The sequence below is a fragment of the Panthera leo genome, chromosome C2, assembly GCF_018350215.1.
Source record: "Panthera leo isolate Ple1 chromosome C2, P.leo_Ple1_pat1.1, whole genome shotgun sequence".
Lineage (NCBI taxonomy): Eukaryota > Metazoa > Chordata > Mammalia > Carnivora > Felidae > Panthera > Panthera leo.
Window position 1 is genome coordinate 6,151,377 of NC_056687.1, and position 66,537 is coordinate 6,217,913.

General features: G+C 44.3%; 1 protein-coding gene across 1 annotated transcript; it reads right to left on the reverse strand.

Annotated features, from left to right (window-relative positions):
- Positions 1 to 2,573: 2,573 nt before the first annotated feature.
- Positions 2,574 to 60,531, reverse strand: SH3BGR (SH3 domain binding glutamate rich protein). The gene is made up of 7 exons (XM_042954972.1): positions 60,358 to 60,531; positions 51,296 to 51,481; positions 41,253 to 41,333; positions 19,345 to 19,419; positions 18,638 to 18,730; positions 4,826 to 4,955; positions 2,574 to 3,042 (listed from the first exon to the last, which is right to left on the reverse strand). Exons 1-6 carry the CDS (start codon positions 60,400 to 60,402, stop codon positions 4,860 to 4,862), a joined length of 576 nt encoding a protein of 191 aa, XP_042810906.1. The 5' UTR covers positions 60,403 to 60,531; the 3' UTR covers positions 2,574 to 3,042; positions 4,826 to 4,859.
- Positions 60,532 to 66,537: the final 6,006 nt, after the last annotated feature.

Consider the following 66,537-nt stretch of genomic DNA (forward strand, 5'->3'; position numbering starts at 1 on the left):
CACACATCTTGGATCTGGGTTCCAAATGAAGATTCCAACCCCAGGAAATGCGAGGAGACCCCAGATGGGGAGAAGTAGAGTGAAGAAGGGAGCATTTATTGCTTAGGGGCTAGAAAAGTGCGTTTAGGGGCGCCTGGGTGGCTCAGTCGGTTAAGCGTCCGACTTCGGCTCAGGTCATGATCTCGGTTCGTGGGTTCGAGACCCGCGTCGGGCTCTGTGCTGACGGCTCAGAGCCCAGAGCCCGTTTCGGATTCTGTGTCTCCCTCTCTCTCTGACCCTCCCCTGTTCATGCTCTGTCTCTCTGTGTCTCAAAAATAAACATTAAAAAAAAAAAAAATTAAAAAAAAAAAAAGAAAAGAAAAGTGCGTTTAGACTTTTTTTGTGTAGTTTTTCTACTTAAAACATTAAAGAAAAGAGAAACCATTACTTTGAATTTCAGCCCCCTGTAAACTAATAAATCAAATTCTGTACCTCTATTACCTTCGGATCATCAGACAAGTATTCCATTTTACCATGTTTTCTTTTTTTGGAACGATTCTGCTTGTTCACTTGGGTTTTCCTTTTCAGTTTCTTTTTTTTACATACTCATAATGCTGTTTGGTTTCTAGAAATTTCCTATGCTGATAAAGTGTGTTTAAAACTGTATTTTGATGAGGTACCTGGGTGGCTCAGTCGGTTAAGCGTCTGACTTCAACTCAGGTGATGGTCTCACGGGTTTGTGGGTCCGAGCCCCGCGTCGGGCTCTGCGCTGACAGCTCGGAGCCTGGAGCCTGCTTCAGATTCTGTGTCTCCCTGTCTTTCTGCCCCTCCCCCACTCACGCTCTGTCTCTTTCTCTCTCTCTCTCTCTGAAAAATAAATAAACATTAAAAAATTATTTAAGAAACTGCATTTTGATATTGCACAGTCCACGTTGGGGGATTTTCCTCGCTGTGCCACTGGACCCACCAGCCACTGAAGGTTAAACCGAGCCTGCAAGAAAGCTGATGCTGTTTGTATGGCACTATGGACCTAAGGGAAGTCCGCATTGCAATAATACGTTAAGACAAGGAAAGGAGAGTAAATACAACCACACTCACACAATGTTAATTTTCTGATTACAGAAAGACCGATGTAAGAAAAACAATTCAATTTAAATAAGTGGTCCTTCTTGTTATCTTGCTTACTGTTAGCATAAAGTCATTTTCACTTAAAAATATGAGAAATAGAGAAGGAAAATTGGCATCCAGCTAAATAAATCTGTCTCCATCAGACTCTACCACAAAAGAGCTAAAAGTCAACCCCAGGAACAGCAAAAAGCTTGAGGCTTCTTATAAGCAGAGTTATTACAAAATTATGTGTGCTCTTTAGATAGGAGAACATTTACTGCAATAAAGTACAAAATTGACATTAATTTTTAATTATATGAATTTTCATTTCACTGTAGTCTCACCTCACTTTTAGCAAAAAAGAATTTTTTGTTGGTGTTTTCTATTTTTTTAAAGTTTTTATTTGTTTATTTTGAAAGAGAGACAGAGAGAGTGGGGGGGAGGGGCAGAGACAGAATCCCAAGCAGGCTCCACACCGCCCTGACACGGGGCTCAAACCCACAAACTATGAGATCATGACCTGAGCCTAAACCAAGAGTCGGATGCTTAACCGACTGAGCCACCCAGGCGCCCAGAAAGAAATGTTTTTCAGGTAGCCTACTTCAATGATTAGGAACAAAATAATCTTAATTCTCTTCACAATGCCTCGTTTTGTTACCAGGGTAACAAGAAAAGAGCGGTTTCCAGAGTCTCTGTGATGCCCACAACGTCAGCCACCACCCAAGACGTTCCCAAATGATGCAAACACGCTTCACTGCAAAATCAATAGGCAGACGGAGGAGGTGCCGTTGACGGCCACTCCAGGGTGAAGGGCCAGAATTATCGTTCAATAGAAATGCATCGAGGGGGCGAGATCTTCTGACAGGATGGAAGCAGTGCTTTTGCAGCAACAGAAATATTAAGGAATAGCACAGAGGCCGAGAGCGGAGGGATGTCCACAAAATTGGACAAGAAAGAAAAAAATACCTCTGATGATCGGAGATGGGGTGGGTGTGCAGAGAAACGCTTCAAGCCTACCTGGTGGACAAGTCAGAGGGGCTGGACTGGCTCTCGGTCAACTGTGGCATCACGAGGCACAATGAGAGTAGCGGGCTCTGCCTACGGCAGCCCTGGCTGCCAATCAGTAAAAGGCCGCGGGAACAGAAGCAGACACTCCCTTGGTGCAGAAACGTGCAAAGGCACTGGGGCGCAAGTGTATCTGCCCTCACCATCATCCCCACGCATGCGGATGGCAGACTTACACTTAAAGAAGGCCTCCAAGATAATGTGCCTGGTTGGGTGTGTAACACAAAATATGACCTAACAAGACAACCAGTGTCGTTGGAAAACACGGGCCGAGTAACCGGTGCTTCAGGAAACACGGAGCCCCGTGCAGACAGAAAGGGTGTGCTAAGAATTCAGACCTGGCAACAGGCAGACGGAGTTCAGGCAAATCCAAGTAGACATTATAAATAAAAAATTAATGTTCCTTGGGACAAGATGTCTGCTATTAATCTTTATTTGGAAGATTGTTTTCTGGAAAGCTCTTTATTTTCCAAGCTCTTTATTTTCAGTGAATTATCAGACAAGTCGCATAAGGCACATACAAAGAAATACTTTGATTATGTCACAAGGAGAAGCTGTATGTTTTGAAATCATTTTTCAACATCCTTTTTTTTTTTTTTCAGGGTATTAGTAAGAAGATCTATTCATGCAGAGCAAAAAATAAGATAAAATAAACAAGCAAAGGCCAAAGATGTCAGGCACATGAAGGTATATATGTGTCGTCCTCACGGAGAATTTCACGTTGATACGATTAGGGAGACATATCCGCGTACATCTCACCATGTCAGATAACGCAATTCCTCAGTGAACCCCGGGCGTACTGAGAGAGGGGTGCTAGCTTTGTGCCAAAGCATTTTGTTGAGGTTGGTTTGGGGGGAGACGGTTGAAATACTGCTTCGTGGCTTGAGTTTTCTAAAAGAAAGGGAAAATATTAGGGAGAAGAGTGTTAAGGAGAGACAATGTTCACCACAATCTTCATTATTTATCATGCATTAGGGAGAAGTTTTACCTTTTACTCTGTAAACCACTACTCACCATTTGCCTCCAAGTGCAAGGACAGGAAAGTGAATGTTTTTCATGGAAAATTAGACCGGGTTTATATCCTTTCCCTGCGCTAACACCTATCAAACACCACAAGGATGCCAACATCTCCAATTAACAGTTTCCCCACTGAAATTCAATGGAGAACGGAGAGGCTGAATTTACAGCTTAGCCCCGGACTAGGATGTTTAAATGGTCCACACCGAGACTGGAGGGCAGTATTGAGAAGCAACCGTCTTGGGGAGGAAGAATTCAGTCTCAGACTATAGATTATTTCTCCTGGCGCATTAATTTAGCATCAGTTTCAAACCCAGGAAATGAGAATTCCTTTCTAGTTCGGTTCATTGTTCTCCCCGTGTTGTACCTAAAACCACCTTTTCAGATAAAATGCGTGGATTCCCCATGAGCTGTGAGACGGGGTTGGCTTTGGACACTGAGTGGTCTGCCCGGTTGAACGCACGACGGCACTGCAACGTTGCACTTGTAAGGCTACGTACGAACTCTCTCCAGGAGTTGGGCGGGGCGGGGGGACTTCAGGGGGATGTCACTCACTCCTTCACTCTCAGGCATTGTAACCTCACAAAAGACTACTGTGGACTAGATTCTAAACTCAAGAATCAGTGAAACAGGCAAAATGTATGGGCTACAGCTGGATTTGCTTTTTTTCCCCTTTGAATCAACTCAGTGTTTGAGCATTTCCTCCAGGTCCTCAATATCCACTGTCATTAGATACTATCATTATCATATTCATATGTTTACAAACTGTTAGGAATTACATAACGATTCTACATGGTCCGAAGTTTAAAATTACAAGACAGCAAGCATACTTGTCAAAGATACGCCAGGCGATCTGCACTGAACTCCACGATGTTTCTACAGGAGTATTCTGGTGAATATTTGATAAATGAAAATGTCTGTCGAGTACTTCTCGCGAAATCTCTAGCAGCGATATTTTTCTCTCGTGACCAGCAGTCAGCGTTGTGATTTTTTAAGGTTGTAATTTACTGCCCTCATTGCGAACCCCGGCTGTCATTCCCCTGTAGATGAGTAAGTTTACTGGGCAGTAGGCGTCGGTGTAATGGAACGTGGATTAACAGAACACGCCCGTGCTTTCACTCAAATGAAGGGCACACAGAGGAAGAGGAGGAAATAAATACAAAATAAGCTCCTCCTAGCCTCCAAGGTATGCTTTTTTCCTAGGAATCATATAAACCATAGCCTCCCATACCCTGGCACGTGAGACACGGGTTAGACGGAGCTCACCCGCCCTGAGGCTCCAGAAGGGGGCAGCCTGGGGCCTTGGTGGGGGGAGACAGACAGGCCTGAATTGGATCTTCGTCTCCCACTGCCAAGTGAGGGGTACTAGAGATCCAACAGTGTGGTGGCGCCTGGGTGGTTAAGCGTCTGACTTCAGCTCAGGTCATGACCTCACCATTTGTGGGTTCGAGCCCCACATCGGGCTCTGTGTTGACAGCTCAGAGCCTGGAGCCTGCTTCACATTCTGTCTCTCTCTCTCTCTCTGCCCCTCCCCTGCTCATGTTCTCTCTCTCTCTCTCTCAAAAATAAATAAACATTAAAAAAAATTTAATCTTAAAAAAAAAAGAAATCCAACAGTATAATGAACACGTTCTCAACCCCAGGACTTGGCGATTACCTGGAAAAGTTGAAGAAATAAAGCATGAAAAGGCCTAAGAATCTTCTTCTTCTCCTTGTTCTTCTTCTCCTTTTTCGGCTTCCTCTTCCTCTGCTTCCCCTTCTGCTCCCTCTTCGGTTATTTCTTCCGTCTTAATTTTAACAAAATTTTCATTATTGTTGAGGAAGATCACAGATATAGCAAGGAAAGAGACGTAAAATCTCAGACTAGAGATGAGGGCCTCCCACATCCCCCACCCAACACATACACACGCATCACATACACAGTACACACAACACACACATACTCAAAGCACGCACACACGATATGTATCACACACACAATACACATACACACACAGCACATACACACCACACACAATACATATCACACACACAACACCCAACAGACACAATACTCACAACACACAGCATACAACACACATCACCCACACAATACACACAACACACAGAGCCCACAATTTAGGACGGTACTGCAGAGCAGTAGGTTAATTCTAATGGGTTTCATGATTCCTCTTAAGCACATAGTCTTTACTCGTATTAATGGACTATTCTCATCAGATTACCTTTAAAAATTCAGAAGCAGTTGGAAGAATAAAATACAAAGAGAATTTCAGCAAATAGAATGTTATCAGAAAAGATGAAGCTTTTAAATGTAGAAGCTGGTTATATTTTGTTACAGCAATCTAATTTTTTCAATCCCAAGTCATCAGCGACGCACACATATAACCTGAAATTACTTCCAAATTAATAGTACCTTTGTCTTATTTTTATATATAAAAATGCATTTTTAAAAATGGAAACTTGCCTCTCAAGAGAAAAACTGATTATTGGAAAGGTATAACTTATAATTTTAAAAATCATAGAGTAAAACAGGCTAGGAATAACCTTTAGGTCTAAAAACAGGGATTAATTTGACAAAATGACATTAAAAATAATGAAGCAGATCTATATTTTCTATGTCCTCCCCCAAAATACACACACATTCCATGAGTGAAAGGAGATTACAGGAGTTTTCATCGAGGTTTGATAAATATGTGCATGTCTGTGTGTATGCACCTGTGTGTTTGTGCATGTGTGTACATGTGTGTGCACATCTGAGTGTGTACATGTATGCATGTTCTGTGCATATGTGTTGTTCACACGTTTTGTGTGCATGTACATGTGTGTGCATATACATGAGTACGTGCATGCTCGTGTGTGTTGTATGTACGTGTACATGTGTGCATGTGTGTGCGTGTGCATGTGTACATGTACGTGTGCATTTGTGTACATGTGCTGTGCGTAGCTAGTGGTTATCTCTGGGTAATGGGCTATAAACTATTTTTGTGTTCTTCTCTTATCTGTATTTTCTAAATTTTCTATAAAGACCATGAACCATTTATAATTTTAAAAAGCAACATGGGGCACCCGGGTGACTCAGTCGGATAAGCATCCGACTTCAGCTCAGGTCACAATCTCACAGTTTGTGGGTTTGAGCCCCGCATCAGGCTCTGTGCTGACAGCTCAGAGCCTGCTTCGGATTCTGTGTCTCCCTCTCTCTCTGCCCCTCCCCTGCTCTCTCTCTCTCTCTTTCTCTCTCTCTCAAAAATAAATAAACATTAAAAAAAATTTAAAAAGCAACAAAGGTTTTTTTAGGGGAATTTCTTTCGACATGTGGGACCCTCTTTAATGCTGATGACCCTCACCAATAAAGGATTTGAAGAAACCCTCACCAATAAAGGATTTGAAGAAACACCGAGACAACACATTTGGTGATTTTTGGTAAATTAGTCACCCTTTTCTGGAGTTCTCCATTTTAATTTAGCTCTCCCTGATTAGCATTTTAAAACAATCCAAAATGTTCATTCACAGCATTCTTAAAACTCTTGATTATAATGAAAGTCACTGAGACTCAGCTAACACGAGGGCTGGGACGCCTGGGTGGCTCGGTCGGTTAAGAGTCCAACTCTTGGTGTTGGCTCAAGTCATGATCTCGCGGTTCGTGAGTTCGAGCCCCCCCCTTGGGCTCTGTGCTGACAGTGCGGAGCCTGCTTGGAATTCTGTCTCCCTCTCTCTCCCTCTCTCTCCGCCCCTCCCCTGTTCATGCTTGTGCACTCTCTCTCTCTCTCTCTCTCTCAAAGTAAGTAAATAAACTTAAAATATATTAAAAGGAAAAAAAAAAGAGGGAGAATCTGAGAATGTCCCTTTGGACTTGCCCTCACAATCCACTAACATTCTCTCAACTGACGCCTCTACATACTGACATGACTTCATCCCTATGAGGGCTTAAATTTAAAACTCCCCAACGCTCAGCTACTAAGCCACAAATTCCACCAGCAAGCAGCCGGGCAAGAATCTCGATTCTGCTTCATTTTGACACGGAGTGCCTCTTGCACATCGTCAGTGGTACAAACACAGGATGCTGCCATTGCAGTGCTAAACTAATGACAATTATCATGAAGTTCCTTATAATGAAGTCCGCCCCCAGTGCCTATCCGGAAGCAAAACAAAATTTCTCAAACAAGAAAAAGATCATTCTTGAAAGCTTTCACAATTACACTGGTAAAATTAGAACATTTCAACCGGTGGGAAAAGAACGGGAAAGAAGAGAATTCATTCGTAAAAAGACCTAAGCCGAGTTTCAGACATTCCTGGGTCTGGGGTCTCTATCCCCCTTCTCATCTCCTGTTACTCATTTCAATCCCCAAAAGAAAAATAAGGGTTTGGGGTTTCATTTTACCAAACACAAGTTCCTAACATAAAGTAAACCCTATTGTCTTTGAAATTCAATGGACTTTTTATTTTTATTTAAAAAAATTTTTTTTAACGTTTATTTATTTTTGAGACAGAGAGAGACAGCATGAATGGGGGAGGGTCAGGGAGAGAGGGAGACACAGAATCTGAAACAGGCTCCAGGCTCTGAACCATCAGCACAGAGCCTGACACGGGGCTTGAACTCACGCACCGTGAGATCATGACCTGAGCCGAAGTCAGACGCTTAACCGACTGAGCCACCCAGGCGCCCCTCAATGGAGTTTTTATGATGAGGATCAAAACAGTGGGAGTTCTTGGGGCGCCTGGGTGGCTCAGTCGGTTAAGCGTCTGACTGGGTCTCGGCTGAGGTCACGATCTCACAGTTTGTGGGTTCAAGCCCCACATCAGGCTCCATGCTGATGACACGGAGCCTGCTTGGGATTCTCTGTTTCCATCTCTCTCTGTGCCCCTCCCCTGCTCGCATTCGGGCGTGCATGCTCTCTCTCTCCTTCAAAATAAACAAATAAACTTTAAAAAAAAACAAAAAACAGTTGGAGCTCTTGCAATTGGCCTCCCCTTGCAAACACATCAGGTTACCTAGAACTTAGGTTCTAATCCAGCGGTTCTCAGATGTGATGGGGCACCAGAAACACCTGAAGAGCTTGCCGAACCACAGTTTCCTGGGCTGCACCTCGGGGTTTCTGATTCGGTGGATCTGGGACAAGGCCTGAAAGTGTGTGTCCGTACAGGTTCCCAGGTGAGGCTGCGGCTGCTGCCCTGGAACCCCACTTTGAGAACCTCTGCCGCAGTCTACCTTGTCTCCCTTAAATCACGCTGGTTGATAACCAGAGCACGGGGGGCACCCACAAGCAGTACGTTTGCCATCGGCACCCACTGCAGTCTTCACTCTCCAGGATGGGTTATGTTGACATACTTGTGTATGCAGGTTAGAGCCGGTCTGTAATTCCACAATTTCAATAAACACCATGGAAATCAATGAAATAGTAGTACGGAAGGATGTTTTTCCTTATGTGAACTTAATGGAATGCTTTGGAAAGACCCTGTACATGTAAGTCACCTTAAAAACCTGCCATCGGGGTGCCTGGTGGCTCCGTCGGTTAAGCATCCGACTTCAGCTCAGGTCATGATCTCACGGTTTGTGAGTTCGAGCCCCCCATCCGGCTCTGTGCTGACAGCTCAGAGCCTGGAGCCTGCTCCGGATGCTGTGTCTCCCTCTCTCTCTGCCCCTCCCCTGCTGGCTCTCTCTTACGTGTGCTCTCTTTCTCTCTCAAAAATAAACATTAAAAAATTAAAAAAAAAAAAAAAAAAGGAATTCTTCCCAAATCAATAAGGCTCTCCCTGGGTAGGTTCCCACTAGAAATCCCCGGACCATGTTATGGTTTCCTAAGGTCACATATCTTCCAGACACCCAACGATGCGCTGCATGCTTAAGCTTCCCGGTTACTACGTACGTGGCCGTAGCACAATGTCTAACGTGGACTCAATATTATGTGCTGCCCTGACATCCGGTAAAATCTGGACAGCCGGAAATGGCCTACACACTGGCCTAAGCTCCCACAAAGGAGGTCTCCTAGCCAAGCAGCCGGCTTCGTCAAGGACCCGGGCACAGTGCCTGCCCGTCCCCTGCGATTCGTCAAACAAGCGAATCCAAACAAGTGAACCAGGACACGCTTCGCTGTCTTGAATCCACAAAGCCTGCCTCCCACGCCCCGATTGTTCACACTGTCCCAGGGCAGCTCCCTGTGTCCCTGCACTGTACTGACGTCTTATTGATGTCTTCATCCCTTGGGCTTTGAGAAGAGGTGACTAGTCATCTGCTGGCAGTCTCATCAGCCCGCTGTCACGCGGCAGGTATCAGCCATCCCCGTGGCCACCGGAAGGGAATCCTTCCCTCACCAACCGGGTCAAAACAGCACTGCCAAGCACCGTGCAAGCTGCATGAAGTGTGCACACTATGCAATAAGGGGTAAAGGCAGAGTGGAAGAAGGACCCCGTCTAGCCTGGCCTGACTGCAGACACAAGGCTCGGAAAAGGTCCGCAGCCACGCCTATTTCTCTAGCCACGCCCCATTTCTCTAGCCACGCCCTATTCCTCTAGCCACGCCCTATTCCTCTAGCCGCCCTTCTTGGATACATTCACCTCCCACTTATATTTCCCTTCTCAGCTGCCTAAGGGAGGCTCTTCTGGGATGCAGGCTGCATCGGCTTCTTCACGTCATGAAGAGCAAGGAGAACGTGGCTAAGGCTGCGATTCTCTGGCCTAAGAGATGTTTTCATTAGGCACCACCGTTAATTACGCTACTGTACCTCTTCCGTTGCTGACTCTCCCTTTTCTTCCTTAGGTCCATAAATACAAAATAAAGGAAAAAATACGAATTCACATAAATTTTAAGTTGAATCTAAAAATGAAGCCAACTATGATAAAAGTACATTCCATTGAAATGAAAGACAGTAATTTGTTGATAAAATATATAAATAGCCAAGACATGATAACTAAGCAATGCCTTCTTATTTCATGCGTTATATTTCAAGCCCTTAGAATATTATGAGATTAGAGACATTTTTCCACCACTCTTACTCCTGAAAAGATATAATTAATTAGTAATACTGCCTAGGGGCACCTGGGTAGCTTAGTCGGTTGGGTGTCTAACTTCAGCTTAGGTCATGATCTCACAGTTCGTGGGTTCCAGCCCCACGTGGGGCTCTGTGCTGACAGTTCAGAGCCTGGACCCTACTTCGGATTCTGTGTCTCCCTCTCTCTGTGCCTTTCCCCCATTCATGCTCTGTCTCAAAAAAAATAAATAAACATTAAAAAAATTTTTAATAGTGCCTAATTATATAATTAATTTTTGTCTGTATTCAAAGAATATTGCAGATCTCTATCACTACCCAGGAAAATTCAGACCATATACGTAAGCAATTAGAAAATCTGAACAAAATTACGTCTTTTCTGACTTTATGTGCCTATAAGTATGCCTTTACTTCAGCTTTGAAACGGCAAATAAAGGTAGGTCATCAAAAGCTTTTCTTCCATCAAAACAAATACTAACATTGCTGAACCATTTAGTAGTTAAACACTGATTTCTGGTTAAAGAAAGAAATTTACAAGGTAAGAGAGGGTGAGGCCATGCCAAGTTCACACAGGTGTCTACTCTGCCCACTGGAATTTCTATGTCCCTAAAGCTGTAGGACCAGGCTGTATCTCCTAAAAAGGCAAAGAAGGAAGAGTTTTTCCATCCCTTTCCCAAAATGGCCCTATGAGAAGCCTTTGTGAGGCCAGTGTACTACAATTACTTTAATTAACCGAAGGGAACAGTGCCTAAAAGCTCCTAATGCCTTACAACTCAGGCAGTGAGCTCACAGAATCTTGGACTGGGGACATGAAAGCAATCTGTATTCCCAAAGCCTCACACTCAATCCCTCCTGTGGACAGGTGAGGACACTGAGGCCACAGAGTTAAGTAATTTGCCAAAGATCAGAGGACAAGTAAGCACCACAGTCGGGATGGACTTCGAGGCTCCTGGTCCCTGATTCAGTGCCCTTCCCACTCCACATGCTATGTCTCAAGACCAGTAACAGAAAAAGCAGAATCATACAAGGCGGGTGATGAGGGCTCATCACACGGCCACATCCCTCGGTCCAGCTCCATGTTCTCGGCCGGTTCTGGAATAATACTCTCAGATTCCTGAGGTTGGCAGAGAAAACACAGAACCTGAAAGGCTGCTCGAGCTGGCCAGGCTGAGTCAGCCTCAGAGATTTTCCCAATACTGGGAGTCTCCAAACTCACCCTTACATTAAACACCACTGGCGACACGCCAAGTCTTAGCGCTAAAATAATGTCCAAGAAAAGAGAGACCCACACTCGGTGCAGAATTCGGGTGTTGGTTCCTCAGCAATGTGCTGACTGTACCTCTCTAGTATCGCCCAGTTATGCCCAGGCCTGTCCCTCGTCTGCCACGACCCCCATCTTCTCTCAGCCGGGTCACGGCGCCTCTGGTCTTCCTTATCGCCGACCTGCTCTCCACACTGTGGCCAGGGATGTTGTTCTAAAAGACAACACATTGATGCGCCTGGGGGGGCTCAGTCAGTTAATCATCGGACTTCGGCTCAGGTCGTGATCTCACGGTTCGTGGGTTCAAGCCCCGCATCGGGCTCTGTGCTGACAGCTCAGAGCCTGGAGCCTGCTTGGGATTCTGTGTCTCCCTCTCTCTCTCGGCCCCTCCCCCTCTCATGCTCTGCCTCTCTGTTTCTCTCAAACATAAATAAACATTAAAAATAATAATAATGAAAAATAAAATACAACACCCTGCCATGTTTTCCTCATGTTGATCACGTCCATCTTTTCATGGAACTTCCAACCATTATTCTTAGAATGGCTGAAAGGCCATCACAATCCAGACCCTGCTTCCCCCACTCCCACCTCGTCCCTCCCCACCCTTTATTTCAACCTTATGGACCATATGCAACTTTCTCACATTGGCCACACCCTCCAGGACACTACTTAAAATGACCTTCCTGGCCCATAAGGCTGAGTTACGGGACCCCCTTATCTGCTCCCACGACTATCACTTTTCTCTCTGACTGGTCTGCATTCTTCTTGAGGCACGACCTGCATCTTTACTCATTTTTGGGTCTCCAGGATCCAGCCGCTGTCTGGAACCGAGGTGTAAAGCTCAATAAAATGTGCTAAGTGACCAGATCCATGAACGTATACTCTGTTAGTAACTGGATTCTCTTCATATCCACATGAGATCAAATAAAAATATGCAACACTGAATTATCAGCTACACAGTTTCCCCTTTTTCTAAATTCAATTCTTTACATGAACTGTATTCAGCCAAAACAAACACATTAACAAGATGTGCACTGTGAAAAAGGAGGGTACCCTTAGAGTGAGGCTGGGGGACTGGAGGGGTCCCACAGGAATTAAGTACCTGTCTCAACTTTTACAGGTCAGCTAGGAGCAGTTACCGAGGGACCTAGGACTCTCTATCGATATCTGAATTGACCTGAATTTCTTGAAAGAGACATTAAATGGGTTAAGCAATTGCCCAGAGAATTTACAGAAATACTTAGATGCAAAAAACTCAAGTATGCTTTGAAGAACCCCAGCTGTTACCATCACTGGCTCTAGTGGAACATAAGCTCTGTGGGAACAGGGACTTTGTCATTTTCATTGCTCTGTCCCCAGTCCCCAGAATTCTGCCTGGCATGTGGCAGTATTCAATCTGTCGATAAAATGTTGAGTGGGTGAATTTATATTTGCTAGTTCTGCCTCAAATCCCCTGGAGGGGCGGGGGATCTATGATTTCCTTTTGAAGTTTATTTATTTTGAGAGAGAGAGAGAGAGCACAAGCAGGGGAAGGGCAGAGAGAGAGGGAGAGAGAATCCCAAGGAGGCTCCATGCTGCCAGCATAGAGCCCAACTCAGGGCTCAATCCCACGAACCATGAGATCATGACCTGAGCCGAGGTCAAGAGTCAGACGTTCATCAACTAATGAGGATGTAACATTTAAATAGAACTTACACTTCCATCCTTAGTTCACAGAATTATAAAAGATGAGAATTAGGCAGATATTGAAAGTCATCTATATACAATGCTTGAACAGACGTTTACTACTGGCAAATAATTACACTGGCAAAAAGGGTTTTTTTAAGATCATTGTAATCGCACGGTCAACTGAGCTAAGCTCTTGCAAATCATAGGACAGGCTATGCACCATTCACCTGACGAAGCGACAACTTGAAATCACTGTCCCTTGCTGTTCCTGTAAGAAAGCTAGTGAGGGGAAGCCTCAGAAGTGGGGAGCCTTAGAACCTTCACCAGCAGCTATTTTTGCCAGGACTTGGCCAGCGAGGCAGGCTGCAGAGGCAGCAAGTGGCCAGGACCCAGGACAGGTGTCGGCCGTGGTGAGTGTCAGGCAGTGGCCAGTCAGGGCAGGTGGCTGGTGTGGAAGGAAGCCCGAGGGCCAGCCCAGGGTGACCTGAGGTGGGCAGGGGGCCTCAGAGTGGCTGGAAATCTCACGGACAAGGGCAGAGTTCTCTCGATCTTCAGGCACGACAAGGACCCAGCCTGAGATTCACCAGCTCCTCACGGACCTAAACCAATGTCTGCCCTTCACGAAAGCAACTTTCCTCAGGGCCGGTTCTGGAGGAAGCTGGGAGGGCTTAATCATGTAGCCAGTCAAGCTAAGGTCTTACAAGGTTTGGGAGAGGACCGCTGAGTTGGCAAAGAACACAACTTAAAATAATTTTACCTCAAGGGAAACCAAAGGCCAAGGTGAACGTTCCCAGGCTCCCATAAAGTTCTCACGATGCCCCGGGGCCCCAGCCCCCTCTTCATAGTGTGCCCTCAGGCTTTCCTCCCTTCCTCCTCAGGTACCATTCACAAGCCTCCCCTCCCCTCCCTAGCCCCTCGTCCCTCCCGGGTCGGCAGGGAAGGGGACCACAAAGTCCCCTCTCTACCGGGGGTCTGAAGCAGCAGGTGAGATCTTCTTAGGCATAAATGAACGGTGTTTCCAGTGTTCACCGCCTCCCAAATGCCCCCCAACCTGTTGGCACGTAGGTAACACCCATCTTGGCATCTGGAGCTTAAGAGCCCGGATGCTTGGGTTGGCGGTCAGGGGAGGTCCATTTCATTAAAGGAGGTAACGGTTTCTGTCTCCATTTCTGATTTTTTTTTTTAATTTTTTTATGTTTATTTATTTTTGAGAGAGACAGAGACAGAGTGTGAGCAGAGGAGGGGCAGAGAGAGGGGGAGACAGAACCGGAAGCAGGCTCCAGGCTCTGAGCTGTCGGCACGAACCATGAGATCATGACCTGAGCCTAGTTTGAACGCTCAACCGACTGAGCCACGCAGGCGCCCCATTTCTGATTTTTTTTAAATCAAGAGTGATATTCTTAGATAAATATTCCTCGCCATTAAAATGGCATCATTTGAGGGGCGCCTGGGTGGCTGAGTTGGCTGAGCGTCTGACTTCAGCTCCAGTCATGATCTTGCAGTTTGTGGGTTCGAGCCCCACATCGGGCTCACTGCTGTCAGCACAGAGCCCACTTTGGATCCTCTGTTCCCCTCTCCCTTTCCCTCTGTCCCTCCCCTGTGCTTTCTCAAAAAAAAAAAAAACATTTAAAAATAAAATAAAATAAAATAAAACAAAACAAAACAAAATGGCGTCATTTGGGTGTTTACGAGTATGTGCCCAGTGAGCATGTGCAACAGTTGAGATCAGGTGAGCAAGCCCACGCCTCAGACACTTCCTCAGCTGGCCTGTCACTCGGTTTACCACTGCCAGCTGCTGGCGGCAGTTGCTGACGTCACACGCTTGAAAGCTGCTCGTGGCACACAGATGAGTGGCATTTAACGCACAAATGAAAGGTTTGAAATAGTGGTGCACAGCAAATAAGGTCTGTAGTCTGCTTCACAGAGAGGCGCCAACACCGTGTTCCTGGTGCCGCTATTGTACCGTGGCTATCTGTGACGTCACCAGGGGGCAAAGCCAGGTAGGACACTGAACGAGGTCCCGGTTAAGTCTGTAATTATTTCAGAATAAAAGGTGAAAATACGTGTGCATTCTTTGGTCTAAATAGTGTGGCTGAATGCCAGGGTATGAATTACCGTTGGGTTCTCCCCACCACACAAAACTGGGGACAGGGAGTCAAGTCTGCCCCTCCCACATTCCAAGGAGACAGCCCCAGGCTGGCTGTGGCTCTGGGATCCCAGGGGAGAAATTCTAGGCCTTGCTTTTCAAAACCCTGGGCTAACAGAGGTGATCCCTAAAAAAGGGGGGCTTGGAGCTTAGGTTCAGAGTGGGGTTGACAGAAGCAGGCAGGCTGAAGACAGAGGGACAAGAGGAGGGACACCCTGCGCCCAGGACAGCAGCCATCCTGCGTCAGAGGCATGTCCGCCCGCGTCCAGCCGGGGTAGAGGGCCCGACCCAGCCGAGGGGCTAGCACTCAGTAGCTGCGACGGACAGCAGGGAAGCCATGTGTCACCGCGACCACCACAAAGGACCAGAGCCCTCTCCCCGTCCCACTGTGACTCAGGGGTGACCTAAGTCCCTGCAAAGCCCCTCACCCCAGCTGAAGTTCCTGCCAGCGTTCCAGATGGTTTTCAACAGAGCCAGAGTTTTATCTGAACAAGCACTGGGGGCGCCTGGGTGGCTCAGTGGGTTAAGCGTCTGACTCTTCATTCCGGCTCAGGTCATGATCCTTAGAGAGGATGAGATCGAGCCCCCTCTGTTGGGCTCTGCACTGAGCGTGCAGCCTGCTTGGGATTCCCTCTCCCTCTCTCTCTGCCCCTCCCCTGCTCCTGAAGGTACGCTCTCTCTCTCTCTCTCTCTCAAAATAAATAAACATTAAAAAAAAAAGTTAAAAAAGCATTGGCTTTTTCTGAGCTGTAATATCTAAAAGAACCTACTAGATTCGTATGTTGAAAAAAAAAAAGAAAAAAAATTGACAATAAATTTCATATATTGAAAAAAAAAAAGAACCTACTAGAATATGTCTAGTACTTTGAAAATCAATGTTTAAAGGGTAAAACACAACAATCTAATTGGCTTTTCTGTTTGTAACAAATTAGTTTATCCAAGCCTGAGTGCACTTCAGGCAAAAAGATGTTATGTCAAACAGCCTGGACGGCCTTCCCAGCTTAACCTTTAAAAATAAACCCCAAAACCACTAAAACGGATGGGAGGTTCTTTAAGTACAAAATACAGGCATTCTAAGTATCAGATAGTTTTGTCTCCTTTTTAAATTTCAATCCAGGGGCACCTGGGTGGCTCAGTCAGTTAAGCATCAGACTTCGGCTCAGGTCACGATCTTTCGGTCTGTGAGTTCGAGCCCCGCATCGGGCTCTGTGCTGATGGCTTAGAGCCTGGAGCCTGCTTTGGATTCTGTGTCTCCCTCTCTCTCTGCCCCTCCCCCGCTCATGCTCTGTTTCTCTCAAAAATATATAAAACATTAGAAAAAATTTTAATTTCAATCCATTTTCTTACATATTCAATGCCAGAGCTAATCACGTTATTGTGCCATTTGTAATGCTTACTGACAAATCATGGGTTCTTTTTTTTTTTTATTTAACTGAATTAAAATGAGTCACACAGCATGGATCACTTGTCAAATGGGAAAATGTCAGAATCTGTCCTTATGTAGACTAAATGTTATTAAAGAGTTGAAAAGTGAGTTTGATAATTAACGTGACTAATACAATCATCTAAAATTAAAATGTTTTTTACTTAGTGTTTTCTTCATCATAGCACAGGTAAAAATGACAGAAATGATTTTTTCAAATTCCTGTCAGGATTCACAAGATTGCAATTTACTTTGTAAAGGGCTCACAATTAAAAAAAAAGTAATAAAGAGAACTCCCAGGCCAGATGGCTTAGTACCTCACTAAATAGTAGCTGGGAAGCTAACGTAGACCCATCCTTGGGGCGCCTGGGTGGCTCAATTGGTTAAACATCCGACTTCACTCAGGTCATGATCTCACAGTTCGTGAGTTCAAGCCCCACGTCAGGCTCTGTGCTGACAGCTTGGAGCCTGGAGCCTTGGAGCTTCAGATTCTGTGTCTCCCTCACCTGCTCACACTCTGTCTCTCTCTGTCTCTCAAACATAAATAAACATTAAAAAAATTTTTTTTTGTAATTAAAAAAAAAAAATAAAGCAGACCCATCCTTGCTGTAGAAACCAGGGTCTGGTTATGAAAATGCTACCTTCCTCTAGGTCCCCAGGAGAAAGGGATTACAGTATAAAGTTTCTTATCTTTGTCTGTCTTACAAGAAGCAAACTGAATTTCCAAGTGTAAATCAATAATACTGTAGGAGTGCATTAGGCAATTCCTGTAAAGCCCGAATTATAAAAACATGGATTTTCAAACTTCAAGGTAATGAAATGGTCACTATATATAACTTAACATTTATTATTTCTGAATTATATAGGCTGCTGTCAAACCCCATCTAACTTCTAGGTCAGGATTAAAGGTTTTATCTTTCTTCCAAACAAAAGACTTCAAAGAGTCTTAAGTAATCAACACTTTGAAATAGCAATCTTTAATATGAGGAATTTACTGACCCGGCCCCTCCCAAATTTAAATCCCTTAAGATAACAACAAATTGATGCCACCACCCCCCCCCCCGCCCCAATCCAGTCTTCCATAGCCTGCTTCCCTAGTGTCCTTCCTAACCACATTCCATCTGCTGGGAATGGGAGTCCAACACCTTTCCCAGAATCAGTAAGTAGGTAAAAATGCAAACCATCAGTACTCAGTCAACAGTTTTTGTTACAAGTGGCCCAATGCGTTTACACCACTGAGACTCTAGGAGGAGGCCAGCAACCCCCCCAGTCAGCTCCCCGTGCACCGGGGTCTCCCCTTACCTGGGTTCCCAGGTACATTTTCAGAATTCCTTGACTAAGTAGCCCATCTGATCCCCCTTTATCTCTGCTTGGCCATTCTAGAACCACAGTCTCCCCTTCCCTCCCATACACCCCCCTGCCCCGCCCTTATTCTGAGACCCCCTGACTGAGACCCCCTTTAGAATTAGATCACAGGCCTTGAAGCAGGTCACATTCCCATGACTGCATCAGAACTGGGTGGCCTTCCCTCCCCAAGGCCCCTTCTCTATCCTCAGCTCCTGTTGGCTTCCCACAAAATGCCCCCACCCCCTTACCTCTGTGTCCCTAGTAGGCAGTGCTGTTGGTGGGTGTTTGCTGGGAATCCGTCATTACTCATGACCAAGGAATGAGGTCCCTTGTTCTACAGAGAACTTGAACCTAACCCAACCCTAACATCACAACTAAGATAACTGAAGCCTTGTCTAGCCTGTCCCTCCAGGCCTGGGTTCAGGGTCCCTCCCCCACTTCCTTTTAGCCCTCTGCCTTGACCACAGTCATTAACACTTCCTCCTGCTTCCTCCCTGGCTAAACCCTCAGCCCCGGGCTTCCGTGCTCACTTTTGTGTGCCCAGAAAGATTCCTGGCACCCGGGAGGAGCTCAGAAAAAGCTTGATGAACCGAATCCAGTGAAATGATGGTGAAAAAAAAAAAAAAAAGACAAACACTCACATTCTTCTCTGGAGACTCAGCGAGGTTGCCCGAATCCTGATTGTCCTCTTTTTGTGCCTCATTTTCTCCACTTTCTTCAGCCTTCTCTGTTGCCTGGTCATAAAGCAAACCCATGGTATCACTAACCTTAGATAAGCTTTCAAGGGAAAACCAAGCCGCACATGCTTTGGTTTTCTTATTTGGATAATAAGTAAACACAGTATATAAACAAAGCAAACACAGACTTCCTATTTATCAGGTCACCTGGCTACTACAATTTAGGATCCGCAACCCCCAATATTGCTCACTGCACCTGCTGTTCTAAGTCAATAGACCTGATTCATATGCCTGGTAGAGTAACAGATTCACTAACGAGGAGCTATAATCCACCCATTTAAGGCTTATGAAGAGAACTCCAAAGGATTCAATGTTTAGGTAGAGTTGTTTTCTGTTGCTTGAGTAGAGGCAGGCTTTACAATTTTAGAGAGTAAAAAAGATGATAGAGGGTAAATAGATGATAGATAGATAGATAGATAGATAGATAGAGACAGAAAATGAGTAAATGGATGGATGGATGGATGGACGGATGATAGATGATGATAACTGATAGATACATAGATAAATAGATATTCTATCTATGTAGAGGAGAATGACAGAAAAATGAGAACTATGTAGACATTCTGAGCAAGCTGGTCTGAGGGAAGATGGTTCAAGACCCCAACTCTTACCTCTGTGGCGCTCTGCACCTCTCCCACGACATCACCGTTGGGAAGGGAAGATGCTTCCTCGGATGATTTCGTCACCTGTGTCATATAAATCGAGACTGAGAATTTTCTTGAGGATAATAGCTTGCATTTTAACACCTTTTAACTATTCAAATTATGTTTGTCTTCAGCCCTCATTTTATCGTTACAACAACACTGTAGCCTGATAAGGAGCATGGTCATTACCATTCACACTCCAGAGAAAGAAAGTCAAGGCAGAAAGCGTTACATTGCAAGTTCGGGGTGGAGCTAGGTCTACACGTACTAATTTATGTTCTTTGAACTTATCCACAGTTCCCTGTCTTCTAAAAGTTATTTTTCTCATCACAATAAAAAAATTGTATAACTGTGTGAGGTAGGGGATGCCAACTAAACTTATTGAAGTAATCATTTCACAACATACACACACAGCAGATCCTTACGTTGTACACCTGAAACCAATACGATGTTACATGTAAATTATATCTCAATAAAATTGGGGGAGAAATCAGTTACTCTCATTACAAAGGCACTTAAACCATAGACACACCCTCCAGTAACAAGTTCCTATGATAATCAATACTAAACAGTGATACATACCTAAATCTATCCTAATACATATCTAGAGGCTATTTTTTTTTGGTTGGTTGCTATTTTTGTTTTATTTTTGTGTTTTTTAAAACAGACATGGGAACACAGGGTATAACTTGATTGTTTATTTTAATATATCATGGACATTTGTCCAGGTTAATTCAGATGGTTCTAACTTCGTATTTTTAGCATCTGCTGCATATTACATATATAATTTATCCAAATATTTCCCAGATGATGGTTGTTCAAAATGTTTACATATATTTGTGCTTCTACAAACAACACCATACTAAGCTGAACAGTGGGGTTTTTTTTTTAGATTTCCAAAATAAGAAATTGTAGCAATTCATATTCCATAGTAAATATATGAATGTCCTCTTTTCCTTTATCATGAAGATAGAGGCCATGAAGGCCAATGAAGATGACCTCTGTTTTTGACCTCTGCCAAAGTGTTAGGGAGAAAATGGAATTTCATTTTTGTTTTCATTTACAGTTTCCTAATTACTAGAAGAGAAAAGCATATTTTTCACAAGTTTTAGCCACTTACTTTTCCTGTTCAGATACTTGCCTTCATATGTTTTGCTCCTTTTTACTTGAGTTGTTTGTCTTGTCAATTTCTAGAGGTTCTTTAGATGATAGAAATATTAGCTCTTTGTCAGGTTACAACTTTTATTTTTAGTCTATAAAGTTTTACAAGTTTGGGGTTTTTTAATTCTTAGCCTTTTATAAAAAAATAAATTTATCTAATTTTTATTCTCTGAAATGCAGCACTATTATTTTACATGAGTTATTAACATTTGGAGGCCTAATCCATCTAGAATTTAATTTTGTATATAATGTAAATTAGGGCTCTGTTTTCATCCAGAAAAACAGCAAAATATGTCTGCATTATTTATATACCATCATTTTCCCATTTAACTAAGATGTTTTTGTCATTTGTTAAGTTTTATGTATATATTTGGATCTGTTAATACACAATTCTATGTATGAATATATAGGCATATCCATGAATGTATTTATCAGTTCCCATGCCAATATACTGCTTTTATCAGTGTAGCTTTTAAGATTCAGAAAGGCAAGGTGCTATACAAAGTCTTTGTAAAAATTTTCTTGGCTCTTCTCAGACATTTATTATTCCAATAAATTTTAAGGTCATTTTTCCTAGTGTCAAATTTTTTAAAAATAAGCTTTTGTTTAAAAGGGCACTACATATTTATTAGTTTAGAAATTTTTCAGTTCTTTTTGTAAAGTCATCCTACCCAGAGACACTGTAGGGCTATTACTTTAGTAGCTGTGGGCGTCCTTCAGAGTAAAATTATGTTCTTTATAACATGAAGCCCTGTATGCTTCTTCATAAATTTATTCCTAAATCATTCACAGAGTTTTATCACCACTGTGAAGATTTGATTTTTACACTGTAACTTCCTATCCATTATTGTTGATATAAATGAAAACTCCTACTAATTTTTTTTAATGTTTAATGTTTTTAATGTTTTGAGAGAGAGAGAGAGAGACAGAACGTGAGCAGGGGAGGGACAGAGAGGGAGACACAGAATCTGAAGCAGGCTCCAGGCTCTGAGCTGTCAGCACAGAGCCCAACACAGGGCTCGAACCCACTATGAGATCATCACCAACTGAGCCATCCAGGTGCCCCTGGTTTTTCTTTTTATTGGTTCATACTGCCTACTTTTTAATTTTATTTTCCTGTTGTTACTTTTTTTTAGAGAGAGAGAGAAGGTGCACACACACACACACACACACACACACACACACACGAGAAAGGGAGGGGCAGAGAGAGGGAGAGAGAATCCCAAGCAGGTTCTGTGCAGTCGGTGCAGAGCCCGACTCAGGGCTCCATCTCACAAACTGAGATCATGAGCTGAGCCGAAATCAAAAGTCAGATGCATAGCTGACCAAGCCACCCAGGCACCCCTCCTGTTGTTAATTTTTAAATTGAATATTTATTTTACTAAGCTTTTACCTTGGTTTTGTAGAGTGTTTAAAGTTAACAATTTCACTCTGTACAGAGATCTGGCTCTATATTGGGGTTTGGGTATGAAATAATCTCTCTTGCTTATTACTTGATGATCTGTAATATCAGCGCTAAATTTTTTTTGGATACGGAGTTATTTGAAATGGTATACTGTACGTTTATTTCTTAATTTTTTACAATATTTTTCTTTCAGATTGTGATTCTGTAGTTGGGATAAGAATGCAGTCTGTAAAGGGGCACCTGGGTGGCTCAGTCGGTTAAGTGTCCAACTTCAGCTCAGGTCATGACCTCACAGTTCATGAGTTCGAGCCCGGCGTCGTGCTCTGTATGGACAGCTCAGAGCCTGGAGCCTGCTTTGGATTCTGTGTCTCCCTCTCTCTCTGCCCCACCCCTCTCATGCTTTGTCTCTCTCTCTCTCTCAAAAGTAAATATTTAAAAAATTAAAAAATAAATAAATAAAATAAAAAGGGCTTTCCAAAAGCCATAAAAAAAAAAGAACGTAGTCTGTAAAATCATCCCCTTTTGAAATTTACAAAGGTTTTCTTTGTGACCCGGTGTATGATAGCTATGGAAATGGTTTTAGTAAGCACAAGGGAAGAATATATTTTATTAATATCTATCTAACATACTGTTATTCGTGTGGATGTATTTCCTATACATATGTATTAAATGAAGTTTCTAATTATAGTTGTGTGCATGCTTAAAATAGTGTCTGATAAGTAACAAGTACAACATATTTATTGAAAGATATTTTTAACAAGTTTTCATTGTATTTCTAGGAGTTTTTGATTTATGTGCTTGACTGCTGTTTAGCATGATCCATAAAGATACATGACTACTATATTTTCTTCATAGATTTTTATCATTTTTCATTATATAATATCTTTTTCACCCAGTTAAAGCTTTTGGCCTTGAATTCCTCTTTATCTGATATTAATGCCACTCCAGCTCTCTTGTTGTTTGTATGTGCCTGCTCATCCCTTTATTTCAATTTTTTCTTTGAATGATTGTTTTATTATGCTCTTATATATAACATATGGCTCAATCTTTCTTAAAATCCAATTTCACTGTCAATCCCAATTCCATTATAGCCAAGTGATCTCCTTTTAAACCCAACCCTCCAACAGATAAGGACTATAAATTCTGAGTTTAAAAAATAAAACAAAACAAAACAAAACAGGGGTGTCTGGCTGGCTCAGTCAGTAGAGCATGCAACTGTTGATCTCAAGGTCATGAGTTGAAGCCCCACGTTGGGTGCAGAGCCTACTTAAAACAAACAAACAAACAAACAAACAAACAGAACAAAAGGAAAAATAGGAAAATGAACCAAAGTAAGAAGATTCAAGAGGGAGTTGATACTTAACATGATAAAAATTATTTGCATGTTCATGTTCATAGCAGTATTATTCATAACAGCCAAGAGGTAGAAACAATCCAAATGTCCATCCGTGAATGAATGAATAAACAAACAGTGGTATATACGTCCAAGGGAGTATCATGAGGCCTTAAAAAGAAAAGTTATCCTGTCACGGGCCACAGCACCGAGCAACCCTGATCGCATGATGCTAAATGAAATAAGCCGCTCACAAAAGACAAATGTTTTTGATTCGACTTATATGACATACCTAAAATAATCAAATTTATAGAAACAGAAAGTGAAATGCTGGTGACCAGGGACTGGGGAGAGGAGGAAATTGGGAGTTGCAGGAGTATAAAGTTCTGCAAAGTGAAAAAGTTCTGGAGATCTTTTGCACAGCATTGTGAATCTACTTAACATTACGGAACTGTGCACTTAAAAATGGTTAAAGGGGTGCCTGGGTGGCTCAGTCTGTTAGGCGTCCGACTTCGGCTCAGGTCATGATCTCGCAGTTTGTGAGTTCGAGCCCTGCGTCGGGCTCTGTGCTGACAGCTCAGAGCCTGGAGCTTGCTTTGGATTCTGTGCCTCCTTCTCTCTCTCTGCCCCTTCCCCGCTTGTGCTCTGTCTCTCTCTATCAAAAATAAATAAATCTAAAAAAAAAATTTTTTTTAATTAAAAAAAAATGGTTAAAATGGTTTACAAAAATAGATGAGGGCCGACTGGGTGGCTCAGTCTGTTAAACAGTCAACTCTGGCTCAGGTCATGATCTCACGGTTTGTGAGTTCGAGCCTGCGTTGGGCTCTGTGCTGACAGGGAGGAGACTCCTTCTCTTCTCTGTGCCTCCCCCTGCTTGATCTCAATCTTTCAAAGTAAATAAATAAAATTTTTAAAAAATAAAAAAGATGAGAATGACACTGACTGAGTTACTGTTTTCAGGGCTTTTAAGTCTGACAATAAGCAAATGTTACGGGGGAAATAAAACCACAACAAAAAAAACTCAGGATTTTTGGCCTGAAGAATCAGAAAGCAGAACTTGGGGCAACCACAGCTACCAGGAAATGAGGATAGAAGACGGGAGAGAGGGAGCCCCAAATTCTGTATCTAAACTCTGCAAAATCTCCAGGTGAGCCCCTAACCATGCATCCATGGGACTGATTTGGCTAAAATAAAAATAACTCAGCTGAGATCTGAACTGCTACTAGAAACATAGAGTTTGCAATCTGAGTCCCACAGATTAAGTGTATGCTGGAATAAAATCATCAACATTTTTCAGAGGAAAATGCACAACACAACATTCACAATGTCCCAGACACAATCCAAAATACTTGACATAAAAAGAACAAGGAAACTGTGACCCCTCCTCAAGAGAAAAAAAAAACAGTAAGTGGAAACCCTCTGTGGAAGGACTCAGAGGTTGGAATTAGCAGACGAGGATGTCAAAGCAATCACTCTACCCGTGGGCAAAGAAGTAAAGGAAAACATGCTTGCAATGATAAGACGATTGAAAAGTGTTCATCGGCAGAGAAATGAAAATAATAAAAATCAAACGGGTGGAACATTTTGGAACTGAAAAAGGATAATGTCTGAAGTAAAAAGCTCACTAGAGTAGATGCAGAATGTAGAAGGAAGATGACAGAGGAAAAAATAAGTGAATATAAAAGATAAGATCAACAGAAATCATCTAATCTGGAGACACCTGGGTGGCTCAGTTGGTTGAGCATCTGAATCTTGACTTCAGCTCAGGTCATGATCCCAGGGTCGTGGGACTGAGCCCCAAGTTGGGCTTTGCACTGAGTGTGGAGCCTGCTTAAGATTCTCTCTCCCCCCACTTCTCCCCCTCCCCCGACTCACTCTAAAATGTAAATGAGGGGCGCCTGGGTGGCGCAGTCAGTTAAGCGTACGACTTCAGCCAGGTCACGATCTCGCGGTCCGTGAGTTCAAGCCCCGCGTCAGGCTCTGGGCTGATGGCTCGGAGCCTGGAGCCTGTTTCCAATTCTGTGTCTCCCTCTCTCTCTGCCCCTCCCCCGTTCATGCTCTGTCTCTCTCTGTCCCAAAAATAAAATAAAAAACGTTGAAAAAAAAAATAAAATAAATAAAATAAAATGTAAATGAATGAATGAATGAATAAGGAAAGAAAGAAAGAAAGAAAGAGAAATCATCTAATTTGAAGATCAGAGAGAAACAGATATTTTAAAAATGAAAAAAGGGGGCGCCTGGGTGGCTCAGTCGGTTAAGTGTCCGACTTCGGCTCAGGTCATGATCTCACGGTTCGTGAGTTCGAGCCCCGCATCGGGCTCTGTGCTGACAGCTCAGAGCCTGGAGCCTGCTTCACATTCTGTATCTCCCTCTCTCTCTGCCCCTTCCCTGCTCATGCTGTGTCTCTCTCTGTCTCAAAAATAAATAAACATTAAAAAAAAATGAAAAAAGCCTCAGGGAAGTATGGAATAATAACAAAAGTTTTCACATGTATGTAATTAGAGTTTCAGGAGGAAAAATGACAGCAAATGGGGCAGAAATAATATTTGAAAATATAATAGCTAAAATGTTCCTGAATTTGGTGAAAGACATATTTTTACAGAGTCCAGAATCTCAGCAAACCCCAATAAAGATAAGTACAAAGAAAATCATTTTTAGGCACATCATAATCAAATGGCTGAAAACCAATGAGAAACAGAAATCTTGAAAGCGACCAGAGAAAAATAACATATCACATACAGGGAACAAGGATTCAAAGAATCTGCAATCAGAAGTATAGAGACCAGAGGCAGCTGGGTGGCTCGGTCAGTTAAGCGTATGACTCTGGCTCAGGTAATAATCTCACCATTCATGGGTTCGAGCCCCACATCAAGCTCTGCACAAATGGTGTGTGCACTTGGGATGCTCCCTCCCTCTCTCTGTCCCTCCTTTGTTTGCACTCTCTCTCTCTCAAAATAAATAAACTTAAAAAAAAAAAAGTAGAGACCACAAGACAAAAGCAAAAAACACATATAAACTGCTGAAAGAGGGGTGCTTGGGTGGCTCAGTCAGTTGAGCATCCGACTCCTGGTTTCAACTTGTCATGATCCTGCGGTTTGTGAGATTAGGTCCCACATCAGGCTCTGCGCTGATAATGCAGAGCCTGCTTGGGATCCTCTCCCTCTCTCTGCTCCTCCCCTGAGTGCGCGCTCTCGCTCTCTCTCTCTCTCTCTCTTTCTCTCTCAAAGTGCTGAAAGAAAAAAACTGTCAACTAAGAATTCTACACTCATTAAAAACATTCTGCAAGAATGAAAGCCAAGGGGCACCTGGGCAGCTCAGTCAGTTAAGCGTCCGACTTCGGCTCAGGTCATGATCTCACAGTTTGTGAGTTCAAGCCCTGCGTCCAGCTCTGTGTTGACAGCTCGGAGTCTGGAGCCTGCTTTGGATTCCGTGTCTCCCTCCCTCTTTGCCCCTCCCCTGCTCGCACTCTGTCTCTCTCTCTCAAAAATAAATAAATATTTTTTTAATTAAAAAAAAAAAGAATGAAAGCCAAGACATCTTCAGTTAAAAAATAGAAAAGAAAAAAAGAAAGAAACACTAAGAGAGGGTGCCTGGGTGGCTCAGTCAGTTAAGCATCTGACTCTTGGTTTCAGTTTAGGTCATGATCTCACAGTTCATGGGATCGAGCCCCAAGTGGGGCTCTGTGCCAACAGCATGGAGCTTGCCTGTTTGGGATTCTCTTTCTCCCAATCTCTCTCTCTCTCTCTGCCCCTCCCTCGCTCACATGCACGCTCTTTCTCTCAAAGTAAATAAAGACACTTAAACACACACACACACACACACACACACACACACACACACACACACACACACAGAGAAAACTCATTGCCAGCAAACATGCACTCTAGAACAATACACCAGGCTAAGGTACATTCTTGGGGCCGAAATGGCACCAGATGGAAACTTGACTCTTCAGGAAGAATAAAAAGCATCAGAAATTTTTTTTTAAAGTCTGGGTAAATAGGAAAGATTCTTCTTCCTCTTGCTTTCTTTAAAATATATAGGACTGTTTGATGCAAAAATTACAATATTACAGAGTTGATATACACACAAGTGTAATACACATGCTAAGACAGCATAAAGGATGAGGCTAGTAACTGCACATATAGGACTGCAATGCTTCCACATATTATAAAGTGTTACAATACTAACTCTAACTAAACTGTGAAATGCTAAGAATATACACTACAATCACTAGAGCAGTCAGCACGCAGTAGGTTCAAAGACGTACAGCCAAAAATCCAACAGGTAAATTGGAAGGGAATTCTAAAATACACTCAAATAACCTGAAAGAAAGCAAAATGACATCAAACTAAGGAATGAAAGGGAACAAATAATAAAACTAATAATAATAATAATCTAAACAAAACCAATTCAATGATTCCTTAAAAATCAATGGACTAAGTGGTGCCACCACAGAGACTGTCAGAATGAATGAAAATGCACAAGCATCAATTCTACCTTGTCGACAAAGACACACCATAAAAATAAAAGCACAGGTAGGTTGAAAGTAAATGGACGGTAAGAGATACACCACGTGAACTGCAAGCAGAAGTCTGGAGTGGATTTAATACCATGATGAAAAAACAGAAAGACAAAGAGAGTTACCAGAGACTGAAGAAGGGACCTCTGAAGTTGATCAAAATGTCAATCCATTAGGAAGTCATAACACTCATCAGTATGAATGTGCCTAACCACCGAGTTATGAACGACACAAAGCATAAATTGGCAGGATTAAAGGGAGGAGCAGACAACTCACAATCGTAGTTGGAGATCTTTTTTTTTCTTTAATTAAATTCGAGTTAGTTAACATACAGTGTAGTCTTGGTTTCAGGAATAGAACCCAGTGATTCATCACTTACATATGACACCCAGTGCTCATCCCAAGTGCCCTCCTTAATTCCCATCCCCCATCTAGCCCATCCCCCACCCACCTCCCCTCCAACAACCCTCAGGTTGTTCTCTGTATTTAAGAGTCTTTTATGGTTTGCCTCCCTCTCTGTTTTTATCTTATTTTTTTTTCCTTCCCCCTATGTTCCTCTGTTGAGTTTCTCAAATTCCATCTATGAGTGAAATCATATGATACCTGTCTTTCTCTTGACTTACTTAGTATCTTAACACCCCTCTCTCATCAGCTGTGGAACAACTATGCAAGAATCCAAACTGACTTGTCTTTTTTCTTTTATTTTTCTTCTTTCGGGGGTGGAGGGAAAGGGGGTGGCAGGAAGTTTCAGCCTCTTCAAACTCATTGGAACAACTGATAGAGTGAATTCAATTCCTTCTGCCATATTAATTCACTCTTCATCTGTCTTTTCTACTCTATTCCTTTCATTACTTTCCTGGCTTAAGTTTCTTCATTCTGTCTGCCTCAGCTCTGCCCTCGACCTTGTTCATCTAACGGTTCTGAAGTGGTTTTTTTCACTGCTGCTTAGTTTCCTATCCATAAAACTTAAAGCTCCCTGTTAATTTATCACAATTATGTGATATAATGGACCCCCATCAAAATGGCTTACCTGCCTTCCTCCAATTAAAGCGACATTTGCAGAACACCTGCATTTCCTTTCTTTTCTCCATATTTCCACCCATTATAGATACTCTCCCGTAAGTCCATCTTTACATAGTCCCTTCCACAACTGGATTCTTCTGAGATAGTTTAAATTTCCTGATGTCACTATCATCACAGTGTCTTCCCTTACAGAAGTGCCTCACAAACTAGTAGTTTGGCTTAACTGATCTTGGAGGTAGCCTGGATTCAAACAGCATTGACAGCTCTCCGGTGCTCCTGAAGGGCAGCCCTAACCCCGCCCCCTGGGGAGGAGCCGCTCCCGGCCCCGCCCCCAGCTCGCGCCCCGCCCCGCCCGGGGATCACTGCAGGGCTAAAGGCCGGGTGCAGCTGGGGCACAGGGTCCCCGCTTCCGGCCTGCTCCCCATCACTCTCCGACCTCCCCAACCCCAGGCTGAAATACACCTCCTGGGGGCCCCTCCCACCTGGGCAGGGCTCTGGGCCTTCGTTTCCCCCTTCACATCAGCCCTTTGCTCTCCACCGCCACCTTCGGGCGCGCCTCCCCGCTTCCCGGTCCGCAGACGGCTCCGCTCCGGGCTCCCGCGCTCAGGGGACCAGGGGCTCCAGCATCTTCACCTGGCGGGCCCTCCCGCGTGCCCTTCACAATTCCTTCTCTTCCATCGGGACTTCTGTTCTTCCTGGAACCCCCGTGTGTTCGCAGGTCGGGCCTCCTGCGTCCGAATTCCAGACTCCTGGCTCCCACGCATGGTGTCTCCTTCACAGTTCTATTTCCTGCTCCGTGTATTTCCCCCTGCGGAGCCCCTGGACCACCATCGGGCCTCCCCTGCGTCCACGCTGTCGTTCACCTTGCAGTGTCAGGTCAGGAAGTCCCAGAACACGTGCTTGTGCCGCAGACTCGGGCCTCTCACGGCTCCCCGCCCCCGAGGTTTCTCCGTGTCTCCTTCGGTGGAAGGCGCCCCAGTCACCTGGTCGCCTGCTCTTCCTCCCGCAGGTCACCGGGAAATGCCTCGCTGGCTGAGATATTGTTGCCGGGACTCAAAACTGCTTTCGATGGGAGCTCACCGATCATGCCAGAAAACGGGTATCGAAACTTTCATCACACATCATTTGGAGCCCAAAATGACACGATGCAGGTGCGTCATCTGTGTGTCATTCATCAGACGGGGGCGTGTCCCAAGAGCAAAGCCACCTTCCCAAAGAGGACGTGGCCTGACTTGGCCAGAGGGTCTGGAAGGCTCTTCTGAGCAATGTGGGTGTTGCTGTTGGGAGTGTTAGAGCCTCCCTGGGATACAGGATTCTGACGCCCAGTCGTCCCCCCCACTGCGGTGTATGAACAGTGCTCTAAGGTGGGCATGGCTGTCTTCCTCTCCACCAGCTAGAGGCAATCTAATTATATATATAAGTGGATGTTTGCTGTTGATAGCTTAGTAATATTCCCGTGCCTGAAATAATGAATCAGAGACACTGATTCCTAGTGCTTCTTTTCCTGACATTTGACAACGGTGGTATAGGTTATCAATCATAACTTCAGTAATTTGCTTTAAATCCTAACTTGATCAAATCTTTACTTCTTTCATTTCAGTCTAGCATATCCTGGAACAGTAGTTTTCAATTGGGTATTCCCATCACCTACTCATATAGTTTTATTAATACATAGGTGTTTAGGATCCACTCCAGACCTACTGAATGTCCTTACTGAATATTATTGATATATTCCTACCATATATGGTAAGAATGTGCTTGGCATTCGTGGTATATTTCATGGCACATATGCTGGGTATATTCATGGTCTAGTATGTTTCGGGGTAATTGTGTTATATCAAGAGTTTTCCTCAGGGCCCCAGGGTGGCTCAGTGGTTAAGCATCTGACTTTGGCTCAGGTCATGATCTCACGGTTCATGAGTTCGAGTCTCACATCGGGTGAGCATGAGCCCCACTTGGGGTGAGCTCAAGCCCCACTCTGGGTAAAAAGCATGAGCCCCGCTTCAGGTGAGCCCTGCTTCTCACTCCCTCTCTATATCTGTATTTGTCCCTCTTGAGATTCTGTCTCTCCCTCCCTCCCTCTCTCTCTCTCTCTCTCTCTCTCTGCCCCTTGCTCACTTGCAACCTCTCTCTAAAAAAAAAACAAAAACAAAAAAACTGGCACAAAAACAGACACTCGATCAATGGAACAGAATAAAGAACCCAGAAATGGACACACAAATGTATGGCCAACTAATCTTTGACAGAGCAGGAAAGAATATTCAATGGAATAAAGATAGTCTCTTCAGCAAATGGTGGGAAAACTGGACTGAAACATGCAGAAAAATGAACCAGGACCACTTTCTTACACCATACACAAAAATTAACTCAAAATGGATGAAAGACCTAAACGTAAGACAGGAAGCCATCAAAATCCTAGAGGAGAAAGCAGGCAAAAACCTCTTTGATCTTGGCCGCAGCAACTTCTTACTCAACACGTCTCTGGAGGCAAGAGAAGCAAAAGCAAAAATGAACTACTGGGACCTCACCAAATAAAAAGCTTTTGCACAGAGAAGGAAACAATCAGCAAAACTAAAAGGCAACCGATGGAATGGGAGAAGATATTCACAAATGACATATCAGATAAAGGGTTATTATCCAAAATCTATAAAGAACTTATCAAATTCAACACCCAAAAAACAAATAATCCAGTGAAGAAATGGGCAAAAGACATAAATAGACACTTCTCCAAAGAAGACGCCCAGATGGCCAACCGACACATTAAAAAATGCTCAACATCACTCATCATCAGGGAAATACCAATCAAAACCACAATGAGATACCACCTCACACCTGTCAGAATGGCTGACATTAACAACTCAGGCAACAACAGATGTTGGTTGGCGAGGATGTGGAGAAAGAGGATCTCTTTTGCCTTGTTGGTGGGAATGCAAGCTGGTGCAGCCACTCTGGAAAACAGTATGGAGGTTTCTCAAAAAACTAAAAATAGAACCACCCTACGACCCAGCAATTGCACTACTAGGCATTTATCCAAGCGATACAGGTGTGCTGTTTCGAAGGGATACATGCACCCCCATGTTTACAGCAGCACTATCGACAATAGCCAAAGTATGGAAAGAGCCCAAATGTCCATCGATGGATGAATGGATAAAGAAGATGTGGTATATATATACAATGGTGTATTACTCGGCAATCAAAAAGAATGAAACCTTGCCATTTGCGACTATGTGGATGGAACTGGAAGGTATTATTAAGCTGAGCGAAATCAGAGAAAGACAAATATCATATGACTTCACTCATATGAGGAACTTAAGATACAAAACAGATGAATATAAGGGAAGGGAAGCAAAAATAATATAAAAACAGGGAGGAGGAGGGGCGCCTGGGTGGCGCAGTCGGTTAAGCGTCCGACTTCAGCCAGGTCACGATCTCGCGGTCCGTGAGTTCGAGCCCCGCGTCAGGCTCTGGGCTGATGGCTCGGAGCCTGGAGCCTGTTTCCGATTCTGTGTCTCCCTCTCTCTCTGCCCCTCCCCCGTTCATGCTCTGTCTCTCTCTGTCCCAAAAATAAATAAAAAATGTTGGAAAAAAAAAATTTAAAAAAAAAAAAACAACAGGGAGGAGGACAAATCATAAGAGACTCTTAAATATGGAAAACAAACAGGGTTGCTGGAGGGGTTGTGGAAGGGGGGATGGGCTAAATGGGTAAGGGGCATTAAGGAATCTACTCCTGAAATCATTGTTGCACCATATGCTAACTAACTTGGATGCATATTAAATAAATAAATAAATAAATAAATAAATAAATAAATAAATGAAAAATTAATTAATTAAATAAAAATTTTTTTAAAGTTTTCCGCTATTCATCCATTTTTACAAATAAAATATAATGTTTGCTATCTTCTTTGAAAATAGGTTTAGTGATTGTGTTTATAGATACTTTGTCTAAAACTTTTTGGATTGACTTTATTATTTTGTTTTGCACGCCACAGAAACAACCAAATGTTCATACCGGGCCATTATTCTTGTTATAATTCCCATAAAATCTTTCACCTTTGAAAATTATCAGTTATAAAATTAACCACAGTTATTTTAAGTCTTTTGTCGTCATCCGCAGAGATTTTTCTTAGCTTGTTTTATTTGGATGCTTCCCTGAAAGCTTTTCCAGTCCGCGGGGAGCCAGAATGCCTCACCTGCCACACAGAATGACCCAGAGCCCCATGGAAAAGGATTATATGGCAGGTGCTTTCTCGGATAGGCTTCTGATGGCAACACTCAAAGATCACTGATACCATACCAGTGGACTGAGTCAGGATTTCCAGAATTTCACTTGAGAAGCAGATGGGTTCATGAAACTACCAACCGCAGGTCCAGTGGAACAAGAATTAATTACATAGACCTGAATGAATCAGTGATGGATGAGGACAGGTTTTGTTTAGAATACTGTTGATGTTATTTTAATGTCCTATTTTCTAGACATATGAGGAAACCCTCTGTCTTTCCTCTTAAGCTTTTTATAAATCTCAACAATGTAGGAGGCTCTATTTTTGTAAGTTGAAATGAGACATTTGTAAGTGATACTCTCTCTGCCTGACTCCTTCAGAATTCGAAGATTCTTGTTAAGTCTTTCCATGTTTCAGGGCAATATAGTTATTTGCCTGGGCTCAGTAAGAATGTGTATTCCTTGGGGCGCCTGGGGGGCTCAGTCAGTTGAGCATCCGACTTCGGCTCAGGTCATGATCTCCCAGTTGACAAGTTCGAGCCCCGCGTCGGGCTCTGTGCTGACAGCTCTGAGCCTGGAGCCTGCTTGGGATTCTGGGTCTCTCTCTCTCTCTCTGCCCCTCCCCCGCTCATGCTCTCTCTGTCTCAAAAATAAAATAAACATTAAAAAAAAAAGAAGGATGTGTATTCCTTATTGCCAGGGCATTAACTGGAAACTGGTTATGCAATCAAAGCCTTGCCTGGAGTGTGGTATTAAGAATGATGCTCATTTAATCAGATATGACCAGATGGCTTTAAAGAACTAAAGTTGCCTTAATGGAGCCAGTGCTCACTTGCAAGGCCCTCTTGGGGAAAATGACCTGCTGCTCCCGCCTTAGACAAGAACAATATTCTAAAAGCAAAAATGTGGTGTATAATACTTAATATTTTATAAGCATACATTTTCTATGTAATTGTCAAGGTGTCTATTTTTAGAGCTAGATTAATTTCCTTGCTGCTACTTCTCCACAGTGTTGTTTACTACAAAATGACACTGTGACAAATAATATCATTTCCATAAATCATGAAGTGTCTGTCTTCCCAAAGGACACCTGAAGGACTTTCTCCATGTGTGCATGCATAAACACCTATAAAGCCAAGCAATGCTGACACCACCATTCTAGCACAGTCTATGCCGCTAGTGAGTGGAGTATCTGTAAACCCTGTGGGCTTCAAGTCCCTCCTCTGGAAGAGAAGAATCTGGACTGGATGGTCTCTTAGCTCTCGCTACGCTGGGTTTTATAATGCCATGGCCATCCCTTTATTCTCCTTAAAGAGAATTTCATGTAACATGACAGTATTTAAGCACAAATCAAGGCAGGATTTAAAAATTAAGATTAGATATTTTTTAAATGGGACAAGATAAAACACAGCAGAGGCTGAAACAGATTTACATACGTTAGTGTAGATACATCTCAAAGCATAATGTTGTTTTTTTAAAGAGCCAGCTATAGAACATTCTAAAAAAGGTGTGAAAATACAAAACATATGTACTGCTTAAGCAGATAAATATACAGTTTTTACATATAGTTTTATATATAATTTTTTAAAAATTCATGATGTTTGTGGTCTCCAGGGAAGGAAGGAAGCAAAATGACCTCATAGTTTCTCTACGAGTTTTTTAACCAAAGCAAATATGTTATCGCATTCATTTTGGAAAGGCACGTACATGAATATTTAAATGAGTCCCTAGGTTAGTGGCTGCTAAACAGAAGTGTGCATCAGAATCAACCACTTTTTTTTTTAACTTTTTTTAAATGTTTATTTTTGAGAGAAAGAGATAGACAGACAGAGGGCAAGCAGGGGAGGGGCAGAGAAAGAGGGAGACACAGAATCCAAAGGAGGGTCCAGACTCCAAGCTGTCAGCACAGAGCTTGACACAGGGCTCAAACTCATGAATCGTGAGATCATGACCTGAGCCGAAATCAGATGCTTAACCGACTGAGCCACCCAGGCACCCCTAAATCAAAGAACATTTTAAAAATGGAGATCCTTCGGCCTCTCCCCAGCAATTCAGGATCCGTGGGTCTGAAGCAGAACTCAGGTACCTGGATTTTTAAACCTATACAAGTGATTCTCTACTAACAAATAGCACTATTTAAAATAAAATTAAACAAAAGATACACAAATGGTCGTAAGACCATTACTCATAATAGCCCCAAAATGAAAACAATTCAAGTGTCCATCAACTGGTGAATGGATAAAGAGAATTGGTCTATCCACAAAATAAAATGTTATCTGCATAAAAAAGAAGTCCTGATATATACCAGAAAATGGATGTACCTTGATAGCATTATGCTAAGTTAAAGAAGACAGGCACAAAGAACAAAATGCTGTGTGATTCCATTTATACAAAAGGCCCAGAAGAGGAAAATCTACATAGAAAAAAGTATATTTGTGGTTCTTTAGTGCTGAGAGAATAGGTAGTTTTTGGAGGGGGGGGTGGGTAACAGCTAGTGGAGGTGGGGGTTTTTGGGGAGTGACTGATGAAAATGTTCTGGAAGTAGATCATGGTGATATGATGGTTGCACAACCCTGTGAATATACTAAAAAGCCATCAATTGTATACTTTCACTGGGTGAATTGTGTAGTGTATAAATTACATCTCAGTATAGTGTTTTTAAAAAGACGATCAAAAATTAGACATTTAATTTCATTATATAACTGAAATAAATTAAATAGAATTAACTGACATATGGAAAGAACTTAATAGAAGAATAGAGGATGATACTTTATGAGAAGACTGGGGTCATTGAAAATGAGAGGCAGTTTCTAGTTATTTGTGGAAAATTAAATGCAGCTACTTGCCTTGGCTCCTTCCCGGAACCCCACTGACATGATAGCAAAGACATTTTCAGGGCACCTGGATGGCTCAGCATGTTAACAACCAACTCTGTATTTTGGCTCAGATTCATGATCTCATAGTCATGAGATTGAGCCCCTCATCAAGCTCTGCGATGAGTGTGGAATCTGCTCAGGATTCTCTCTCTCTCTCCCTCTGCCCCTCCCCAGCTTGCACTCACTCTCTCTCTCTCTCTCAAAATAAATAAAATAAACATGTTTTTTAAAAAAGACATTTTGTTGTATTAAAAAAAGTTTTTTTAATATTTATTTATTTTTGAGACAGAGAGAGACAGAGCATGAACGGGGGAGGGTCAGAGAGACAGGGAGACACAGAATCCCAAGCAGGCTCCAGGCTCCGAGCTGTCAGCACAGAGCCCGATGCAGGGCTCAAACTCATAGACCGCGAGATTATGACCTGAGCTGAAGTCGGACGCTCAACCGACTGAATCACCCAGGCGCCCCAAAGACATTTTCTTTTAAAGGGTAAACTTACGGGGCGCCTGGGTGGCGCAGTCGGTTAAGCATCCGACTTCAGCCAGGTCACGATCTCGCGGTCCGTGAGTTCGAGCCCCGCGTCAGGCTCTGGGCTGATGGCTCGGAGCCTGGAGCCTGTTTCCGATTCTGTGTCTCCCTCTCTCTCTGCCCCTCCCCTGTTCATGCTCTGTCTCTCTCTGTCCCAAAAATAAATAAAAAACGTTGAAAAAAAAAAAATTAAAAAAAAAAAAAAAGGGTAAACTTACAAGGACAAAAAGAACAAGTGAGAGGCTACTGCATTTAAAAAAAAAAAAAAGTGCACAAATTTTGAAGGCAGAAAAGGAAATGGTTGAGTAATAATTGGCTTAACCTCAAAAAATCTAAGACATCATTTCTTACAAAAAGGGATGAGGGGGAATGAGAAGCAGATTTAGATTCCCTCCACATTCCTGGATGGCAGGCAACTGCCTACTCAAAGAGGATTAGTCTCTGCACAAGTTGAACCAGAAAGACTCTGACCTCTTGATCATGAGGCCAGCTGAGGTGGGGACCCAGGATCTACCTGAGAAGTCCACGTCATAAAAAAGAAGACATTCCTATCCCCCTTCGCAACCTGCATCCAGAACACTGGCAACCAGAATTACTCTCCGCTTACCACCACAGTCGTCATCTCCATTATCACCTCCACGACCACCGCCACCATCACCACCGCCATCACTCCCACCACTATCCCCTCCACACCCACCAACACCATCACCTCCACCATCATCACCTCCATCACCGCCCCCACCCCCACTACCACTTCAGGAAATGGAAGATTCCTCCCTGGAGAAGTTCACCTGAACCAACCGAAAAAGCCCACGGTACAGGATCCCTAACAGAAAGCCAGTAAGTCCTCTCTAAATCATCCCATGGGGAAGTCTACCACCCGGACAGTCGTGACCATGGATAGAGAGCATCCATTCAGCCTTTTAGCACCTTGATCTTAAATACAGTCAAGGGTCCCCACACATCTGAGAAAAACATCTTACATAAAAATAAAAAGGAAACAGAGACAGGGGACACTTAGACAAAGAGGGAATGCAGAGAGTTGAAGAAAGTGTGTAAAAAGAAAAACCCATATTTAATAAACTCAGAGGTAAGAAAAATAATGAACCTGTACAACAAGAACAGGAAGCTATTTGGTAAGGGAGTAGCCAGAGAAAACCAAAGAGAAAAAAAAAGTTTGTGAGAAATAAAACAAGATCGATAGGGGAAAAAATAGAAGGTGGTATAAAAAGTGGAAGAAATGTCCCAGAAGGGAGAGAAAGACAAAAACACAGAAAATGAAAGTGAAGAGATTAGAAAATTGAAGAGTTAGTGGGGCACCTGGATGGCTCAGTCAGCTGAGCGTCCGACTTTGGCTCAGGTCATGATCTCGTAGCCCCGCGTCGTCTCGTAAGTTCGAGCCCCGCGTCGGGCTCTGTGCTGACGGCTCGGAGCCTGGAGCCTGCTTCGGATTCTGTGTCTCCCTCTCTCTCTGCCCCTCCCCCATTTCACGCTGTCTCTCTCAAAAATGAATAAACGTTAAAATAAACAAACAAACTTTTAAAAAGTAAGAAATGATCATTAAGAAAAACAGCACATTACACGAAAAGAGATGGAAAGAACATGACGCCCAGGATGGTCTGTGAACAGAGAGGGTGTTCTGCTCTGCTGCCCCTCTGCCCCCCATTCACTGTGACTCCTGGGGAAGAGGGGGGCTCTGTCTAAGAATTTGACCTATAAAGGGTTAAAGGAAAATTCTCCTTCCTAGGCTTGGCCAGACTACCACTGACCCGGAATAGAAAAGTCTTTGTTGTTTACAAAACCCCCCCACTGGGTCTTCAACTGTAAAATCTAGACTCCCCTCCCACCGCCCACTGGTCTGGGGCCTGGAAAGGGGAGGATGAGAAGTAGCAGGAGTCTGTCCAGCAGGTGGCAGGAGAGAGAAGGCAAGGACACCTGGCGCCAGCAGCTCAAAGCGCCTGGACCCAAGGTTCCCGCAGCAGTAATGTGCAGACGCTTTAAAAACAATGCTGCTGCCATATTCTCCCGTCCCTGGGAAACTCCCCAGAGATAACTGACCATATGTAATTCCTCCTTCTTACCACCAGCTCTCCTTCAACCCCCCCAATCTTGCTTCTATCTTCACCCCTCCTCAGAGACTACTTCTGACATGGCTACCAAGGACCTCTGTGTTATCTAGGCCAATGGTCACTTTTTTGTCCTCACTGACTCAATCTCTCGGAAGCATCAGACCCTCTTGTGTGAAAAATGTTCCCCCTTGGCTGCCTTAACACCACACGCTCTGGGTCTCCTCATGCCTCAAGACTGTCCACCTTTGCCTCCTCAACCGGCCTCTGCTTATCCTCTACGCTTTAAGCTTGGAGCACCTCCAAGCCCGGCCTCCTTGCTACTGACCCCCTCTCTACTTTAGCCCCATCCACATGCTAGTGGATTCCCCATGTGGCTCCTCCACCAGACCTCAATGAGACACAGATCAATTCACTACTGTCTACCTCACTTCTTCACTTAGATGTCTTGTTCAAACTTAACACCCCCCTGTAAAGATGGCACCTCCAACCAAAGTGAATGTCTATACCCAACGGCTAGAAGCACTCATTGGTTCCATCCCCACCCCCACATTCAATCCATCAGCAAGTCTTACCAAGTCTTCCTCCAAAACAGGCCCTAAAATCTCCACTCTGTATCGTTCTATCCCACCACCCTGCTCCAAGTCGCCATGATATCTCACCCATTGCCAAGACAGTTTGTACCCTTCTAGTCCATTTATCCCATAGTAGCCAAAATGAGTTTTCAAGGAGATAAGAATACTTCTCCACTAGACAAACCATAAGAGACTCTTAAATACAAAGAACAATCTGAGGGTTGATGGGAGCGTGGGGGAGAGGGGAAAGTGGGTGATGTGCATTGAGGAAGGCACTTATTGGGATGAGCACTGGGTGTTGTATGTAAGCAATGAACCACGGGAATCTACCCCAGAAACCAAGAGCACACTTTACACACTGTATGTTAGCCAATTTGAAAATAAATTATATTTAAAAATAATAATAATTAATAAAACAAAAACAAACAAAAGAGAGACTACTTCTCCACTTAAACCTCTTACATCATCTCCACTGCACCTGAGATAGAATCTGGAACATTGCTGTGGCCCACGGGCTGCCCACCCGCAGATCCCACCTCCTGTGGTACCCCCACCCCTCACTCTGGCAATGCCGGCCTCGTGGCAGCTCTTACAATTTCCAGGCTCTCTCCTGCCTCAGGGCCTTTGCACTTGCTCTTCCCTTTGCCTGAAACAGTCTTCCCTCTACCCTTCCTTCCTATCTTCAAGACACAAGTCACCTGAGCGTCCCCACCAAGAAATATACCTTAACACCAAGGCACCGTGTCTTAAACATAATAACTAAACTAATAGGACCCGGTTAACAAACTCCTATACCAAATAAAACCCTCATACCAAACTCCTACACCCATTAAAAAAGATTAGATTGCATGTAATACCCTTTTTTTAATTGTCAATACGGCATTTGAAATGTGTTGCATTCAAGTTGACTCAGGCCAGAAAGGTATTTCACTAAAAGGGAAGATTTCCTTCCTCCTATAAACCCATTAACCAACTGTGAAACCTACATGTTACCTTTGGACAAGGAATTGGTGCTAGACTCGCACATGTTAACCTGAGCACTAAGAGGTCCCAAATGGCGTTACCTGAAGAATGCTGACATATGAAAGACAGCACAGCCACATGCCTCTGAGACCAACCCATCTCTATAAGGTAGCATTTTGAGGTGTTTCTCCTACAATGAGAATTGGACTCGATCATCACAAATCATTTTTGAAATGAAGCGGAGTACAAACAAATTAAGAAATACATGAATCAAACAAATGTGTACTTGTCTTGTATCTGTGGACAGTCATGTGTGAGATCTTGGGAGAAGTAAGGATGCAGTGATTTGGTGCAGAGACTGAAGCTAGGTGATCTCCAGTAGGCAAATTCCTAATATTAGCTTCATTAGCATAATTCTGTATGAAACTGAAATAATTTTACGTAATCAAAGATGAGACAACACCAGAAGAAAAAAAAACCCCGCTGAGACTGTGTCTAGATTTTACTTTCCCCCCTCTTTACCAGATAAAAAAGCAAAGTTTAACTCATTTTAAATAGAATTAAAATAGGGTGATATAGTATTGTAAAATTAACTAAAATAAGTCACATAACAAGTCAGTTCATTAAAAAATAACTTCATAAACACAATCTGGGAACTCAAATTTGTACATCTTTATTTAGTGTATTTAAAATTACTGAATGCAGTATTTCTTAATTTCAGTATTGTAAAACTTACTACAACAAGGTATAAAATATAGAAAAATATAGCAAAAATATGAAAAGCATAGTTTTGGAACACACTTTAGTAAAAACCTTGCATTATCTCTATGCATAAGACTTCATCAGAATAAGGAATACATTAAAAATCGTGTTAACTTAAAGATCATCATTTATGGGGCATCTGGGTGGTTCAGTTGGTTAAGCGTCCGACTTCAACTCAGGGCATGATCTCACCATTAATGAGTTCGAGCCCCATATTAGGCTCTGTGCTGACAGCTCAGAGCCTGGAGCCTGCTTCAGATTCTGGGTCTCCCCCTCTCTCTGCCCCTCCCCCACTCACGCTCTGTCTCTGTCTCTCTCTCAAAAATTAGACATTAACATTTTTTTTTAAAAAAGATCATCATTTATTAAACAGCTTGGATGCTGATTTCTATCTTCATTTATTATGACTCGTACTGAGCCTCAATGGGGTGTGTAAGCTTACCTTTGAGCCTGGAGGGGGAGCCAAACCAAGAAATGAATAAATAATATTCTCTTCTTTGGCAGAGAAGAAAGAGTCAAAATCCTTGAAGCAAAAAAAAAAAAGAAAGAAAGAAAAAAAGTGTTTAAACCCACTGCACACTGGAGAGCCAGAATATTTACGTAAGTTGACCTTTTTTATTAGTCATTAAGCTAGAAGCTAACACAAAAGGTTATCCCAGTTTGTTTTGTCAAAGATGACTAACCCCCAAAGTTAAGAATCTCTAACCATGAACTTTACATTTGTTTTTATCATTTCACTGTGTGGAATACAGAACAGTGAGAACTCACACACACCCCCACACACACCAGTTTGTGTTCAGGAATCGCTGACAAGACTCAGATATATAGAGTGAAGGATTCTCTACAAGTTTCACATCTTTAGCTCCTTTCCTTGTAATCTGGCCCTGTGGATTTGGACCCTGATCAGCGGGGACTAAGACGACACAGGATTTCTCCAGTGTTACTATCGTAGCTTCTAGGGGACCAGCCCCATCTCAGACCTTCTGGTCCCAGCAGCCATAAGATTACGGAGGGCTTACAGCAACACTTGTTTCGGCAAAGGGGAAAAACTACAGGAGGTGAGACCCGGTAACTGACTGAAGTCTGGGGCTCAGTGAAGTCCCTCTGCCACCCCGCTGCCCCACCACAGCCCACCCAGCAGGCAGGTCCAGCCCTAAACCAGTAGTGCGATGGTCCACAGCCCAGAAGAATTTCATTTCATATCCTTGAAAGAGCCAGAGAGAGACAGAGAGCGTACAAGTTGGGGAGGGGCAGAGAGAGAAAAAGACCCAGAATCGGGGGCAGGCTCCAGGTTCTGAGCTGTCTGCACAGAGACTGACGTGGGGCTCGAACCCACGAACCGTGAGATCATGACCTGAGCCGAAGTTGGACGCTTAACCGACTGAGCCACCCGGGCGCCCCTCATTTCATACAATTAAAACATACGAGGTATTCCCCAGACTACTTCCCCAGACTGCCAACGTGTGTCATCAGGACAGTGATATAGTCTCTTCACACACTGCGGGCAGTGTGTCTGGCCCAGCTTGAACAGACGGCACTCACACCAACTCAGTGGTGTTACTGTCTACCCTACTCTTATGTATTAAGAACCTTAAAACCAAATACAGGCCATTGACATTGGGAAGAAAGTGTTGTGTATTCTTGTGTGTCGACCTTGCCCAAAGCTTTATTATTTTCCTACCTGTTGCCTGGATTCCCTCAGTGATTAAATTTATTCTTGTATGCTGAATACATGTTTGTAAGCCGCCTCAAATCTGAGTTGAAGGAAATAGAGCATCGTGAGCAAGTGATCCTTTGGTGTCAGAAATTCTGGCTGATTCCTGGGGCACCCACTTGCTAGGCGTTGGTAAAGGATCACATGATAGAATGCGTTAGTACCCGTAGAGAGCAGGTGAAATATAATAAAATAAATTTATGCTGTTTTTCAAAAATTCTGAAAAGATCTATGACTTCTCTAGTTGGCCAACTCTAGAAGCTTTCCAGTCGAGAACGATTTCCTCATAGTTGAGTGAATTGTCCTCTGCTTCAACTTGGGTCCAAATAGCTCCTTCAGCTTCAGAGGACCAAAGAATAATTTGTCGTGATTTTTGACTTGATGCTAACAAACAGATACAGGAAATCATGAGTATGAAACGGTTTTTTCAACTTCCAGTCACGTTAGAGTAGCATTAGATGCCCTGAAGAAGCCAGATTGAGAAAAGAAGTGTAGGCGCACTGCTGAGCTGGTGATACGAAAGGAAAGATCACGACCAGGTGAGGCCAGGAGTCCTAGGAACAAGCACACACCAAGGCTGAGTTTGCAACAAAGCTGGCAGATCTTTATGCCAACTTTGATGCCACGGTGAGTAAAAGCGAGAGTGGCTAAAGCCTAGAGCCTCCTCAAGGTGGGGAGTTTTATAAAAGGGGGGCAGAGTGGGAGGGGAGAGTGAAGGAGGCAGGGGGAAGGGGGACAAGGAAAAAGACCCTTCCCCATGAAAGAAAATTAGATTGACAAGTGGCTTCTGGACAGCAACACAGAAGTTGGAAGAAAGCAACATAATAGTTTCATGTGTTTAGAAAAAATAACCATCAACCCAGAATTTTAGACCCAGTGAAACTTTTTTAGACATGAGGTAAAACCAACATTAGTTGTTTTTTTGTTTTTTTGTTTTTTTGTTTTTTTTTTTAGAGAGAGCATGAGCAGGGCAGAGGGGAGAGAAAGAGAATCTTAAGCAGGCTCCACACTCAGCATGGAGCCCGACTCGGGGCTCAATCCCACAACCCCGGGATCATGACCTGCGCTGAAATCAAGAGTCAGATGCTCAACTGACTGAGCCACTCAGGCACCCCTGAAAAATGTCCCTTTTACTCCAAAATTTAGAGAACTTACCACCAATAGATACTCAAAGAAACTTTTACAGGCTATACTAGGCAAACAGAAAGTGACTGCAGATATATTATCTAAGATGCAAGAAGGAATCATGAGCAAAGATATTAATAAATATGTGGTAAATCTAAACTAAACAAACATTGACTATAAAAACAATCATTAGGGGTGCCTGGGGGGGCTCAGTCAGTTAAGCATCCGACTTCGGCTCAGGTCACGATCTCGCAGTTCGTGAGTTCAAGCCCCGCATCAGGCTCTGTGCTGACGGCTCGGAGACTGGAGCCTGCTTCGGGTTCTGTGTCTCCCTCTCTCTCTCTGCCCCTCTCCCACTCCTTCTCTCTCAAAAATAAATAAATGTTAAAAAAAAAAAACCCAACAATTAGAAATGTCTAAGTTGTGGGGTAGGATGAAGACCAACAAACTAAAGTACTAAAAAACAAGACAGGGGCTCTTGGGTGGTTCAGTCAGTTAAGCATCCAGCTCTTGATTTCGGTCATGATCTCACGGTGTGTGAGAATGAGCCCCGAATCGGGCTCTACGCTGACAGAGCAAAGTCTTTTTGGGATTCTCTCTCTCTCCGCCTCTCTCTCTGCCCCTCCCATGCGTGCACTCTCTCAAAATAAATAAATTTTAAAAACACACACACGTAAATAAGGAAATGGTGAGTGAGGTGTTGAAGTCTCTTTTGATATCTGGTACACACATAGGTTTTTTGCTTTGTTTTGTTATTTTGTTTTATTTATTTATTTTGAGAGAGAGAGAGAGTGAGATAGCAGGGGAGGGGTAGAGAAGGAAGGGGAGAGAGAATCCCAAGTAGGCTCCACACTGTCAGCAAGAGCCAGACGTGGAGCTCAAACTCAGGAGCCGTGCAATCTTGAGTCAAGAGTCGGGTGCTTAACCGACGGAGCCACCCGGGCGCCCCTCATAGTAAGTTTTCAACGATGTGAAACAGCTTGTTCAGTAACATCCATGCGTTGAGAGAGCCCTGCCCCACCCCCGCCTCACTGGCCTCGCATCCCGTTTCCCTTGCAGCCCTGAGGATGCCCGCCTGTGCTGAGTGGCCCAGGTCCCCTTTGGTTGTGTTCAGGCCCAGGCAGGCACCCAGTCCTTACCTGGGCTAAGATGCACAGCCTCCAACCTGGCATCGACAGACATGTCTGCTGCGTCCAGTTAGCACTCCTCTGCCAGGCGGGTGAGCTGGCCTCCACTGTGCCTGGCTTCCCGTCGGGCGTCCCCTTTCTCTAGCTAATGGTGGTCGGCCACGCCCTCGGGATAATGTCTTCATCTGCTCTGCACGGGGCAGTTCACACAGGCAGGGACGCCGCGGTGCTCAGAACTACCTCGACATCCACTCCTCTCCCTGCCCTGGTGCGAGAGACCACTGCTTGTCCCTGAGGTTCCCTCTACCATTTTATTTTATTTTATTTATTTTTTTTTTTTAGAAACATTTTTTTTTTTAATTTTTTTTTAACGTTTTATTATTTTTGAGACTGAGAGACAGAGCATGAATGGGGGAGGGTCACAGAGAGAGGGAGACACAGAATCTGAAACAGGCTCCAGGCTCTGAGCTGTCGGCACAGAGCCCAACGCGGGGCTCGAACCCACGGACTGTGAGATCATGACCTGAGCCGAAGTCGGACGCTTAACCGACTGAGCCACCCAGGCGCCCCCCCTCTACCATTTTAAATCTGACAGAGGGATGCCTGGGTGGCTCAGTCGGTTAAGTGTCTGACTTTGGCTCAGGTCATGATCTCGAGGTTCGGGAGTTCGAGTCCCATGTCGGGCTCTGCGCCGACAGCTCAGAGCCTGGAGCCTGCTTCGGATTCTGTATCTCCCTCTCTCTCTCTCTGCCCCTCCTTCTCCCTCCCCCCACCTCTCGAAAATAAATAAACATTAAAAAAAATAAAAAACAAAATCCTGACATAGTCTTCAGAACCTTTCTTTGAGTTTCCTTTTAAAATCTGAACCTACAATACAAATAATCATTTTTAGCTACTTTCTGGAAACAAAGCCCTCTGCCTTACCAGTGCACTTTTGTTAAGAGTGTCCACAGATTAGGGCACCTGGATGGCTCAGTCGGTTAAGTGTCTGACTTTGGCTCAGGTCATGATCTCATGGCTTGTGGGTTCAAGCCCCACGTCGGGCTCTGTGCTGACAGCTCGGAGCCTGGAGCCTGCTTCGGATTCTGTGTCTCCCTCTCTCTCTCAGCCCCTCCCCTGCTCTGTCTCTCTCTCTCTCTCAAAAATAAATAAACATTAAAAAAAAAATAACAGTTAAAATAAGGAAAAATAGAAGATTTAAAATATTACTTTCATTGGAAAAGTACTAATAGAAAAAAATGAAATTATTCTTTTGATAATTTCAGAGTGCAGAAAGCTTTTCTAAGCAAGACTCAGGGTCAGGAACCATAAAGAAAAAAAGATCAGTGAATTTGTCTACATAAAAAAATTTTAAGTTCTGCTTAAAAACTCAAAAGACAAGAAATGTGGGAAAAGAATTTGCAACATCTATGGGAGTAAAGGGCTACTTTCCTTCATAAATAAAGACTCTTACAAACCAATAAATATCACCTGTGACCCAACAGAGAAAGAGCAAGTCACAGAAAAACACAAATACCTCATAAACATAGGAAAAGGAATTCAGCCTTACTCATCCAGACAGAAATCCAAGTCAAAGCAGTGAGAATATATTTTTCATCTATTAGACTGGCAAAGATTCAGAAGTTTGCATATGGAGTGTGGTCAAGGTCACAGGGAATTAGCCACCCTCAGACTAGGTTGGTGGACACGTAAGTTGGCACAGGGCAGTATAGGGCCATTTGCCAACATCTACTGAAATACAAAGTGCATACGTGTTTTAACTTAGCACATTTTCTAGGAGCTGATTCCTACACGCATATATTCATACTGCGTATAAGAATCTGTATGTATCAAAAGATTTCCTGGGGGCACCTGGGTGGTTCAGTCAGTTAAGCGTCCGACTCCTGATTTTGGCTCAGGTCATGCTCTCATGGTTCCTGGGTTCAAGTGCCATATCGGGCTCTGCGCTGACAGCGTGGAGCCTGCTTGGGATTCTCTCTCTCCCTCTCTCTCTCTGCCCCTCCCCTACTCGCACTCTCTCTCTCTCAAAAAACATAACAAAATTTTTACAAAAAAGATTTCCTGCAGCATTGTCCGTGTGCTGAATGTTTCCTGAATATTCCCCACTAGAGGGCTGTGTCGATAAATGATGTCATATACAATGGAACATTTGGCAGCCATTAAAGTAAGGAGCTTGTGCAGCTCAGGGGTCTCTGAGATACGGTTATGGACTGAAAAAACCCAAGTGTTATAGCACACTCCTATTTTTAAGGGATATACAATATACCAATATATAGCTGTATAATGTATCCTGTATCATAGATATTACAGGTATCTATAAAATATATATGTCACGTATATTATAAATATACACAGAAAATTTCTGGAAGGTCAAACTAGAAATTGCCAACATTTGTTTGCCAGAACAGGACCCTCTATGTAATTTGCAGGGACCCCATGCAAAAATGAAACCCGGGTCCCTTGTTCAAAACCCGTTGTGTCGGGGTGCCTGGGTGGCTCAGTCGGTTAAGTGTCCGACTTCAGCTCAGATCATGATCTCACAGTCTGTGAGTTTGAGCCCCGTGTCAGGCTCTGTGCTGACAGCTCAGAGCCCGGAGCCTGCTTCAGATTCTGTGTCTCCCTCTCTCTGCCCCTCCCCTGCTCATGCTCTGTCTCTCTCTGTCTCAAAAATAAATAATTAAAAAAAAAAAAAACAACGTTGCGGATTTCAAGACAGCGACAGCAGAGGGTGCCTGGGTGGCTCACTTGGTTAAGTGTCCAAGTCATGATCTCAGGGTTCAAGTTCCAGGCCAGCATCAGGCTCTGCACTCACTTCGTGGAGCCTGCTTGGGATTCTCTGTCTCTCTCTTTCTGCCCCTCTTCCGCTTTTGCATGTGCGCTCTCTCTCTCTCTCTCTCTCTCAAAAATAAATAAACATTTAAAAAAAATTCAAGACAGCAATAGCAGAGTGTTGAACCAAACAGAGAGCTCTCTTAAGTGTGGGGCCTGGGTGACTTCCCAGATCACAGGTCCGTGAAACCAGCCACCTCGGGGAAGGAACTAGAATCACAGGGGTCTGACATGGGAGGCAGAATAATTTTTACCAGAGGCAACTTTTGAACCATTTAAATTTTTTGTTAACATTTATTTATTTTTGAGACAGAGAGAGAGCATGAACAGGGGAGGGTCGGAGAAAGAGGGAGACACAGAATCTGAAACAGGCTCCAGGCTCTGAGCTGTCAGCACAGAGCCCGACGCGGGGCTCGAACCCACAGACCGTGAGATCATGACCTGAGCCGAAGTCGGATGCTTAACCCACGGAGCCACCCAGGCGCCCCTGAACCATTTAAAGTTTTCAGTGTGCACATGTATTGATTTTTCAATTATTAAAAAAAGTTATAAAAAATAAAATTAAAATTGCCCACCACCACTATTCCTTTCCTCATCCAATAAGAGCCCCAAGTCTTATGGGACACCTGGGTGGCTCAGTTGGCTAAGCGTCCGACTCTTGGTTTCAGCTCAGGTCATGATCTCATGGTTTGTGAGTTCGAACCCCAAGCCGGGCTCTGTGCTGGCGGCATGGAGCCTGCTTGGGATTCTCTCTTTCCCTCTCTCTCTCTGCTCCTCCCCTCTGGTTGCTCACACACACACACACACACACACTCTCTCTCTCTTTCTCAAAATAAATAAATAAACATTTTTTAAAAAACAAAGAGCCCCAAGCCTTAGAAATATGGGTCAGGATGCAGGGATGTCAGGAGGTGGGGAGCGGCAGGGGAAGGCAAGAATGAGAGGTGGAGGGGAGGACCCTTCCTCACATAGGAACTCCATTCTACATCCTGGGAAGCCCCAGCTTAAACCCACAGGAGGCCTGGGCTGGACTATACATTCTCTTAAAGAAGAGTTTGCCACATTCAGACTGTTTGAAAACACCCCCCCACCCACAGGACTGAGCTAAGCCTCTGAAGATGCTAACACAGCCATACAAATCCATATAGCCCTGTGCTGTTCCCCACAAATCCCTGTCCACCCAGAACCTGAGAAAGTGACCTTATTCAGAAATAGGATATTTACAGATGTGATTAGTTACAAGAGGCTATACTGGAGTGGGGTGAGCCCTATTCCAATGACTGTTGTCCTTAAAGAAGCCAAGTGAAGACAGAGAGACCAGGAGAACACAAGGAGAGATGGAGACAGAGATCGGAGAGAGATATCTTCGAGCCGGGGAACACCAAGGGTTGCTGGCAAGCACCAGAAGCTAGGAGAAAGGCATGGAACAGATCCTCCCTTGTAGCCTCCAGAAGAAACCAATGCTACTGACGCCTTGCCTTCAGACCTCTGACCTCCAGAACTGTGCGAGAGTACATTTCTGTTATTTTAAAGCACCGAAGTAGTCAGCTTGGATTGCATAACAAAATGCCACAGACTGAGGGGCTTAAATGACAGAAATGTCTCATCTCACAGCTCTGGGGGCTGGACTCCCGAGACCAGAGTGCCAGGATGGCTGGCTTCTGGCTTGCAGACAGCTGCCTCTGGCCGTGTGCTCACATGGTGGAGAGAGAGGGATCTCTCTCTCTCTCTCTCTCTCTTCCTCTTCGGACATTAATTGCGTCACAAAGCGCCCCCTCCCTGCATGACCTCATCTCAGCTGATACTTCCCAAAGGCCTCATCTCCAAATACCCTCACCATGGAGGTTAGAGCTTCAACCTATGAATTTGGGGAGGGCACAGACAGCTCACAACAGCCACCATGTTTGTGGTGTTTTGTTACATCAACCTTATGAAACGAATACAAACCTCCAATAACCAAACAAGTCGGTGCTTCACGTCGGAGGCAGGCCCCCAAAGCTTTTCTGTAAATGGGCAGATACTAAATACTTCTGGCTTTGTGAATCATATGGTCTCTGCGGCAACTACTCAGCTCTCCCATTATGCAAAATCAGCCACAGGTGATGGGTCACTGAACTAGTGTGGACGTGTTCCAATAACACTGTATTTACTAAAACAGGCAGCCACAGGCCTTGGCCTTCAGGCTTTGATTGGACCATGCCAGCTTCAGATGAGACACAGAATCAAGAGGAGCTAATCGAAAGAACCAGCCATTTTGCGTGCAAGAAAAGAGGGAAGTCAAGATTCCTACAGGTGGCTCCAGCCTTCAGGAACAACACAACACTGACCAGCTCCCTCCACCCTCCGGAGCCCTGATGGAGGCATCTGAAAAATGACCTAGAAGGCTCAGATGACCCCCAGCCAGCTTCCAGTGCTCATGTTCTAAAGCTCTTTGAGTTTTTAAATGTTTCTTTTCAACAATTTGATTTACAAAGCAGAACTGTGGAAAAAACTCTGAGGAAAAAGTGATTTTCTGGGGAAGTGAACTATTAAATGTATAAAATAAAATTGCTGTTATAATTAAAGTGTTCAGGACAGTTTTTAAACAATCTAGATACATTTAAACAAATTTAAGGTATCTGTATGAAAACCCGACTTCTGAAAATCATTTTTTTTTTTTTAGAGAACGCAAGCAGGGGAAGGGCAGAGGGAGAGGGAGAGAGAGAATCCTAAAATGGCTCCACACTCAGTGCTGAGCCTGACACGGGGCTCAATCTAACCACCGTGAGATCAGGATGAGCCCAAATCAAGAGTCGGATGCTTAACCGAATGAGCCACCCAGGTGACCCTGCAAATCATTTTTATAAAAGTGAAAGAAAGCCGGGGCGCCTGGGTGGCTCAGTCAATTAAGCATCCCACTTCGGCTCAGGTCATGATCTCGCGGTTCATGGGTTCCAGCCCCACATGGGCTCTGTGCTGACAGCTTGGAGCCTGGAGTCTGCTTTGGATTCTGTGTCTCTCTTTCTCTCTGCCCTTCTTCTGCTCGCACTCTGTCTTTCTCTCTCTCTCTCTCTCTAAAATAAACATTAAAAAAAATGTTTTTTGTAAAGTGAAAGCCTACCTGTGTCTGCCTGGGTTCATGGATGGGTACCTTGCAAGACTGGTCAGAATTCCTTTCCAACAGGGGCACCTAGGTGGCTCAGTCGGTTTAGTGTCTGACTCTTGATTTCAGCTCAGGTTATGATCCCAGTGTTGTGAGATCGAGCCCCCAGTCACACCCTACACTGAGCGTGGAGCCTGCTTGGGATTCTCTCTCTCCCTCTCTGCCCCTCCTTCCCTCCCCTGCTCATGCACACACATGCTCTCTCTCTCTAAAATACAGAAAATGTTTTAATAAAAAATATGTTAAAAAAAAGAATCCCTTTCCAACAAAATGCACACTTTATTTGAACAAGTGAGCTAATTCTTCACAGCAAAATAAGGAACCCAAAATAATCCCAGGAACTTCCAAATCATCATTTTATTGTTTCTCTCCTTTTGTAAATCTCATGCACTGACTACTCACAATGGATCCACCGTCTGGGTACTGGGAGAAATAGATCATGTCCTGAAACTGTCAACAAGTTCAAATTCTGCCTCCAAATTAATCTGTTTAAACCATTTCTGGTAAACACTCACGCAAGAGAACTTCCCAAGAAATCAAACACTCACCCCACAATACTGCTCTTCATTGAAGATCTGGGGAGGCAAAGGGATCCCGTTTTGAGGTTTCTTCTCTCCAGGAACATTCTCCCTCATCCACTTCCTGTTGTCTTCGTCTCCAGCAATGTCCAATTCCTTAAAGTCGATCTTATTAGCTTCCAAAAAGCCCACTACTTCTTGCTGCTTTTTCCTAATCTGAGTCAAGAGCAGAGAAAGATTACGATTCAACTGGCTTTATTTTGTAATGTCTTGCTTAGATTTACAGAAATCTTTTCTCCAACTATACCATGCAACACAAATAATCTCGCTATTATTGAAACAAGGTAGACAACGAAATCACACCTCTTCATTATAAAGGATCAACAGAGTGATTATTTAAATTCTAAAATTGTAATCTCACCAATGTTTCAATCATGGTATAATCAACCGAATAAGAATAGAGATGCCCTCGTCCTAGGTTTTATTTGAGGTCTTTGACGTACTTTTCATTCTCTGCTAAGCTTTCACGCCAAAAAAAAATAATAATAATAAGAATTGGTTATGAAGAAAAAGGGGGGGGGGTGGGAGAAGAGAAGGAAGAAAAGAGACAAAAGAGAATTCGCTATGAAACGTAAATACCAAGCACACCCAACTAAAAAGCACTTCCCTCACAGTTATGAAAACGGGCACGTGAGTCACATTGAACAAAAGCGGCTTTCGAAACAGGACAGGAGATTGGAAAGCCCACGTGGAGAGGACTGAAAGGGGAAAGAACAGAGGAAAAGACAGAAAAAGCCAGTGGCTGTGTCTCCCAGCTCGCAAAGCGCAACACAGGCAGAGAACCCTGGTCTCTCTCGGCTTTCTCCTTTCCGCTCACATGGGGAGCGGGCGCCAGCTTCGCCTGAGACACAGCTCTTGGCGCCCTTCTCCCTACCCAGAGCTCTCGTCTCCTAGCCCCCATTTCTCAGGACGCTGGGCCTTTCCACAACTCAGACCTCCATCCCCAGAGACAACCACAGCCACTCTCTCTCTTCAAAGCATTCACTCCCCAAATGCACGACGCCCCTTTCCTGCACAGACCCCGTGGCCTCCCCTTAAGAGCCTCTGAGAAAGAGGCCCAGAGTGGTCAACCGAACCATCAGTCAACACTGATTTATCCACTGTCCTTGGCACAAGACATCACACCGAGTTCTTCGCGTAACAGATCCGTACGCTGCTTATCTGGGTGAAAAAAAAAATGCAAATAACAACCCATTTGTACATCCTAGACAGCGAACACGCTGTAGATGATCAGCAAAATAAAGCAAAATAAGTCATTTCTTAAAAATATGAGTAAAATTTTAAATGTTTTCTTTGACACGAAAATACCTAGTATCTTATCATTTTGTTAGTAGGCTCTACCCTGGGCATGGAGCCCCAGGTGGGGCTTGAACTCACAACCCTGAGCTCAAATCAAGAGTCAGACACTTAACCAAATGAGCCACCCAGGTGCCCCTAATATCTCAATTTTTTAAGTTCTCTGCATAGAATGTTGTCTCATATCAAAACAAGTCATGAAAAATATTTTATTTAAAAAAAAGGGATGCCTCGGTGACTCAGCTGGTTGAGCATCAGACTCTTGAATTTGGCTCAGGTCATGATCCCAGGGTCATGGGAGCGAGTCCTTCGTCGGGCTCAGCACTGAGCATGGAGTCTGCTTAAGATTCTGTCTCCTTCCCGGGGCACCTGGGTGGCTCAGTCGGTTAAGTGTCTGACTTCAGTTTAGGTCACGATCTTGTGGTTCATGAGTTCGAGCCCCGTGTCGGGCTCTGCGCTGACAGCTCAGAGCCTAGAGCCTGTTTCAGATTCTGTCTCTGTCTCTCTCTGGCCCTCCCCTGCTTGCACTCTGTGTGTCTCACTCTCAAAAATAAATAAACATAAAAAAAAGATTCTCTCTCTCTCTCTCCTTCTGCCCCTCTCCCTTGCTCATGCTCTCTCTCTCTGAAATATATACACATATTTTATATGTATACATGTACATATTTTACAGGCTCCCCCTTGTTATTCTTGTGTAACTCGTTTATCAGTAGAGATACTAGAATTTGAGAATCCCCAAAAAATGATATAAAAGGCCCATGCCCATCCCTCTTTGGGTCAAACCTAATTCCTTCCAGAGATATGTATACAAAAAATTGTTATTATTATTATTATTGTTATTTTAAGTAGGCTCCATGCCCAGTATGAAGCCCAACATGGGACTTGAACTCATGACCTTGAGATCAAGACCTGAGCTGAGATCAAGAGTCAGAGGCTTAACCAACTGACCCACCCAGGTGCCCTCCCAAAAATTATTTTGTTCATTTTTCCCAAAATAAATGAATCTTTCAATGACTTGTGTGTAGAGTGTTTCTCTCTTAATATAAGGAAAAAGAAGGCACGTATGGATGCTTAAGCCCGGGAAGCAAATCACCACCCAAATGAAATTCTGTATCATATCATTTTGGTGGTGATCTGATTGCATATTAATTAAAAATATAACATAAATGAATATAATTTGTAAATTCCTTACAAGTAAATATAAATTATACATAAGATTGTATATATGTTATGTGTATACCCATATATATAAGTGGTCATCACACATTTACTTTTTCATTAACATTTGTTCTACCAACGTAACAAAGATAATGGGTCTAAAAGCATGAGATCACTAAATTGAAGGCTGCTGTTAGCTACAATACAACACTTAATCAGAAAGACTCAGTTTGGGGCAAGCATGGACCAAAATAAAAAAATAAAAGTCACACAGAAAGGTGTGGGGTGCTGGAATGTCCCTCAGGCTCCCGGCACACACATGCTGGGACATTCCTGAGTGTCACATCTATCGGAAGCAAAGGAAAGGCTCGGATTTCTACACCCACGTGTCCTCCCCCAACTGGGCCCTTGGACCTTCCGTTCCTCCGCACAGAAACCGTGCTCCCAACGCCACAGCCTCACAGCTGAATCTCTGAATATGACAAAAATCCCATCAGACCTGATGACAGGTTGTTGGACTAAATTACTACGTTAATTAATCATGTCTCCTATACATACTTTCCAACCTGTCCATAATTATCCGTGCCACTCTATAAATTGCTTATTCCTTAAGCTATTTCCAGAGATAACTCTGCGGCTTGAAGAGAGGAGACATCTTCATTTTAGGCAGGTTTGCTTGTAATTAAATAGTCAGAAGGCAACATCCTTCATTCTGTCCAAAGCCCCGTCTTCCTTCCTTCTCAGATACCCTCCCGGGAGCCCGGACCAGCCTGGCCGAGGTCCACGGCCACCTCGCCAACATTATTTCCATCTCTATTAATCATGCGTCAGGACTTGAGGTGAAATGCAAGAAGGATTTCATCTTACTCCCTGATTTCTGAATAGATGAAAAACCCTTCCCCAAGGGTGCCTTGGGGACCCTTGCCCAAGCCCTGACTTGTGTTTCTTCTGTTAGAAGGTCAAAGAGGGCGAGAGAACCAGGGAGGGGAAGACCCGTTATTTCTTGCCAGACAAACAACTGCATGTACAGGAACTTAACGGACTGATGGGTGCATGATACTGTCTTAAGTGCTATCTCCCAGCCCCTTGCCCCCCAAAACAGAGAGGAAAAAAATCTGCACCCTGAGTGGGGGCCCTCTCCCCCACAGTCCTCCCTCCTGGTGGATATCTATTCAAGGATCCCCACCGGACCCTCACAGGCAAAAAGTGCTCACTCTTCTTTACACGGCCTCCCGAGCTGCCCCCCGAGCGCCATCAGCTCCCAGGGGGCACCTCCCTTTATGGTCCCCGGGGGAAGGTGCGGGCACGGCACCCAGTGGTTCCCACCACAGACACCCTCCCCTCCCCACCTCCTGCCCCTTCTCTTCCCTCCATGGCACCCTGGCCGGTGCCAGCCCCGCAGGCTGCAGCCTCTTTCTAGGTAGCCCCTGTGAAGGACCTGGGGGTCCCTGGGGTCTGGGTCATTTGGAGCCTTTGGGACGTCAGCCGAGGCTCAGAGATCTCTGCTTTCCCATCCTGTTACATTCACTCATAAGAAAGTGTTGTTTTTGGGGCACCTGGGGGGCTCAGTGGGTTAAGCATCCGACTTCGGCTCAGGTCATGATCTCACAGTTTGTGAGTTCAAGCCCCGCATCAGGCTCTGTGCAGACAGCTCAGTCTGGAACCTGCCTTGGATTCTGTGTCTCCCTCTCTCTCTGCTCCTCCCCTGCTCACACTCTGTCTCTCTCTCTGTCTCAAAAATAAACTTTTTTTAAAACTCTTAAAAAAAAGAGAGAGAGAGAGAGGGAGAGAGAGAGAGAGAGAGAGAGAGAAAGAAAGTGTTGTTTTCCTGAAGTCACCGGCCACTGTTGGTTACTGTAATGTGTCAGAGGGATCACTGAGCCACTTGCCTGGCACCTCCCTTTTATTGTCTTGTACAGTTAGGAGCTTTTCTAACTGAGGCCATTGCACTTAGTGAAAAGCACACTGCATTTGGGGGAGGCGACCTGCATTTCCCTCCTGGCTCAGAAGGCTGCTGTCAGCCTCCTGAGGGGATCCACTCTAAGGCTGCAAAATGTTTAAGCGCCACCCCAGCCCCACCCCAGGCTCTGGTGAGAACCAGGGAACACGGTGTGTGGACGAGCATTTTGCACAAGGTGAGAGCCTGCATGGTCAGGCACCCGGCACGTTGTTACCTCACTGACTCATCCCGATGACCAGGCCAGGCTAAGTACTCTGATCACCTTTTTTTTAAATTTTTTTTAAAGTTTATTTATTTATTGAGAGACAGAGAGAGCAAGCAGGGGAGGGGCAGAGAGAGAGAGAGAGAAAGAGAGAGAGAATCCCAAGCAGGCTCTACACTGTCAGCACAGAGCCAGATGTGGGGCTCAAACTCACAAACCTGAGATCATAACCTGAGCCGAAACCAAGAGTAAGATGCTTAACTGACTAAGCCACCCAGGCACCACCCCCCCCTCCATCACCATTTTAAAATTACAAAGCTGAATTACCGGTGAATTAAGGAGTTTTCCAAGATTTACACCCAGATCCATCTCATCCAAGAGCCAAGATTTTTCCCCATCATATTTACACTCAATCAAGACTGGAGAAAGGCTCGAGAAAGCCAGGAGCCACCATTACGGTCTGTCCTTAAAGATCAAGGTTCCAGGGCCACCTGGGTGGCTCAGTCAGTTGAGCATCCAACTTTGGCTCAGATCATGATCTCACAATTCACGAGTTCGAGCCCCACTTCAGGCTCTGTGCTGACAGCTCACCCTGGAGCCTGCTTCAGATTCTGTGTCTCCGTCTCTCTCTCTGCCCCTCCCCTGCATGTGTTCTCTCTCTCTCTTTCTCAAAAATAAATAAGAACATTTTTAAAAATTAAAAACGGGCCACCTGGGTGGCTCAGTCGGTTGAGCGTCCAACTTTGACTCAGGTCATGATATCATGGTCCATGAGTTCGAGCCCTATGTCAGGCTCTGTGCTGTCAGCTCCCAGCTTGGAGCCTGCTTCAGATTCTGTGTCCATCTCTCTGCCCCTCACCTGCTCATGCCCTGTCTCTCTCTCTCTCAAATATAAATATACATTAAAAAAAATTAACGAAAAATAATTTGTTTAAAGATCAAGTTTCCAGGGGCTGTGCAGCTTGCAAACAGTGAGAACCGTCTTCCCTCCCCTTGTCCCCTCAGCCCACTGTGGCACTGGCCTTCAGGAAGACACAGATCTGCTCCTGCTACCAGGGTCTCTTCACCCACATTCCTCTGTAAAGCAGAAAAATGTGACAGTGCTTTGTGATCAACTGTTCAGAGATGTGACACACAGCTGCATATGCATAAGCCCTCATAAAGAGATTGCAATTTGTTTTTTACTTTTTCTTTTTTTTTAATTTTTTAACATTATTTTTTTTTATTTTTTTAACGTTTATTCATTTTAGAGACAGAGAGAGACAGAGCATGAATGGGGGAAGGTCAGAGAGAGAGGGAGACACAGAATGTGAAGCAGGCTCCAGGCTCTGAGCTGTCAGCACAGAGCCCGATGCAGGGCTCGAACTCACGGACCGCGAGATCATGACCTGAGCCGAAGTCGGTCACCCAACCGACTGAGCCACCCAGGCGCCCCTAACATTTTTAAAATTTATTTTTGAGAGACACATAGACAGAGACTGAACAGGGAAGGGGCAGACAGAGAGGGAGACACAGAATCCCAAGCAGGCTCCAGGCTCTGAGCTGTCAGCACAGAGCCCGACGTGGGGCCTGAACTCACAAACCGTGAGATCATGACCTGAGTCGAAGTCTGACGCTTAACTGACTGAGCCATCCAGGCACCCCGTTACTTTTTCTAAAAAAAAAAATTTTTAATGTTTATTTATTTTTGAGAGACAGAAAGGGAGACAAAGAATCCGAAGCAGGCTCCAGGCTCTGGGCTGTCAGCACAGAGCCGGACGTGGGGCTCAAACTCACGAACCTCAAGATCATGCCCTGAGCTGAAGTCAGACGCTTAACTGACTGAGCCACCCAAGTGCCTCTGTTTTTTCCTTTTTCATTAATTGTGTTCATCCAACAGAAATCACATGCCCTCATCAACAAAGTTGCAGGCAAGAACCCATTTTTAAAAGTAAAGAGAGTGAAGAAATAAGTAGTAAAGGTTTCGCAGAATGACCACCACCACGTACACAGCATCGGTGCTGGCAGTCGCTCTGGGGTTCCCCTGCCGAGAAGCTTCTGGATAAAATCCCCCCCCCACCCAGGAAAAATCAGTAGCACTGATACCATGGGAATAATCCGTTCTCATCCTTCAGGATCAGACAAAAGTCTTTCCACTTAAGTGTCTTGGGACAATTCTTCTGAAACATCATCATCACAGACTCACATGTACTAATATTAACTAATAATTACAGCAACTACAATATTGATTAATATTGACTAACATTAGCCAACGATTATAGTATATAATATATATGATATAATAGTTATAATTATATTAAGTAGCCATATGTAATAATTATAAAGTTAACTAATAATTGTAATATGTATGAAGCACTGACTGAGCATTTGACACCATACAGGGCACTCCATGCCTTCTTTCCTAAATCCTCAAGAGGACGCCAATGAGATGAGTACTATTCTTATCCTCATTTTACAGATAAGGAAATTGAGGCTTAGCAAGGTGAGATAACTTCCCCAAGGTCAAACACTTCCAAGCGGCAACGAAACATTTGCTTAGGGAACCAGCATTAACGTGGCTTTTCCGAGACCCTCGAATGAACGGTGCCCCTCCAGATCCTCGGAGGCTAACTCAGTCATGTGCCCAAACTTCAAGACTGTAAGACATCAAATAATCCTAAGACGTCCACGAGTTTGTTCGCTGTCTCTGGAAGGATGCACAGGGCACGGAACAAGAGGAGATTGGCAGGGCAGGGGTAAAAGTTGCCCGCAATGAGCGTCAACAGCATATTGAGAGCCCACTAAAGCTGTTTCCTTCATTAAAAATCACGTTTTGTCTAGTAATCCAAAACTGTGCTCTTTGTGGACCAACTCAAAGTTTCTGAGGTCGTCAACGGCCACAAAAGACTTTGCAGTTTCACAACTGGAATGTTCCCTCCTCTGTTTCTGTTAAAAGATGTTTTGCAGAGATACTAAGCAGTCGCTGATGCGCTGTGCCCAGAGGGACACACAGGCTCATCGCTCTTGTTTTCTTCTTGCCCTCTAGAAACTGCGCGAACTTTCAGGGCTGTGGGTGGGGGCGTTCAAGAGCCAGCATTGGGGCTGTTCCCGGCCAGTGGCTGGCCTAGGGTATCATCCTGGCTGAGTGAAATCCAAGCAGCAAGATGGCCCAGGAACTAGATATAAAAGGAAACTGCCCCCTTGCTGGTGTCCAACCCTCAGCTTCCTCCCCGTAGCCCCCTAAATGCTCAAATGCTCATGGAACTTTCACTCTCAGACTGATAGACACCTCAGGTTCAAGCCTAAAAGCAAAGCGTGGATCACTGCCAAGGACAAATGGCTCCCCGTGTTACCCCTGCAACTTCAGGCAGGTCTCTCCTGCACAGAATGAAGGCTGGAACTGGAGGGGTGACTCTAAGCCTGGTCCCAGGGAAATCAGACAGTGTTAGGGGGGTCAGCTCTTCGTACCTATTTTTGGTCTGTTTGAATTCCTAGAGCATTTAAAACTGTCGCCTTAGAGATATTTGCTCTTGTCACTGTGACATCATTTTCCTCAAATAATACTATTACACATGCTAACTTTACACTTTCGGTTTGGTCACATCGCACGCTCAGGTACAGATGACCCTTGAACAACACAAGTTTAAACCGCACCAGTCCACCTATAGGTGGATTCTTTTTCTTATAAATACAGAAAGCCCTATAAATATATTTTCTCTTCCTTATGATTTTCTTAATAACTTTTTCCTTTCTTTAGCTTACTTATTGTAAGGATACAGTATATATTACACATAACATACAAAACCATGTGTTAACCGACTGTTTATGTTGTCAGTAAGCCTTGTGGTCCACAGGAGGCCATTAGTCAAGTTTTGGGGAGTCAAAAGTTATACAGGGATTTTCCACTGCGCGGGTGTCGGTGCCCCTAACCCCTGCATTGTTCAAGGGTCAACTGTAATGACACCCAGGAGTCATTTTAGGAATGGGGTTCAGCACACCCTCCAAATGGGGTTCAGCACACCCACCAAATATCATTTGTCTGCAACTTTAGTCTTAGGTCTTACAGAATGATTGGCAGAAATACTCCACCAATAAATAAATAAATAAATAGCCTCTGATTCTATAATCTATGCGACACAACACGACACAAATCACATGTTAAAAATTCTAGCATCAAACACGCCCCCTTCCTGGAATCCCCTTTCACACCCAGCTCGCCTGGATCACTCATTTTACACATTCCTCCAACACGGTTAAAACGAACGCAGAAAGCAAAGGCACGCAGGCTTACTGCAGGGCCACGGCTTACTCACACACTCCTCCAAAAAGAATCTTAAGGCCAACGCTGGGCCGGACCCGCTGCTTCTACTCCCCAGTCTGAGCTCCTCTGAAAATACGATAAGGAAGAAAGCCCCACGAGTTCCATCAGACACCTACCGCTATGGACCCAGAAGATGTGGCAACAAACACTTTGATAACCATTTTGACAGTCGGAAAGAGGGCTCCCCCCAACACACACCCCCGGGAGGGGACGCGGCGCTAGCCGGGCCGAGCAGGCAGCAGGTGCCAGGTGCGAGCTGGCGGCCGCCCAGCGCGGTCTGAGCCCCTGCGCCTCCCGCCGCAACTTAAGCTCCGCGCCTGCCCCGCGCGGCGCCGGCGGCGTGGGCTTCCCCGCCATTGGCCCGGGAGCGGTGGGCCTCTGCCAGGCAAATACGTGATTGGTCGGTAAAAGCAGCCACTGACTTTGAACGCCCGACAACAGCCCCTAAAAGGCAAGGCTGCGCCGCGCACCAATCAGACGGCGGCTCGCAGACAGAGGCCGGCCGGCGGGAGGGCGGAGGGAGGTGGGCGCGGGTGGCGGCGCGGGGCGCTGGAAAAGCCCAGAAGACGCCAGCTCCGTCCCCGCGGACGCCGTGTTCGCGAGGCTTTTGGCAAACGAACAGCGAGGGGCCTTGAAATAAACACAGGCTTCCCGACTTTCGAGTTTCCCGGCCGATGAAAACACTTCGGCCAACTCTCCTACAATAGATTCCTTTATGCGTGGCCCGTTGACAGTTTTCTCCCTTTACCACCTGTTCCTCCTAAAGAACCGAGGCTGACAGGCCGCAGACGGGTAAGGTTTCACTGATATCCCAGACGAGGCAGGGCGACGGAGGCGGGCTGTCAGCACGGATGAGCTCAACAAGCATATTGTCTTAACTATTGCAGAGGCGTTGGGAGAAAATAAATGTCGCAGTCTCTGTCCATCTGATTTATGCAGACCATTTGAATGGTGTTAAAAGTTAGAGGACTTAAAAATCGAGTAAAAAGCCCAAATGCTACTGCCCAATGTTTATCGTGCGTTTCAAAATCAAGATCAAGGACATAGACAAAAAGCATCAGTTTTATGTACTCCTTTTAGATAACGGAGTCTCTCTTTCCTTTCTCATTCTTTTTTTTTTTTCTCTTAAATCCCTGCTACCCCCGGAGGAAGTGTTACTGGCATACTGGAGCAGGGAGGGATCTGTGGGCCTTCTCTACCCGCCCCCTTTTCCAGAGTCCCAGGGGCCTGGAGGTCTAGTCCCACCCCCTTGGATAGGTGCCTTTGATGAAAAAGGTCGCCCCATCCCTGTAATGGAGATCAAACTCATTTACATCAGAATGAATGATTTAAACCACTACCTTTTAACTCAGAGCTTCACTTCTCAAAGTTTACTTCCCAAATTAGGCCCTTGGTAAAGATGCTTACTGGTTCCCCAAATTTCAGTCATTAGCATTGTAAATTTTATTTTTCAATTTTTAAGTTTATTTATTTTGAGAGAGAGTTGTGGGGGGGGGGGGGGAACAGAGAGAGAGAGGGAGAGAGAGAATTCCAAGCAGATTCTGCACTATCAGCACAGAGCCTGATGCTGGGCTCAAACTCACAAACCATGAGCTCATGACTTGAGACAAACAGTTGGAAGCTCAACGGCCTGAGCCACCAGGTGCCCCTGTAAATTTTATTTTAAAGGCCACCTAAGATTATAAATCATTTTTGCTCCTCTTCTTTTCTGTATTTTCAAAATTACAAAAGATTTACAATTTTTGTCATCAAAGTATTCTTTCAACACTTTAGTCTCAACATCTACCGCATGAGCATGCTACTTTTTTTCTAAATACAAGAGATTAATAAGCTATACATATTTCTCAATGTTTCTGTAAATTAGTAACATAAACTACAGCTGGACTCTCAGGTGCCGTACAGAATATACATCTGCTGATCATATAGGGCAACACTGCCTCTGACAATGACATTCCCCCTCCATCCATGCGCCGTAGGGAGAAATAAATACTCTACCTGAAATAAGAGCTAACAGTTTTTAGGTGTTTGCCTCGTGCCACATCTGTGCTAAGCGTTTCGCAAAGACCACTTCCTTAATCTGCACAACACTAGCACTGGATTCCACTACTTTCCCTCCTCAAGGATGAAGACCGAGGGGCGCCTGGGTGGTTCAGTCAGCATCCGACTTCAGCTCAGGTCATGATCTTGTGGTTCATGGGTTCGAGCCCCACGTCGGGCTCTGTGCTGACAGCTCAGAGCCTGGAGCCTGCTTCCAATTCTGTGTCTCCCTCTCTCTCTGCCCCTCCCCAGCTCGCTGGCTTGCTCTCTCTCTGTCTCAAAAATAAATAAACAGTAAAAAATTTTCTTAAAGGATCAAGACTGAGAACTGGGGATGATAGAACAGGAAATGGTACGTCCAAGACGCAAACCCAACCCATCTGTCTCTGCACCACATCAGAGAAACTCCTGATACACTACCCTCAAACTCCTAGTGCCCTCTCCTTGCACTATGAATTATCCTTTTAATAATGAATTGATAGGGGTGCCTGGGTGGCTCAGTCAGTTAAGCGTCCAACTTCAGCTAAGGTCACAATCTCACGGTTCGTAGGTTTGAGCCCCACTGTCAGAGCAGAGCCAGATGCAAGCCTCCAACTCATGAACTGTGAGATATGCCCTGTGCTGAAATCACCCAACTGAGCCACCCAGGCACACACCGCCCCCCCCCAAGTGATAAAGCTCAACAAGGGGTGCCTGGGTGGCTCAGTTGGTTAAGTGTCCAGCTGTTGATTTCAGGTCAGGTCATGATCTCACAGGTCATGGGATCAAGCCCCGAGTCTGGCTCTGTGCTGACAGCACATATCCTGCTTGGGATTCTCTCTCCCTCTCTCTCTGCTCCTCCCTACTCAAGTGCCACTTGTACTCTCTGTCTCTCTCTCTCTAAAAAATAAATAAAAACATTAAAAAAAATTTTAATAAAAAAAAAATAAAGCTCAACAAATCTGACTTAGAAAATCCACTTCAGCAATAAGCTGTATGCTACAGTGAAGAGGTAGAAGGCTAATCATTTCACATCCCAAGTCCTTGATACTAAGTGAAATGACAGCAATTATAGATGTGACCTCATTTTTTAAAAGAATGTTCTTCAGCTTCATTGAGGTATAATTGACAGATAAAATTGTAAGATATGTAAAGTGTACAATGTACACATACGTAATGAAAGACTGATTTCATCTAATTTTTTTTAATGTTTATATATTTTTGACAGAGAGAGAAAGAGTGTGAGCTGGAAAAGGGCAGAAAGAGAGGGAGACACAGAATCTGAAGCAGGCTCCAGGCTCTGAGCTGTCAGTACAGAGCTCAACGCGGAGCTTGAACTCATGAACTGTGAGATCATGACCTGAGCTGAAGTCGAATGCTTAGCCGACTGAGCCACCCAGGTGCCCCTGTAAAGGCATATTTGATGTAGCATGACAGCGGTGACTACCAGAGTAACCGCTCAGAAGTGAGTTGAATAGCGTCCCCCCAAAATTCACATTCACCCTAAACTTCAGAATGTGACCTTATTTAGAAACAGGATCTTAGCAGATGAAGTTGGTTGAGGAGCTTGAGATGAAATCATCCCGGATTTAGGGTGAGCCCTAAACCCAGTAACTGATGTCCCTACAAAAAGAGGAGGGACACGCCGAGAGAAAAAAAAAAAAAACAACCACCTTGTAAAAGCAAGGGTAGAGATCGGAGTAGTACTGTCACAAGCCAAGGAACACCAGGAGCCAAAAGAGGCAAGGAAAGGATTCTCCCCAAGAGCTTTCAGAGAGAGCATGGCTCTGCCGGCACTTTGATTTCAGACTTCCCGCCTGTACAACTGTGGTTGTTTTAAGCCACCGGGTCTTTGGTGATTTGTTACAGCAGACTCAGTAAACTAATACAGAGAAGTAAGGGCATATGTCGATATGTATCGGAATTACTAAAAGGCATTTCTTCAGCTTTGCACTGCCCCGGGGTCTCTCCCCTTCCATAACACAGGTGGACACAGATGTAAAGGCAGAAACAAAGGCTATAGACTGAGACCAGCTAGCAAAGAAAAGGAGAGACCCTTCAGATGGGAAAGGAAGTTCTGAGGAACCTCCATCTTTCAGGTTCCTCCAGTCCTGAGTACCGGCATTGGGAGGGTCATGTAATAATAAACTGCCGCTTTTTTTACTGTCTCGGCAGCACCAGCAGCCATAAAGCAGGCATCTTTCCATGAATGTCAAGTCTAGGGTGACACTTGTCTGATGCGGGTCCTCCTGGAGGTGCTTGCTGCCCGACTCAGCGCCAACAAAAACTGCCACCACCCACCTTATAGGAATAACTCGCCACCTAAGGTTGTAGAAACACAGTCCACCAACATTAAGAGTGGGCACTCTAACAGCACAAGAAGGAAGGGATGGTGACCTGAAGGGGAAGCCTTGCCCCCCACCCACCCCTAAAAACACTAGATGTAAACAGTGTCAGTGTAGAAATGCCCTCTGCCCCTATTACTTAAAATCCAAATGCCAAAACCATAAAGGGAAGATGTGATAAAGCTGACTCTACACAAATATCAAAATACATTGCAAACAAAATTTAAAAGCAAGTGACAAACTGGAGGAAATATTTATAACATATACCACAGACCAAGTTTTCGCATGCCAGACCTGAGTTTCACAGAACATCAAAAGTTCTACAAAGATGAACACAAGTGAAAAATGGGCAAAGGGCAGAAAAAGGCAAATCACAAAGTAAGTACAAATGGTTACTAAAAATATGAAAAAAAAAAAGTGTCCTTCCTAGCAATCAAAGATGTGAATAAAATCAAAATAAAGTGTCAACTTAAAATGCGCAAACGTTTTTTAAAGAAATTAAATTTAAAAGATTCTCCCCTTGGGCGCCTGGGTGATTTAGTTAAGCGACTGACTCTTGATTTCGGCTCAGGTCACAATTTCATGGTTTATGAGTTCGAGCCCCACGTCGGGCTCTGTTCAGACCCTCTCTCTCTGTCCCTCCCTTGCTCACACTCTTTCTCTATCTCAAAATAAATAAACTTAAAAACAGATAAATAAACTTAGAAAAAGATTATCCCCAACGTGGGTTAAGGATTGGAGACATTTGCCTGGAAGGCAAACTTTCATACACCTTTGAAAAGCCTCAAAGTGGGCATACCCTTTGATCCTTCAATTTCACATGTAGGAATTTGTTCTGAGTCAGGAGTGACCTCTGTTAACCTTAAAAACAAAACTGTCAGGGGCTGCCTGGGTCGCTCAGTAGGTTAAGCATCCGACTTCGGCTCAGGTCATGTTCTCAGGGTCCCTAGGTTCAAGCCCAGCGTTGGGCTCTGGGAGGACAGCTCAGAGCCTGGAGCCTGCTTCAGGTCCTATGTCTCCCTCGCTCTCTGCCCCTCCCCCACAAGCGCTCTGTCTCTCTCTCTCAAAAAGTAAATAAACATTAAAATAAAGTAAAATAAAATAAAACTGTCAGTTATCTTACCAGCAAATGGGTTTATTCGGGAATAACAGAGAATTGCAACTTGGGACGTCTGAACGATGGCAAAACCTTAGGCAAGTCCGACAAACAGGAGAGGAACGGTATTTTATGGAGAAGGAAAAAGTTGAGAACGGCTCAAAAGTACATCCAGGAAAGCAAGAGTTCAGGGTGAGGACCGATTCTCGTTGACTGAGTTGCAGGAGTGGCCAATTTCTTGCCGGAGACGCAGTGCACATCTTCCCTGTTGGGGCTGGAATCGATCATTCTTTCCTGTGGACAGTCTTCTGTTGGAGCCTGTAATTGAGTTGAGTGGTAAGGGCTTCCCCCTCCAGTCTCAGAGCTACTTTAGTGAGATTTCCCTTTAATTGTCACACCTCAAAGATTCAATTACGTGGCTACTAAACATGCCATTAATACAATGAGGGTAAAGGGAAGAAAAAAAATGTTCGTTAACTCTGCCTATGCAGTCATTTAAAATTCCTAGGTTATCATTAAAAATCACCTGCAATTCCATCATCTAGGTGATTTTAAATTTTTCTTCGTACTTTGTGGTATGTTCTAAATTCTCTACAACAAACACGCATTATTTGGGGATCCGATTTTCTTTTTACCGTAGAAATCCATCTTTGTAAAGAGAGGTTGACAGGAGCTCTCTGGTCTCTGTCCACTCCCTTTCCAGACAGGGACGATGACTCCACGCCCGCCTGCCTGGGCTCACCCCCTTCCCGGGGAACCCAGCGTCTACACCCGCCTGGCAGGGTCCACTCTTTCCCAACCTGCCTGCAGCCAACCTGGAGCGCCCAGCTCCGGGTCCA

Bases quoted from the DNA above. Each gene is read 5' to 3' on its own strand.
- SH3BGR (XM_042954972.1), bottom strand. From the start codon at position 60,402: ATGGTTATCAAAGTGTTTGTTGCCACATCTTCTGGGTCCATAGCG. The intron at 19,420-41,252 runs GTAAGCTTACAC...TATATGACACAG, and splicing joins CTCCCCCTCCAGGCTCAAAG to GTGACGAAATCATCCGAGGA. The intron at 18,731-19,344 runs GTAAGAGTTGGG...CTTTATGACCAG, and splicing joins AGGTGCAGAGCGCCACAGAG to GCAACAGAGAAGGCTGAAGA.